The sequence below is a fragment of the Ursus maritimus genome, unplaced genomic scaffold, assembly GCF_017311325.1.
Source record: "Ursus maritimus isolate PB19 unplaced genomic scaffold, ASM1731132v1 scaffold_4, whole genome shotgun sequence".
NCBI classification, from domain to species: Eukaryota; Metazoa; Chordata; class Mammalia; order Carnivora; family Ursidae; genus Ursus; species Ursus maritimus.
The window spans coordinates 14363364-14435452 of NW_024426552.1; the positions used below are offsets into that span (position 1 = coordinate 14363364).

Consider the following 72089-nt stretch of genomic DNA (forward strand, 5'->3'; position numbering starts at 1 on the left):
CCTCAGTTTTTATGACTTAATGAGCAGGTAAGGTAGATGGTATGTGTTTATGATTCAGGTTCTCTATAATTCTGTGTTCAAGGGCATGTCTTAGACCTCTTTCTTAAGTAAGCCAGTTCATTATATAGTTTTGTTTGGTTTTTGTTTTTGTTTTTGTTTGTTTGTTTGTTTTAAGTTTAATGACTCCTCATGGTACTGGAGACCTTGGAAGGACTTAAGAACTTCCCATCACCTATCTGTGGGGCCTGTTATGTCACCTCTTTTCTTTCCTTTTGCTTTCCTTGTATCTAAATTTAGAACTCAGTAGCCTACAAAACATATTCCAATCCAGTGTTCTTTGATCTACAAGGCTCATTCCAATGAAGAATTTTCTGATCCCATGACTTCCACCAGGAGTTATAAACTAATGCGGAATAGGACATTACTGTCACCTTATCCAAAGGGAAGACAATGCACAAAATCTGTATGAGGGTGTTCTGAATGATTGCCGCACCTAACAAGATGTTCCAGCTAATTGGATCTGACAGTGGGTGGGGCTAGCGAAGGGGAGGGAGAGAGGAAAGGAATCAGAATCAATTTTCTATCCTCAGACACAAAGACTTCACCATGTTTCCAGGACAATCTGTGTCTTTGTGTGATATAAATCATAGGTCCTTTAGGTATACAAATACGAAGCAAGTTTCTATTATAAAGTTCTTTGCTTTTTGAGAATATAAATTCGTATGCTTAATCAAAAACATCTCTAGAGTTATTGTTTTATTTGCATGTTTTTATTAGAATGAAGTTGCAAAGGATAGAGTTTTTTTTTTTTTTAAGGGATGTAGGCACAGAGTTGTCTGAATTATTTCCTGTTACTACGAAAAGAAACTTTTGTAAAGCACATAAAAAGTTGCTTGTAAGAAATGAGGGCTAGAGAGAAATTGTTAAAGAAACCACTTTCATGACAGACTTTGTGAGATGCCCTGGTGCCCGAGGCAAAAGGTGGCCCAGTATTAGGGAAAGGACCCTGTCATGTTCTGTACCCTTAGCCGCTGATGCCTCTGTGAGCACAGAAAGATAGCAAGTGATACACAGCCATAAGATATCTCAAAATGCCAACATCTAGAGCACCTGGGTGGCTCAGTCAGATAAGTGGCCAACTCTTGGTTTCCACTTAGGTCATGATCTCAGGGTCGTGGGATCACCCCTGCTCCCTGACATCTGCCCCCCCCCCCCCCCGGGCTCCATGCTCAGCAGGGAGTCTGCTTTAGGATTCTCTCCCTCTCCGTCTCTGCCCATCCCCCTGCACTTTCTGTCTCTCAAAATAAATAAATAAATCTTAAAAAAAAAAAAAAAAGAAAGAAAAGAAACAACATCTATAGTGACGATAGAGAGAGTCTTTCTAACAACTCCAAGAATACTGACTCCTGACCAGGTAGAGCTGAAACAGGAGAGAAACAATATGTTGGCTAATACTTGGTAACTATTGTAAAGTGACTGGTCTGCAAAAACACTGAGTCACTCCTTTGTTTTAACTTAGAAATACTTCACGGACCACTTTACTTTCCATTGTGAGAGATGGTTCTGAAGCACAGAGCTGTACGAATGAGTGGCCATGCTAAGGCAGGATGGTGAAAACTGTACATAAACTTTCTGTGTATAAAACGTATCTTTATGAGTATTCCTGAATATGTTTTCCTCTCATGTAAACTTAAAAGTTCTTTATTACTCTTCAGTTGAAAATTGGTAATAAAAATAGTGATGGCAATAACCTATACATAAAAAAGCTTATTCTGGGGCCACCATGATAATTCTGGATGGATTATCTTGTTTCGCTATCACGCCACCCGAACATAAGAATTATGATTCCCATTTTACATGTAAAGACACTTAGGCTTTAGAGAACTTAATAGCAGCTTTAGGATATGAAGCAAGTGTGATTGATTCCAGAACCTCGAATCCTCTCTACCAGTGTCTCCCAACCTTGGAGCTAATGATATTTTGGACCAGATCATTTGTTGAGGGGAGGGAGTTTCCTGAGTATCGTAAGATGCTGGCCCCATCCCAGCCCCTGTCAGATGTGAAAATAAAAAATATCTCCAGGTTTTACCAAGTTGTCCCCTGGGGGCAAAATCACCCTGGTTGAGAACCATGCTTGACACTCTATTGCTCACCTGCCATTTCATCATCTCAGAAGGGAACATCAAAGCCATTTAAAAGATGTTTTAAGTAGGCCCTGAAAGTTTTAAAAGACAGGGCCCTAAACATGGCTTGGGAATTGTTGGGAACAACCAGTTAACTTTTTGTCCACGCTTCTGAATTCCACATCACTTGGGAGCTTGGGATTCAGAAAAATAGGATCTGGTCTTAGAGTCTGGTGCCCAGGCTGACGTGCCTTTAGGACTGGCCTTCCCCCAAGCACATTTGCCACTAAATCTGGCCCAGCTGAATGGCTTTACCCAAGAGCTGCTTGAGCAGATAATCAGAATAACTGAATCAGAATTTAAAGTTGGAATACAGAGCAGAGATAGTAAATGAGAAGTTAAAATACCAGAGTGACCTGCTGAGAAATTGTATCAGACTTTGTGCAGTGACCATGATCTTTTTAGGAAGAATGAAAGATGTTTCTTCTTTCCCCTAGTAAAATTACCAAGCCTTTGCTTTCCTAAAGATACACACATTTTACCACCAGGGGGCGGTTACTAGCCTTTTGAGTCCGAGATGGACAGCCTGGATGATCACTCACAACTAAGTGTTTTTGCTTCTAAGAGTTGGACCCAGGGTACTATGGACAGAGAAAGACTATTGTTTAATCAAGGTCAGCATGAAGCTCTGTAGTGGGAGTAGCATTTTCGGATGCAAGAATGTGGAGATCTAGGCCTGGTTTTGAACCCCTGGAGGTAAATAACCCACCAGGAAAATGTTGGTGAGGCCTGAATAGCTTTATGAAATATACCTCTGATTCTGCACCCTACACCCACTTCAGAAAGATTAAAGAATAAATCTTAATCAAATTTTGGACAATAAAGAAAATAGAAGATAACTGAGTTTCCGCATAATATGTATTTAATTTACACAGATTCAACACTCAGACTTCAGCAAAAAAATTATTAAAATTTTAAAAACTGACTATACATTTTCTAATGTTCCATATTATGTGTATTACCATATACATTATGTATTTATAAATACATATCATGGTCCAAGTTGTACACACGCAAACCAATGCATATTGAATACTCATAAATAAGGCTTGTCACATAATAATGTTATTATATATATTAGTTGTTACTATTCTTAATAATTTTATGGAGGATTCACGAGGCTTTTAACAGTAATCCCTTATGCTATGAAATTAGATCCTATTATCTGCATTTTAAAAAGCCCCCTTATAACACAAAGTCTCCTGCTGCAAAAAATTCAGACTTTTTTGGAAGTACAAATATATTAACAAATCATTAAAGTATAATGAGTAAATATAATTAAAGAGATGGGGTGGGGAGAGAAAGGAAGGAAGAGAGGGATGGGGAGGGGAGGGGAGGGAGCATTTCTACAGCCGGGTATCAGATCTGTATTCTAGACAAGATGGAGAAGAAAAGAAGGATAAACAACAAAAGAGAGATGCCAGCTAAGTACAGCCCCTCCTAAATTGTTCGGCAGATGCCCTGTATGCTGGCTTCGTTTACATCTCATTGGCCAGACTTAGTCACATCTCTGTTCCTATTGCAGAGAAGTATGGGGGGCTCAAGATTTATAACTAAGCATGTTGCTTCCCAGAACAAGACAGGAATTGCGTACATTTAGAAATTGGCATGCTGGGGCGCCTGGGTGGCTCAGTCAATTGAGGGTCTGCCTTCGGCTCAGATCGTGATCCCAGGGTCCTGGGGTCAAGCCCTGTACCAGGATCCCTGCTCAGCAGGGAGTCTGCTTCTCCCTCTCCCTCTGCTTCTCCCCCAGGCTTGTGCTGTCTCCCAGGCTCACTGTCTCAAATAAGCTCTTAAAAAAAAATTGGTATGTTTCAACCTTGACATACATCTTGAAAACTCGTATTGAATAGACAGCTAGAAATATCATTCTCTCTCATTTTTCTCGATAGATGATAGATGATAGATAGATGATAGATAGATAAACAGATGTAGAGAATAATAGATATCTGTATCTACGTATACACATATCTATGTTGATAGATACACAACATATACATATATACAAAGTTTGTGTACATGTGCATACATATATGTGCTATTTTTAATGAATTGCATACATTTTATAAAAATATAGGAAGAAAAAAAGGAGTATTTAAGGAATTGCCTTGAAGCGGCTGGAAAAAAACCCTGTTGTTTCCGTACTAAACACCGTTTTCTAAAACAGACTGTTGATGGTCTTGAAACTTAATTTTTTTTAAAGTACACTTACAGTAGCCAAAAATAAGAGACAATGCTTATTAGATGTGTAAAGGAGTAAGTTTTGAAACAACTTAAGAAATTATTAAAGATTGATAGATTTGAAAGTATTCAATTTTATATCCCCACGCAGTTAAAGTACATATAACTAAAAGGAAAACATCTAAATGCAAAATGCTTATATTTGATACGATAAAGGTATAAAGAGGTTAATGTCGTCACTATATTTTAAAAAGCTTATTCAAATGGATAAGGAAAACTGTAAGATTCCAGCAGGTGAATAGATCTGTCATATGAATAAACACTTTGCTCAAGGAGAAAAAGGAAAAGAAAAACACTTGGGGAACTTTATTCCTCATTGGGTTTCAAATAAATGAAAACAATCTGGCATTTCATTGTATACCTGGTAAAGAAATGAGGACATTTAAAAGGCAGTGATAACATCTCAAATTTCTATTTGGAGCAACGCATTGCTGATAGCACTGTAAATCCACACACACGTTTGGGTGTCTGGTGCGGAGGAACTGTGGAAACTCCAAGCGCCTGCCTTCCCCGGGGCGTTTTGGAGGAAAGCGGCCTCTGGCACTTCTCTCTGCATAATTTGCCACGGTTCCTGAGCAACCAGGAGAACTACACCTAGTTCTTAGCTCACAATCAAAGGTACCAGGGATCAGTGCAAAAATCAAAGGTAAATAATACAGAGTGAAGTTGAAAGAAGCCAACGGCCTCTCACAAGTTGGTGAAAAACATTTCCCAGGGCAGTGCTCCATACCGGAAAGTGACGAGCTAACCAAATCAAAATTCATTTTACTGAGGAGTATGAACGTGAGTGTGCTGGTTAATGTCATGTCAACTTGGTCAGGCCATCCTACCCAGTTGTGTGGTCAAACACCAGTCTAAATGTCTCTGTGAACATCTTGTTTAGATGAGATTAACATTGCAATCAGTAAATTTTGAGTAAGCACTTGAACCTCCTTCATGTGGGTGGGCTTCGTCCAATCAGTTGAAGGCCTTGAGAGACAGAAGACTGAGATCCCCTAAGGAAGAAGAATTCTTCGTCCAGACTGCGGTCAGACTTGAGCTGCAGCATCAACGGTCTCCTGGGTCTCCAGCCTGCCAGACTGTTCTGAAGATTTTCAACTTGCTCATTCCCGTAACCATATAAACCTCCAGTTCCTTAAAATAAAACTCTGTCCATGTATAGATCTATCTGTACCTCCTATTGGCTCTGTTTCTCGAGAGAACCCTAAGCCAAGGTGAATCACTCGAGAGCAGGTTAACTAATACTACGCCTTTCTATCTATGAGGCTATTGAATACAATAATCTTGGAAGCACGGTGCCTCTGGAGAAATTACTAGCGTGTGCTCCCGATCCCCCTCTATTTTTACTAATAAGGTAGAAATCCATATAATGGTTGTTCTCATAGATCAAATAATTCAATGGCTGGAAATCGTGATGGATGGTAGTAGTGTTCATGAATCATGCACCCCATACCTGAAAACTCATTTGAAAGAGATAATTAAGCATCTTATTACCTCACTTTCTTCATGGCTCTCCGTTGATCAGCTTTATGGACCATTTCCAAAGTTGCTGGCACCAAAGTGAAGGAGACCAGAAACTTCCTCGGTTCAGAGATTGTAGACTATTTCGGACTTCTGCCTAAATCATAATTTGCCCAAACTTCGGACTTCAAAATGCGGAGTCTCCATCAACAGTATATTAACATCCTTGTGCTAAGACAATTTATTATGTCACAGATTCATGTGAATGCTGTGTTTGACCATGCCTGGCAGATGGGACCAACGCGATATGGCTTTCTCCGATAGGCTTTTGAGAGGTGTAGTTAGACTTCAGAAATGAACGGCTTCTATTGAATGGGGCCCCTTTCTGTGTGGTTACTTCCTCTTAGCTCGGTGTAAACCCTCTTCATTCCTCTTCTGTCTCTCTCCATTGTAATTATTTCCCACTTGTGCCTCATGGAACCTGGTTAACCATGTCTCCATGTTCTGCCTATCCGTATGTGGGTTCCACCATGCTTGAGGCCCCAAATGATCAGTGTAAGAGGCAGCAGACCAAAGTGATATGGGACATGCACTGTCTTAATCCTATGATTGTTTTCTGAAGACACATTAAAATAAACCTTGTCAGTTTTCAGTAAGTCTCTGCCCAGTGAATTTGCATGCAGGAACTATATTTCTCGGGTAACTTTGAAACGTATTCCTAACGAATGAAAGCCTCTCCATTTTAGAAGGCTTTTTAAAGTTGAATGATCTGAAGAAAAATTCTAATGAAAGAAGATATTGTTAATTTTAGAACCGGTATCTGCCCCATAGTTGGAACACAAAAATGAGGGAGAGTGCGCTTCAAAAATTTCTTGTGTCATTTGCCACACACTCACCTTAGAAAGCAAATGTCATTTTTCTGCTACATCTTTGTAACAACATGCAGTTTGCTTTTTTTTTTTTTTTTTAAAGATTTTATTTATTTACTTGAGAGAGAGAACATGCATAAGGGAGAGATCATGAACGGGGGGAACAGCAGAGGAGGGAGAGGGAGAACCAGACACTCCACTGAGCAGGGAGCCCGATGTGGGGTTTGATCTCAGGACCCTGAAATCATGACCTGAGCTGAAGACAGCTGTTTAACCTACTGAGCCACCCAGGCGCCCCTAAAACTAGACTTCTTAAAGTAGTTTTTGCTTTCATAGTTTGCGCTTGTTCAGGCAATTGATCACTCAAGTTCAAAGATGTGCTATTTTCCTCAACATCTTCTATACGTTAAAACTTTTAATCGTTGAATTAAGTGTACAGGAGATGGTGTCAGGTGGGACACTATTAAAGAGCAAATTAAAGCGAATTCTCATTTCTCGGTATAGTCATGGGGAAGCCAAAACGAAGAGTTTCATTAAATCTAACAGTCTCATTTTTGCCATTAGTTTGAACCTCCCCCCAAACCTCTGGCCAGGGCTGCTTAATTAACTAATTCGAGTTTCCCCTTCTCCTTTCCTGAGCCCTCCCTCTGGGGCTAATGAGTAGCCACATGTCTGGCAGGTAGACAGCATGAGGGAGGAAATAGATAATCAGCCCCGTGAAGAGCAGTTCCTCTTTCACTGCATTCTGTTTCATAGAAGGGGAAAATGCAGCGAAGGGCTTCAAGAAGCAACATTTTAGCAATTAATTCAGCATTGGCAGGAGCTTGCTACATTTTCAGTTTTGTCTTGGAAAGATTCTCAGGGCATGCTGTTCTTATCACTTATGGTCCTTCTCAGTTTGTGCCCAGAATATACTGATACGTCTCCGCAGTCCTAAAGCGTGAGCCCACCGCCTCCCAGGCACCCCAGTGCAGAGTTAATCCCACTTTACCCAGCGTCTCCATGCTCCTCGTGAAGGTTTTCATTGACAAGAACGTGTTGATCGCCCTCTTGCTGGAAGGCCTTATAGCGTTCACCACGCTGTGCTTTTAATTCGATTCAATTGTTTTAGTAAATATCCTCACTCAGATATTATGTAAAAAGAGAAAAGCGAAAAATCTTAACATTGCAGACTAATAAATCATCAAAAAAGAACACACGGGCATAACCAGCACTGGCATCAGCGAAGAGGACATTGTCAGTGTCCCATATACTCCCTCCCAGTCACTAACCACCAGTCCTTCCCAAAGGCAATCCCTGCCCTGACTTTTGCTACAAATTAGTTTTGCCTTTTTTTTTAACTTGATATAAAGTATACACTTTTTGAAGTCTATTTTTTGTTAAAAATTATGCATATGATTTGGTCATTTTCATTGCTGAACAGTATACATTGTACGTATGAAGGTTTTATTTCTGTAGTCCAATGTTAATGGGCATTTGGATGGTGTCGGTTTTTTGATTGACAGGTAGTGCTGTTAGGGACATTACTGTGCGTATCTACGCGTGCACCTATGTTCACATCTCTGCGCAGTGTATACTTACGAGTGGAATTCTGAGCTACGGGGCATGCTGACGTTCCGCTTTAGGAGATACGGCAATATACTTTTGCAGACTGTTCATTTACACGCGTCCCGGGCGGGATAGGAGAGCTCCAGCTGTCCCCGTTACCTGCTCAGCAAGACGAGCTCTTTTCCTTTCGGTTTAGCCCTCCTGCTGTGTGTGCATTAAATGCTATGTCTGTCTGGTTTTTTATTCTGCATGTTACTTTGCACTAATGAGGCTGAATGGTGTTTTGTAATGTGTATTGGCCATTGTGCACATTCCTGTTGGGGAAGAGTCTGTCCAAGTGTTTGCTGATTTTTTTTTTATTGTCACTCAGACTCTATCATATATATAGATGATAAAAAATAAACAAATAAAATTTCTGTATACTTCTGTGTATATTACAAATATCTTCTCCCATTCCAAGGCTTGAATTTTCACAGGTTTCACAGTATTTTTCGAGTTCTTACTTATAATATGGTCCATTTTTCATTTTACTTCATGTTAGCGCTTATTGTGATCAACGTAAGGGTTGTTGCCTGCCTCTAAAGTCATGAACATATTCCTCCTGTCTTTTATATCCTAGAAATTTTAATTTTACTTTTTGTACTTAAATATAAAGTATGTCTGGGATTTGTTTTTATGCATAGTGTGATGTAGGGAGTCAAGTTTCAATTTTTTTCCTTAAGAATATACAGTTTACTGTTACTTATGAATTCACCATTTACTGAACTACTATGCTTTTTCCACTACAGTGAAAACTTCGTCATAACCAAATGTCTATAGATGTGAGTCTATTTCAAGATTCTCTATTTTTTCCTTTGATCAATTTATCTGCATTTACACCAAGACCCACACTACTGCAACTACTGTAACTCTATAAAAGGTATTGATAGCTTATTTTGCAAGCCCTCTGGCTTAGTTCTTCTTTATATTACCTTAGCTATTTTTTGCCCTTTGCACGTCCATACAAATTTTGGAATCAACTTGGTAATTTCTAAGAAAAATCTTGATGAGATTTTGATTGGGATGGTACCAAATCTATAGATCAGTTGGGAAGAATTGGCTTTTTAACAGTGTTGCATCTTGCAGTCAACACAGGTGGTAAATACCTCCACTTATTTAGGTTCTCCTTAATTACACTTATAGTGAGATCTTTGTTTAAATGCGATTGTAAAGTCTTTGATTTCTTAAAATTTTATTGCTGATATAAAGGAATGATTTTGTATTCATTATATTTAGTGACTTTTCTCAGTTCTTTTATTAATTGCAATAGTTTTTCAGTAGGATATTTTAGATTACCTACATATATGATCACATTTTGTCTTTCTTTTTTTTTAGAGAGAGAGTGGGAGTGAATGTGGGGAGGGGCAGAGGGAGAGGGAGAGAGAGTGAATCCTAAGCAGGCTCCATGCCCAGCGCAGAGCCCGGCCCTCAGTTCATGACCTGAGCTGAAATCAAGAGTCAGGTGCTCAACTGACTGAGCCACCCACGTGCCCCTGTATCATATCATTTTTTTTTTTAAAGATTTTATTTATTTATTTGACAGAGAGAGACAGCCAGCAAGAGAGGGAACAGAAGCAGGGGAATGGGAGAGGAAGAAGCAGGCTCCCAGCGGAACAGGGTGCCTGATGTGGGGCTCAATCCCAGAACGCTGGGATCACGCCCTGAGCCGAAGGCAGACGCTGAACGACTGAGCCACCCAGGTGCCCCTATAGTCATATGATTTTGAATGATGTTGGTGTTATTTATTATTGCTCAATTCTTGTATTTTTTTCCTCCTTGAATTATTACAGTGGCTGGAACCTTCAGTATACAATTAAATAACAGAGCTGACTTAACTTCCTTCAGCCATTCTCAGACTTGATGAGGAAGAATTTCCGTGCGTTACTGTTGAACAAAAGGTTTGCTGTAGGTTTGTTTTTTGTTTTTTTCCTAGGTAACCTCTATCGGATTAAGAAAATCCCCTTTTATTCCTACATTGCAATGTTTTTTTTTTTTCATAAATGAGTATTGAGTTGTATAACATGTTTTTATTATATTTATTGAGAATATCCTAGGCTGCTACTTTTTTCCTGCATATTGTGAATTTTTAAGTGATTATTCTCAAACATTAAACAATATTTGTATCCCAGAATAAACAGATTTTGTCTGTGTTATGTTATCCTTTTAAAATGCTGCAAGATTTCATTTGTTAACATTTGGTTTTATATTTTTACATCTAAATTCATGTGAGTGAGTGGCATGTAGTTTCACATTTTTGCAATGTCCTTGTCCAGTTTCCACATCACTAACTGGGCCACCTGTGGAGGTTTAACCATCGTCTCTCTCTCTCTCTTTTTTAAAGATTTTATTTGTTTATTTGAGAGAGAGAGAAAAAAAAAAAGCATAGGAACGGGGAGGGGGCTGGCAGAGGGAGAAGCAGGCTCTCCACTGAGCAGGGAGCCTGAAGCAGGGCTGGATCCCAGGATCCTGAGGTCATGACCTGAGCCAAAGGCAGATGCTGAATGACTGAGCCACCCAGGCGCCCCTCTCTTCTTCTTTATTTTCTTTGTCACATTTCCTGGATCGTTAGTGTTTGTAACCAAAGGCAAGACTTTGTAGAGGCTTTGCATTGATGTTATTATTCTCCTGATCTGTTTCAGTTGCTGGTTGGAAGGGAGGGGAGGCTAGATAACTTTAGTACTCTCAGTGTTTGAGCGGCTTTGCAGGTGGGTTGCAGTCTTTGTAAAGTCTGATATACTTGGGTTCAACCTTTATTTCCACAATGCAGTCCTTCGGGGCGCCGCCAGAGAACCCGGCTTGTTTACCAGGGGCCGTCCACGTGGAAATTGAAGGTTTCCCTCTCCAGAGTTGAGAACTGCCAGCAGCTCTGCTCAGCTTTTCTGCCTCGTGGGAGCAGCTCTTTTGCTAAGCTTCTCCATCTCTCAGCCTGAGCCACTTCTGATGAATGCTTTGGGGGAAAAGAAGCTCAGCTGTTGGGCTCACTTCTCAGTGCCTCTTTTCCTTCCAGGATCATGGACTCCCAATTACTGGTCACGTGGGTAGCCTGAACACCATTTGGGTTCTCCAGTCCCTGAGATTGACAAAATCTCTACTCAGTACTTTGGCCTTTTATTACCAGCTTTGACTGGGCTTCTCAGCCTTTCTGTCCACACCTCTTATGAACTGACAAATGCCTTGAGGGAAAACATGATGTAATATTTGGCCTACTCTAATGAGCACCTCTTCTTTCTGGAATATTGACTGCTCAAGTCCTGGCTGCCTGGTAACTCTTGGATGCTTTTAAACAGTTCGCGTGTGTGCGACTTTTCTTTTTAAATCCAGCTGATTATGTTGTTTTTAACGGGCGAATTGTTCTGCTGCAGGCTAGCCCGTCATAACCCGAATCGGAATTAACAATTAAGATTTGAAATAAGAAAATTACTTCTGTGTCATTCATTAGCTACTTTCTTGCATCTAAACCTTAGTTTCTACATTTATCAGGCTTCGTAAAGGCTTTGGGAATCAGATAGCTCTTTCAAGCTTACATTTCAATGGTCCGGCAGTCCCCCTGGGCTCTAGAAATTCTAGTCTACCAAATAGTATTCCCCCGGTCTAGCTGCAGAATGAAACTCAGGTTTTCTTAAGGATACCTCCATAATCTTGAGTCAACTTCCCTCAAAGAAGCAAGTCCATAGTGCATACACGTACACACACGCACACACACACACACAACCCCTAAGCTTAGACACAGGCTGTATCTTAATATGCCCTCCAAACAACTAAGAACAACAACAACAACAAACAGCTAAGAACAAAGTGTGTGTGTGTGTGTGTGTGTGTGTGTGTGCGTGTGTGTGTGTGTGTGTGTGAGAGAGAGAGAGAGAGATATCAAATAGGAATTGCAAAGCAGTAAGGCCAACAAACAAAATGCAGTTCCCAGAGTCCTGATGCTCTGCCCTTCAGGAATGTTCTCTCAGCTGTCTATCCCTTTAGGCTCCAACACACATGGACTCAAGAAAGCTGTGGCAGGAGCCAGCTCTCCTTCCCACACGGGCTCCCCCTCACACGCTGATTCAAAGTCAGGTCCTAACTCCTGTCAGCAACACAGACACGAACAAAACAGTTTTCCTCAGAAGAAATACAGTGTTGGCGGGGCGCCAGAATGGCTCAGTCGGTTGAGCTTGGTTGACTCTTGGTGTTGGTTCAGGCAAATGAATGCGTTCAGAAAAACACACCCATTCAAAGGACCTGAGGCCGAGTCATTTTTCAGTAACCTTGCTAATCTGTGTCCGTGAGCAAACTTGGTTGACTCATGCACCAAAATCACATTTCCGGTCAGAAACAGTTGTTTGACATTAATTATGTGTTAGGATGTGAAAGGCCACTCAGCAGGCTGGTGGCTCCTGAATTGATTCTATTCAACCACTCTCTAAAACTCAAGGAAAAATCCCTGTAGCTATGTTGTTTTGATAGAAATTGACAAGGATAAATAATTACAAGCACATAATTAAGTACATGGCTTAAAAAAGGGAAAAAGAGGGACGGCTATGCAGGACTTCAGTGTTGTCAAGTCGAAAAACAAAGTGCCCTGTGCATAAACTGATGTTGATTAATCCCTAGCTACTTTGGCATGGAATGTTTTAGCTATGGGCAAGACTGAATTTTTATTTATTTTTTAATTAAGAGGGCAAGAAGTATGAGAAACCAAGTATAGTAGTTGCAGGTTATAAGTTAGAGTCATGTGTAGAATCCATCTGCCCTACTTTCCTGTTTCTTACACAACTTCAAAGTGCAATTTATCATTTTAAAAATGTGATTTAACATAATGGGTTCTAGAAACAAGCTAATAGGAGCATAACTTGGCTAGCTTAGTTTTTAGCAACCATTAATTAAAACTGGATTAATGCTCTTGCCTTCTTTTTGGTTTGGTTTTAATATGCTTAAATATGGCAAATGAAGCAAGGGCAGGTGACCTAACCTTATAATCACTCTGTTTCTTAAGATCCGTTTAATGATGGTAGACCAGCTCTCCTGTGTTTGAGGACAGAATGTCTTGGGAACAGATTCATCCTTTAACCCGGGCAGGTGAGAGTTGTGATTCTTTGGTCATTAAACACAGTATCTTCTAATATACAAACATGACAAAATCGATGAAACTAGACATAGGTGAAAGATAACCATCCGAGTAACTAGAGGTAACCGATACCCATTTCCTTGTGATATTTTGAGAATTAAGGAATGGAAAATGATAACTATGGCCAAATGAGAACAGGCTTTTTTATGTAACAACGGTTATGACAAGAGATACTGATACCCATGACTTGTGGGGATGGTGATGTTGCCGATCCCAAGGGATCGAAATTGGTTCTTTACTTAATTAGATACACCTCAATCTGCTTTTCAGGACTGAAGTCTGGAATTCTTGGGCATATCCCAACAGATACCCTTTTTGGTATCTGCCTAGTCTTGCTCTCCTTTAAGGAGCAGAATTGCCAGGCACTTCCTCCAACCTATCCTACTTTGGGACTGGCTAACTGTGAAAGGCAGTTCCCAGCCATCATGGCTTTGCACCATTCAGACTAGTGATGGCAATTAGATGTTAGAACTCAAAGCAACTGCTGCCCAGAGAACTATTTTAAAAAGGATTCAAAGGCCAGATCTGAGGTCAGTGAGTAAAATCATTTGGCAACAAATTCTGTGGATGTAGGAAGGGAAAGTGCTACCATGGATGACACATATTGTCCATCCCAAATCAATAGGGTTACTTACAAATAGTTGGGGTTACCAAAGCAGTATAGTATTTTCAGTGGGCCCGCAAACAGCAAATTTTTGAGTAAATGTAAGTTCAATAAATACATACATAAATTATTCATGTGTTTATTCATGTATTTATCTTTTATTTTAGCTAGAAGTTCAAAGGGCAATAAATGTTCGCTACAATTTTATTGAATGCAATAGTCTTCATGCTGATGACAGCTTTAGCAAAGTGAAAATAGTAATTAAGCAATTCACTGCTATAGCCCATTTTTTTACCTTAGAATTATTACAAAAAGTAACATATATATACATATATGTGTGTATATATATATATATATATATATATTCAGATTTGGAAGGATCTAGCAAGGTTATTGTATGTTACAGATGAATGTGTGAAAATCTATAGATTTGCAGATATATGCCAATCAGTGAGTTATTTTTTAATGGGCCCTACGCATCTAGAATCACTTAAATGAAAATATTAATTTGTCTTCTCTGCAGGTAGCAGCTAAGAGAATGAGCAAATGAAATAAACTCTTAGTAGGATATCTATCAGGCATTTAAACTCTGAGGGTGTCTCCTATTGACATTACAGTATTCTATAACAAATTTGATGATTCTACTTGGCTAACCCAAATACATAGTATTAACTTTTTTTAACAATCTCTGATTCTCTTTTTTTAAATGATGGGGGTTATTTGAGAGATTTTTGATGATGGCATGGAGCCGCGATTCTACTGCTCACCTGAGTCAAATGGTGGTTTACTGTATTTCTGTCTGCAATAAAACCTGTATATATTTTACATATTTATATAGGATAAAACTCTGTAAAGGTTTCCTAGAAGAGCGTGGAATCTTTCTTCATTCTTCGCTAAGGAACTGGCAAGAATCCATAGCAGGTGTGATTAAGCAAATCTTCCAAGGCTGAATCCTACATTGTTCTTGTATCACTTAATCACTTAGGAATTTCGATCACTATTCTTGAGATCCTTATTGCTAAATTTTGGTCTTGGCTTATATATTTACTCAACTCTTTATTAATTGGTAGATAGAAGATGGAAAATGACTCTCCTTCCTAATATTTCTGAAAAACTCTCACCTTGCCAAGGATTGCGACACGACACTCTCAAATGGCCTACTGTTTCAACATTTTCTGTGGGAATCAATATCCATCTGTTCCCCATGAGGAAGAACGTGGCTGAGATAAAGACTATTTGCTGGGAAAAGTTTCCTTCCTGCTGGGAAGTGAGAATAACATCATCTTCCCATTTGCACAGAGTGATAATTTAAACATCACATTATTAACTATCTTCTTGGGAAAAGCAAGTTGCATTTCAGTGTGAAATCACACCAACTGTAATATTGTCTGACTTACACAGGGGTAACAATGCTTAAGATTGCACCCAAGGAACCACCTCTGGGAAGGGTCATATAGTCACGCGAGGTCCTCAGCTGAGAGGTGTGCCCTTTTGTGAACATCGTGCTCCATTCCTCATTCCCCACCCTGCCCACCACCAGCAGTTTGTCTCCGTAATTAAAGGTATTCACACACCATAAAACCATAAAGCCAAATGCTATGGCATATTAACCCACTTTCAAGGCCTATTGACTTTACGGTGTCTATATCAGTCCATGGGTGGAATCTTGCTCTTGCTGTTTGTTATTGTTTAATGTTCCCAGAAGCAAATCCTCTCCCACATCAGGAGCCATTATCACAGTTGGTGAATGGCCAGGGACTTGGGTGGTTTCCACGTGATCTTGATTTATTCCATTTGAGATCTACTTTGATTCCCTTCCATGAAGTGACTGAGCATCTGAAATTGTCACTTCTAAGAAATTTGTTATTTCGGACATGGAAATCCTTTAAAAAAAAAAAAAAGGAGAAAAAAAGGAAAGAAAAAAGGAAAGAAAAAAAAAAAAAAGAAAAAGAAAAGAAAAAGCCCAAGAGAACAACATGCTGACTTCAACTTGAGGCTTTTAAGTTTCTTTCTTTTTTTTTTTTTAAAGGCGGGAACACTTTTTTTTTTTTTTAAGATTTTATTTATTTATTTGACAGGGAGAGAGAGACAGCCAGGGAGAGAGGGAACACAAGCAGGGGGAGTGGGAGAGGAAGAAGCAGGCTCCCAGCGGAGGAGCCTGATGTGGGGCTCGATCCCAGAACGCCGGGATCACGCCCTGAGCTGAAGGCAGACGCTTAACGACTGCGCCACCCAGGCGCCCCTAGAGACTTTTAAGTTTCTTAATGCGCATTTCCTTAGACTTTTCCTTTTCCACCTCACTTGGCGAGAGCATCTCTTTTCAGTCCTTAACCTCAGTCCATTTTCAGCTTTCTTAGTTTATTTTTCTTTTAATGGACCTGTAGTAATTACTCCGTTTACCATATACATATATGTACATATGGGCAGGCTGTCACTCTTTCTGGAGAAAGTGGTTTGGCTCCCCCTTTCCTTGCCAGCTGCTGACCCTTACACAGCTGGGGAAGTGAAGCTGCCCTTCCTTGGGGCAGCCATGAACAAATCTGGAGCCCCTCACCTCCAGTTGGGCCCAGCTGGGGTGTCTGTCACTCCTGCCCCAGTTCCCTCTGGGCTCCTTCCCAGGTGCAGTCCTGATTGGCCTTTTGTCACCTCAGGGGTGACTTGGTGATGGCAAATCAGCAGTTCTCAAATTCTTACACCGCTTACTCCCCTTATCCGTGAGTGGAGCTGGGTTCCTTTTTCCTTCTTTAGCCCTGCCGGTCTCCCCCTCTTCCTGCCTGGGAGCCAAGGCTCTCCTCGCTCTACGTCTGGACATCTCTGTGTTGTAATTATGTACAGAGGACCTGGTGGGTCTAGGGACAGGGTGTGCACTCTGTCTTCTGTCCTTTATTTCTCCTTCCACAACGTTCTTGCACTCATTTATTTAAGAGGACGTGCACTGGAACAGGAAATGTCCCGCCTCTCCCTGTCTGCCATCCTCCTTGCTCTCTCTCCTTTTCTTCCACATTCCCATGTATTCTCAGGCTCTCCTGCTTTGCCTCACCAGAGTCCCCACTTTTCACCTTGTTTCCCCTTTGGCCCCTATCTGGGGAAGGGGTCTTCCCTTGAACTCCAGGGGGTAGGACCCAATGTCTACATTCTCTTCTGTCTCTGCTTCTACCCTGCGCAACGCTTTGAAGAATCAGGAAAGAACCTGCTGTTGTACCTGGGGAGGGGGAAGAAAAAAAAAAAAATATATATAATGCATATATATATATATATATATAATGCTCCATTCATTTTATCCAGTCATTTGTTAATGGACCCATTACCTCTGGTGTATTTCTATTTCTTGACGTATTGTTGAAAGCCATTCTTCTTTCCTCCACCTCACGTGGGTTGGCACCAATTCATTGTTTCTGCCTCCCACTGAGCTTAGTTCTTCCCTACTCATTTTAACTGACTATGAATTCAATTTGTCATGCTATTCTCGACCATGCCCTTTTGCAATTGTCTGTTCCTAGTTAAACCACCAGTTGATTTCATAATGATCTTTAAAACACAACACAACAAAACAAAATAAAAGCTATTACCAGAGTTTAACTGTCCACCAGGAGTCAGGAACTTTGACGCACTGATTTGATTTTATGTGACGAAGACGTAGAGGTCACTGGTGGGTCCTAATGAATTTGTCTGCCGATAGGCTATGAGCATTATTACATTCCAAGTGGACCCACAACAAGTTTAAAGGCCAAATAAAGAGCCCCCGTGAGCAGAGCTTAATCAGTCAACATTCCAAAACTGAGTGGGAAGCAAGCTCCCAATATATTCAACAGCACTGGTATTGAAAACTAAGGGATCTTTCTGCTTTTTGTCCCCCCAAGCTCATCTCTCTCCTTCTGTATTACTCAGAATCCATAACCGAGCCCCACAAGTCCCTGCCAGTTAGTCCACAGAGGAGCGTTTCCAAAGAAAGGGACGGCTCACAGAGTTGTTGCAAAGAGTGACCACACAGACTATAGTCTGAGACTTTAGGAATGATCCCCCAAACCACAGAGCAAATCTGGACCACCAGGGGAGGTACCACCTCTGTCATGCTTTGAAGTTTGAAGTATCTAAAAGCTTCTTTCCCCTGTAGCTCATCACCACTACAAACATATCTCCAGAAACGTATCTCCTCTATCACTACGGACGCCAACAAAAAGGATATGTGGCAACCATCCACTCTCTTCATATGGAACCTGGCGTCCAAACATGTTTCACACAAGTTCATTCAACTTTTGCAACCTAAATAATGTCCAGAATAACCGGAAAGGCAGTGTGGAGAATATAATTTTTCACACAGCAACCTTTTCAATACAGCAAGACACATTACAGCAGGGCTGGCAAGTGTCGGGTCAATTCCCTCATGCCTTCCTCTGGTCTATGCGAGCCTCCCTGGTCTTTCCCTCTACCTCTATGCCGCCTCCTCTCTCCTGTCTATACTTTTGTGATCTCTATGCTCAAGTCCCTTGTGTTCTTCCTATTTCTCTCCGTGTTTATATCTTTTTTGTATTTCACTGCACCAACAGATGTTTCCCCCTTCAAATTTGACTGTAATCTAAAATTCAGATACGTTTAGGCAGTTTTTAATACTTTTTAAAAGTAAATTTAATTATTTTATTCCTTAAGACATTGATATTGTGACATTGAGTTGAATGTGTAACATTCCTTTAAGGAAACATTCTAGTCAGGTTGCTTTTTAACAATGAACTGAGGTTGAAGACTGAGTGCACTGAAATAGAAAGAGTATGGACTTTTGGGGGAAGAGAGAGTCAAGGCAGTGTTCCCACTCTGCCAGGTAGAATTCATTCAGTTGTATAGTTAAGTCTCTGTGAGGCAATATATCTACGTTGGAGGGATGTCACAAGGATTAAGACTGTAATTCTTTCAAAGCATCTGGCAAATTGTAGGTTTCAATAGTCCTAAGTGCTCTAAGTTACTGATATCCTTTTTAATCCCCACTCTATGGTTGACCCTCCATACACAAAAAACACCTTTGCCATCCGGCCTCATTTACACATGGCCCTTTTTAAAATTGGTGTAAGTCCTAGAGAGAAGACCATGACACTTCAAATTTCATTTTATGTCATTTAGAAACATTATTGACTACAATAGCAGTGGAGTTTCTTTAGGAAACGCCCTTGGGCTTCAAGAAGACCCTGTGATTTTTCAGTAGGCCACAGCCTTTTCTCTGGGGCTAAAACTTATCAATTCTACACCTGCGTTACTAGACACAAATCACGGTGTTATCCAAGGCACAATTTCACAGAGGAGACATAAATTTGAATATTAATTGAATTATGCACTTTAATAATTCTTCGGGGTCTTTTTTTTAAGATTTTATTTATTTATTTGAGAGAGAGCACAAGCAAAGGGAGAGGAAGAAGCAGGCTCTCCGCTGAGCAGGGACCCTGACATGTGGCTCGATCCCAGGACCCTGGAATCACGATCTGAGTCGAAGACAGACGCTTAACTGACTGAGCCACCCAGGTGCCCTCTTTAAAAAAAAAAAAAAAAAGATTAATGATACACCTGGTAGTTTGATGAACTCATAACCAAATACCTCAAAACAGTTAGGTCTGTGTTTTGGGAATGAAAACGTAAACCTGCATTACCTTTCCAACACCAATAGGATAGTCAGTGTTGAGTACATGAAACTCAGCTATTTAATACCAGTATATTCTTTTATTTCTGAGCTCATATTGTCCCTTTGATGGTCATTATGACCATATGGCAACCGTGAAATAAATCAGGCTTGTGAGAATAATTTTATTTGGAATATATCTAATCCTAGCCCAGATAGTATATATAGAAATCTTATTATACTGTGCAAATTTATTATAGGAGAAAACAGAAAAAAAATTCCTCTCTGTTAGCTCTGCTTCAAAGTTGCCATGCGAGTTCTGAATTATCTTAATGTTTATACATTGGTGGCAGTTAAATTATTTCCAAGACTGGGTATTTTCTATCTTGAGCCATGTGACAGGTGCCATTAGAAAAATTTAAGATTTTTTTTTTTTTTGGTCTCTAGCACAGTGTTTTTATGTTTGTTTGATTGTTTGTTTCAAATGGGGGATTAATCCAACATCATGTTAGCATAAGGTGAAAGTAGCCATATAGTATATGTATTCTCTTAGAACCAATGTCCTCCCAGGATTTGACATTTCTTGCACTTGGGTAAGAGTACCTATTTCTTGAGTTGATACATATCTGGGAGCAATGCCACACAGTGCTCTGAATTGAATGTTTAAGAAGCCTGTGTTTGTCTGATCCAAGAGTAGACATCTTCTATTCATACTTATGGTATAACTTGAGTGAGGGACGCAATTGTTTCCAGTCAGGGCAGAGGCCCCAACAACGCACTGGAGTCAGATATATAGTTAGCCAGATTTAATTACCCCCAAACCTGTCCAATGACATTTCTTGGGGAAAAGGAGATCGAGATTAATTTACTGCCCTCAGACATAATATTTGAGAGAATGCTTAGAAAAAACCACTGGATGATGAAGCTGATTGGATTGTGTTATTTATCTGACATATGCTCATGTTTCCTGTTCCACCCTGGACAATCTGGATCTCTTTGGAGCACGTCCCTTTCGCAGGTGGTTGGGAACTACTCAGAGAAGTACAGTGAGATGAGGCTGAGTAATAGAACATACTTCATGCTACCAGCCTAAACCACACGTGACATTGGCCTGTTTCCCAAGCACCAGCAGAACCAGAAAAACAACAGAAAGTATGCAATACGTTGCTGCAGGTAAATACAGTTTTTTGTCTGAGCAACAATATTGTCAAAACAGAATTTCTGTTAGGGAAAAGGTGAATCTACAGAAACCAGTTTCACTCTATCCACCTTCTTGTTTTGGGGATCATCAATTGGTGGAAAGATCAGCAGAGGGGTTCTAATCCATTGTCATCCCTCCACCAGGCAAACTGGTGCCCTTTGGGGAATGGAAAAACTTGGTATGCTGTGTTCCAGGAGAGAATTTGAACACATACCAGCCCATCCCCTTTTCTAATATTTTAACAGCACCTCACAGCCCCACAATTTCTTTGACGTAGGAAAACTGATATGAGCAGCTCATAAATTATTAAGGTTACCTTTGAAAAGGAAGACTGTTTTTGAAGACAGATTTATATTTCCTTTGGGAGCCTTTCAAACTGCTCTAGGTAGTTTACAAATAAATAAATTGAAAGTTTACTTAAGGAAAAATCTAGAGGTTGCATTAAATGGCTCTCCCTCCTTCGTCCTCTACTGTGTGTGTGCAACATGCAGAACAGGGTTACTATGGTTTGAGACAACCAGTGCAACTCTTCAGGGTGAAATAGAATATCAGAGATCACAATGTTTGTTTTTACAGTTTATCCAAGATCTAAGTCCTTCACAGGGCCATTAAGTCTTGTAACATTCCATGGAAGCAACGAGCTGGTTCTGCTTTCCTGGTGTTGACGGAGAAACTGAAACATAGGTGGGGCCAGTAACCACTCAAGTAAGGAACTTTCTTGATGGCAAGTGATACCTAGGGGTCACTGGGTCTTGACAAGTTGTGAGAAACCGGCAAACTTTGAGCCAGGTTTGTTCCATATGTTTTGTTCAGCACCCACACTGTTGGCAATGTTGGAAACTGGAGCGTTCCATTAAAAAACCCGGATTTCTGACTTCATGAGAATGGAGAGCTCTAGGAACAACTAGGGTGCTCTCCCATGTGCCAAACATCAGCGGGACGTGGGTAGCTTTTGCTCCACTAGGAGAGCATGCACTGTCCTCAGTTGTCCTGCTTCATTCTTTTTTATTCTCTCCCTAGTCCCTGCAGGCACTTGGGACACCATGTGATAAGACCTACGGTTTTACAACCGACGGGAGGGGAGGCAGTCAATGCACACAACAACTGTTCTCTAAGTAACCCGTAGACTCCTTGAGGCAGGGACTGTGCCTTCTTCATGGTCTGGCCTTCAGCTTACAGAACCTTGTCGGTCCTGTAGTCAATGGAACATCGATATTGCTGACCTCCTAAAGGGATAAATAAACAAAGGACTTAAAATGAGTCAGGCTATTCATTACTGGGAGTCTTTACAACAAGAAATTTTCTCTGTAGATAAAAAATGGACTTGATAATTTTTCCAGAATTGAACTTTGTTGACTGATTTTACATTTTCTGGTGTCTGACACACAGGCCTCATTGTATTTGGGGTTTCAAGCCTAGAGTCAAGGGTGGTAGAGTGTGGCCACAGAACATGACAAGTGCATGGATGAGTGAGGTGTGGTAAGATAAAAAGTGAGACGATGATCTGTGAGATCAGAGCTTGGGGCTGTCAAAATTCAGAGGTGCTACTGTGTTTGTCTTCTAGTCTAGTCACTGTAAGAGTAAGTCTATTCACTAAATAAGTCTGTTCGCTGTAAGTCTATTCTATTCTGAGGTTCCCCACCATGACTTCAGAGAGTCAGCTATACATGGCTCTGTGAAGAGAAAAGCATGTCCCTTCCTTTGTGAAATTTGCATGACCACAAGACCTTGTGTGTGTGTGTGTTAGAATTTGGGCCAAGGGGAATTTTCCTTCTCCAAATTGAGGAATAGCCTAATTCAATTGCAACAGTATATATAATTTTTCCAGCATGTTCTAGAAGATCAACAAATGTTATTTAAATGGAATCTAATCTCAAGTGAGTGGTAAGAGCTGTATTTGCATTTAGATAGATGCTACATTCAAAATTGTACTTTTTGTGTGTTACATACACATATTTTCCTGTACAGAATTCAACCAACGTAGTCTGCAAAGTACAACTAAAAGTCATTCCTTTCTGTCTGCACCCATACACACATACACACATCTGGGTTACCATCCCTGAGAGAGCCACCATCCACAATATGAGATGCCAAAAGCATATTTAAATAATGCTAATCTTCTCCTAGTAATGTTTAATGTTTTGTTAATTCTAAAAATAGCTATTCAAAATAGCATATAATTTGAAACAAAATTGATTGAAAGGTAAGGGAAACACACACAGAGAAGTGGTGATCCATGCAAATTTCTAATTATTTTCACATGCAATCACTGTTTCAAGGTTCCAGTTTAGTCTGTTCACTGGAAGCCCGAGTAAGTCTCCAATAACAGCTCACTGATGGCCTTATCATTAACTCATCTGTAGTGGACGTTCATTCTCTTTCCTTTCTGAGTTCAAAGTAAGTCAGAACAAGGCAAATTGATAAAGGTAGTCTGAGGCCATTGAGATGGCTGTTTAAGTAGCTGAATGCTCTTTCTAAATGAAACCCCTTCCTGGCAACATCATTAACTCATAAGAATTCCAATTTAAAGATGATCAGAGGGGCACCTGGATGGCTCAGTCAGTTGAGTGTCAAACCCTTGATTTCGGCTCAGGTCATGATCTCAGGGTCGTGGGATAAAGCCCAGCGTTGGGGTCTGTTGCCTGTCCTTCTCCCTGTGCTCTTCTCCTCGCTCTCTCTCTCTCAAGTAAATAAATAAACTCTTTAAAGATGGTCGGAGAAAACAGAAGTTTCTAAAGACATCAGAATAACTCCAAAAGAATGGTAGGGGAATACGTTTTACTTTTCCAATGAGAGAATGCATGAAATATACATATGGGTTCTTTTTAAAATTAAAAAAATGCATATTACAAGTGTATTCATTTTTAATAAATTACTTAATATTCTATATCATATCTTCTCTACTATTTTTGTTAGCATATTTAGGGAATAATAATTATAATCAATAATTCCCCAGTACATTGAAATTATATATTAAACAAGAAGGGCAGCCTAGGCTCCCAGTCCACCAATATTAGCCACAATTTTTGGAGGAGTATTAGACTAATAATAGTAAGCAGGAGAAAAATGGAGACTTGTGTATTGAGGAGAAAGGAAGGAGGTAGAATAAATAACATGGGAGTGGATATGCAGAAAATACTTAAGAAACCTCACAAAAGCTGAAGCAAAATACACGCGTCCACTGAGACACTAATTTGACCTCCTGAAGGGTATAGTGAGAGGCTGTTAGAGCCAAAGCTGAGTATAATTTTAGATTCTTTTCTCGTTAGGTATTGTCCTGAGAAAGTCTGAATATGTTATATAATGTACACAGAGAGGTTTCACCACATTCCTTCTTCTTGGAGCTTTTTCTTTAATCATGTTATTTATCAAAATCTTCTGAGCTCTTACTAAGAACCTGGTAACGTTCTAGTAGTTGGAGATGACATTAGGGAACGAGGCAAAGTCATTTTGCCCGTAGTGTTTACATTCTATTGGAGAAAACAAACAATAAAAAAATAGACAAACACATAGATAAACAGCAAGAAGTTCTCTTGGTTGCAGTATCCTAGTTACCCAGAGTAACAAAGGGAATATCAAGAGCTGGGGCATAGAGACTTCAGGACTCTCTGTGTGATAGTAAATCAATATTGAACACTTTCTATGTCCCAGGAACTGTATGAGTTCTTTGATGCAAGGGTGGGTAGAACGGAGATGTCTCCTGCCTTCATGGGGTTCTTGGTCCCCTGATTTATAGGATGAGGTGGGCGGCTGACCCTCACACCCATTTTGGGTCTAATGTTTCATTCTGCTGCCAGGTGCAGATAACCTTTCCTGTTCCAAGCTCTTGACCTGGAGGGAAGCCTGGTAGGTGGGACCAACCAGTTTGGTAACGAAGGAGTGAGATAAAATGTTGTGGCTGAGTGTAAGACCAGAAGGCTAGCTGAAACTCTCTGAGAGAGACTTCTAGAAGCCAGTCCCATAATCACACACAGGTCCCTGTAGTAGAAGTCCGAAAGAAGATGGCAAGGACAAGGGTCGGAGGGAAGGGGAGGTAAGAAAAGACACAGCAGGCTGAATGAACCCGGGAAGTTTTGTGCCTACCAGGGACAGCTGACTTGCCTCCGCTGAACATTTACGGGCTCCTGGAAGTGCTTTTAGGGTTGCTTGATTTCGTTGAAAACGTACCAAATGCCTTGGAACTGGTTTTTTATGGGGATGAAGATAGGCTGTTCTTCTCGTCTGTCTGTGCAGTTGAACAGTGCGCTTTTTTAAGGTGAAAAGAATAGTTTGGATCATTGGAGCAATGTCTTACCGTGGGACAAAGCAAGAGCTACTGACCAGATCAGCACCAAACTTAGGACCCTGACTCAACTCCACACACAATTAATTATCCAGTGTCTTTTATGGACTGAGCTCAGGGTGAACATTGAGACTACAAAGCAGGGCAAGGCTCCCGCTCTTGAAGAGACCAAGGTCTGCAGCACTGCGAGAACACTGCAAGAATATAAAAACACACAGGTGCTTTATCAAAAGATCCTCAAAAGAAATAGTTGGCAGTGCCCTTGCAAGCCCTTCCAACTGACATATGCGTAAAGGACTGGGGGTTGAGCTTTTGTTTATCATCCTGCAATAGACAAATCTGATATTTTTAAAGCTGTAAGATCAAAGACTGACATTATTATTTTTAATGATTTGGTTTAATATGACAAAGTTCATTGACTCAGCAGCCCCTCTCCTACTGGCCCCCTCAGAGCTGTGCATATGTAAAATCATAAGGAGCAGAGATACAAGGTAGATTTCTCAACCCCTGGAGTCTATCGTGCTGCTCTGTACATAGCGTGCTTGCTGGGCAGCTGACAGTGTTTGGCAGATATTTTGAGACATCATTTTGAAAATTCTGCAGAAATTACAAAATCTCTAAAAGTTTTGAGATGAGAATTTGTACTTCTTTTCCTCAGATTTTCTTGAAGAGATATTAGTAAGTCCAGCATGTTGTAATATATTGTAATATTTTCTTTTTTGAAAGAACTGAGAACCGAGAATGCCATGCACTGCTTATTCAATAATATTCTTACTCGTGTGGTCTGAAGTTGGTTTTAAGTAAGGCACTTAATGTCTAACCCTATTAAAATTTGCAAACACTGGTTGCCTAAGGCAGACCTAATCTTAATTTGAATTTTAAGTGGAAAGTTAATTGTTTTGTAAATTAATCAGTAACATGGCTTAGCTCTATTTGCCTGGTTAATTACTTTTCCCTGTCCTGTTAACTCCAACTTTACAAGAGAAAGTCATTTTTTGTGCTCCCTTATTCACTGTTTGCTCAGAAGGTCTTGTGTGTGTGTGTGTGTGTGCACGCGCATTTTCTATGCATGTGACTTTTTCACCCATAAATTTCTGTCTTACCGTTTCTCATATTGAACAATGGCTTTTGCTATAGGAAACAGAGACACCTTATTTTTGTTTGTCCTGCTCAAAATGCTGTTGAAAACCCACAGTGTGCAAAGCATTATTCCAGAGAACAGCAAGATATAAAGCTAGAAAATGCTGGAAGCCCTGAGTTAGGTTTAGAGCCAGATCTATGACATGGTGGGGCAAGAGCATGGCCTCAGGTGCCTAAAGGCTTGACTTTCTACACTGGCCTTTCTACCTGTTAATCCTGAGGCCTCGGGAGAGTTATTTAAACTTTGTAAGTCTTGGTTTCCTCAGTAATATTGATACAATAATAATACTGTTCTAATAAGGTGATTGGGAGGGTCACATCATAGAATTAACTGTATCACTTAATAATCTTAATTGTTAATATAACTTAATTATTGGGTAGCTCTCATGATTAGCATAATAGTGTTAAGTAATATTTCTTATAATATATTGTATTAAGCACATAAAGTCATTTTGATGCTATTATCCTACGTGCCTTTTTCTTTTCTCTTCCTTTTTGTAAGTAACTTCACTTAAGCTTGATGTAAATTGCTATGGATTCAAAATAAAATTATGAGACGTGCTCTTTTAGGCCCTATCCATTATCTGATGTTATTATTTCTAGTCCTAATTAAGGTCTCTACCAGTCCAAAAATGTGTCTCCTTTCTTAAGGGAGATGATGACTTTGTGTCTAAATTCTGTCATAGATCCTTCATTCTCCTCATTCACAAGTGCACATAAACAGGGTTGCTGAAGAGGAGATGGGTGGGGGTTTGGGGTAACTGGGTGACAGGCATTAAGGAAGACACGTGATGTGATGAGCACTGGGTGTTATACGCAACCGATAAATTATTGAACACTACATCTGAAACTAATGATGTACTCTAGGTTGGCTAATTGAATTTAAGTAAAAAAATAAAAATAAATTAAAAATTTTTTTTAAAAAAAGGTGCACATCATCCTTTACACTTCAACAGGAAGGATTATTGTATGAAATAAAGAGATTTTAAAAAAATTGTTTCACAAATAATCCGCCAAGTAACTGTGTGGAATGCAGTTTATGCAACTTAAAACTGCTTTTATTTTGGTTTTTGGACAAAGGTAGAAGAGGTGTTACTGAGTCACTGAAAAGAGCATTCTAGTGAACTAATGAAGGTGACCATGACGTCACACCTTTATGGGCCACTAATACGTCTCTGCAAAACACAAAGGGAAATTGTCCTGTATTACAATAAGCCTAGGGCACTGGTACCCCAGCTGTTCACGTCACTGCACTGACTTGGTTTAATTCAAAAATAAGTTTACTGGTGGTTAGATCATTAATTAATACCATTACCAAGTCTATAATTGATGGAGATGAGAATGGGAGATTGGTAAGAAAGGAGTACCAACGGCGACGTCCCTGTGGGGACTCTGAAACTCTAAATAAGGCATAACAGTGGTGTGATTGCCCCAGTAAAGATGTCTCTGAATAGAGTACCTAAAGAAATAGAATGCAGATATCAGTGTCTCAGATATTTGAAAAAAAAAATCACAAAGCTTGGCATTCTAAAGAATTTCAACAACATTCGAGGAAGGAAAAAAATGTGTTGAACAAATTTCATTGTTTTCATTAACTTTAATCACTTGTGTCATAGAAATACTCTCTCTAGTTTTGTTGTTGTTGTTATTTTGGTTTTTTGGGGGAAGATAGCAGATATACAGGAAATGACTCAGGCTTTAGGTCCAAATCTGGACTCCACTGGTGGGGAGCAGCAAGCAAAGGCTATATAGCGTTAGGAAAGGGATAGTCTCCAGTGTGTTTTAATGTATTCAGTTAGAAAGGGGTGCTTTGTAGGGATGTTTTAAACATAAGGTGGAGTGCATATAAGGAATCTTTGATGCAGGCAACATTTAATACCCAGTAGTTATTATTACTAGTGAATTTCAGCTCCTTTAAAAAGTTTTCCTAACTCATTAGAATTAGGGCAGATCATGTCAATTCTGTTTATAGAAATTATTTATTAATTCCCACACAAAAAAACCTGCACAGTATATAACCTAATTTTTAAAAGAATTATTTCCCTGGATTTCCAGTTCTTTACTGGGGATATCACATTTACGGGGTTAGATAACGCACATGGACCTATTTCCCCAAATACATCAGAATTCACGGCAACTCGGATTTTCATTTTTAAAAATGCAGTGGAAAGTAGAAGAAAGAGAAAAACATTTCAGTAATCATTATTCCCATTGTCTATTTTTTATTTACATTTATGTGTTTTTTGGGGGGAGGGTCCTAGAATAAAGAGAACTCCTGAGACATTAAGAATAGAACTTTCAGATGTGGATTAACTAATCGGATTTGCTAGTATTTCAATGTCATAGATTGCAGCTTCGTCTCCCCCCAAAATTCGTATTTGAAATCCTTAATGCAGTGGTTTTTAGAGGTGGGGTCTTTGAGAAGTGATTAGGTTTAGATCTAAAATTAGTGTCCTTGTTAGAATAGAAAGAGAGTAGATAGCTCTCTCTCTCTCTCTCTCTCTCTCTCTCTCTGCCAAGAACAGCAAGAAAATGGCCATTTGCAAACCAGGAAAAAAAAAAAAAAGGCTCTCCCCAGAACTCCACCATCTGGCCCCATGATCTCAGACTTCCCAGCATCCAGAGTGGGGAAAATGAATTTCTGTTGTTTAAGCTCCCAGTCTATTGCATTTTGTTAAAGCAGCCTGAAGTAACGAAGACACTGGATAATTAGTATACAGGAAGGAGTTCATAGAGCAATTAAATATGAACCATAGACGGGGCAAACCTGGAGGGAACTGCTAATGGACACAGGGCTTTGAGCACAGAGAACATGAACAGCTGGTCATCGTGAAGGACGAATAGGACGATAGCTCAAGAACATGTAGCAATGCACAATATTATTTTGGGAACCACACACAAAGAGATCTATCGATATGTTCACTTGTTTTCTCAGGACAAGATGATCAGCCAAGTACAGTTAATTAGCAGTGAAAAATAATTAAAAATAAATACAGGTTGAAAACTGTCAACACAACAGAGAAAAATAAATACAAAAGCAAACCCAGAAAACAATAGAAATTGGCAACTGCTTGATTGGCAGAAGCAAAGATTATTTCGAGTAGTGATAAGAATTAATAGAAACCCCAGACTGAAGGATTGTTGGTTAAAGATTAATTGCTGTAGGAATAAGGATGACAAAACCAAGGGCAGTCTGACAGTGACATTGTGTGTTATCGTTTATAAAGGGAAAGCATTCGCATGTGTTATGTAGTTATCAGGGCTGAATTTAATTTAGTAAATTTAATTGCTAAACTTAAATCATGCTTCTGATAATATAGACAAAAGGGAGATCTCCAGAGAGTGAACGCAGTGGGTCAACAAGAGCATGCTTTTCTTTCATGGGTTCTTGGTAGTCTTTTGCTTCTTCCATAGAAATGGGAGTACAGATTATAGAATAATCTGTGTTGGTTGCTCTGTAGTTCAGAATTAAAGAACAGCAACAATGTTATCCATCTGTTTATTCTCCAACCATCATTGCTTTCTGAATTTTGCAGGCAAGTTAGTCATTTCGTAGAGACATAATATGACAGAAAAGCAGGTAAGCAGTTAACTTGGTCGTTTAATCTCTGAATTTAGGCCTCTCTGTCCCTAGCAAACTAGTATTACCATTTTTCTCTGTCTTTCTCATGTCCTACAACCTTTAGGGCACAATCATTTCAAAATATGATGGGGCTAGCTGGATCACTGTGTGGTAAGAAACCTACCTGGATGCCCTGGGCTAGTTTCTGTGAGGACAGCTACCTCCATAATTATTTTAATGTCAACCCAGGGTTGGTTTCTCATTCCGATCCTAATCTTCTGGCCAGGGCAATTTCAGTGGTAAAGTACTAATATTTTTGAAATGAGGAAAATATATTTTTTATGAAGTAAGGTCCTGGTAAATCTCGATGCTCAAGGGAGGAGAGGTTTGATAGGACACGAAGTCACAGGTGCATGGGTGTGCACCTGGGAAGCAGCTCCTATGAAGGTACAGGCTCTTGTATGTGTAATTTCCTGTTTCTGTCCCAACTTTTCCCATTTTGTGGAGATATTTAGCAATATCTAAACAGAGCTCCCCAAAATATGTCACACATGAATTTAGAAAAGAAATTTGATTTGACTCCCTACATGTGTGCATATACGTGTGTATATGTAATATATATATATAAAATATTTATAGATTTATATTTAGTCATTAATTCAACCAGCTATGCCACTCCTTTTCCCAGGTTGACAATTAAAGATAAAAAAAAAAATCTGCTGTTTTGATTTCAACTATTTTACTGTGGATGACTATTTCCTTTTCCACCACAAATCTCTAACTGATACAAACCCGAAGGAGAAAATGCTAGATGTCCCCGTCAGCATAAGGAACACCCTATAGTTTAGTCCTTAACAAGGCAACAAGTGAGAAAATTGCTGTAAATATCAAGTGTTAATTTTGTAACTTTCAACCTGTCCCGTCTAATAAAATAACAACTTGGACTACTATCCATTTCTTTTGTTTTATTTGTTTTTTCAAAGAGGGTTCACTCTGGCATCTTCCTCTTCCCTTCCCTGCCATGTACCACTTTTGTTTCTATAACCTCTGCAAACTATTCAGATTTTTTGGAACCATTTAAATTTCAAAGTTTAATAAGTGAACAAGAAACACCTTCCCCCATACTCAGAGTTCAGGTTGTACAAGGAAGTAGGGAAGAAGTAAAATTGTAAAGAAAAGACCATTTTTATGACGTAAAGATAAGATGAAAGTACAGCTTGAAATTTGAAAAGATTTGTAAAGGAAGAGTACTCCAGTGGATCGCCAGAGAAAAGTGCTGGTGGAGTTTCCCAAATCAACATGCCTGTTCATTTCTGCACCACCACGGTCAACATCATTATTTTGAGAAGAGAGAGTTCAAACTGCTTTACATTCAGGGGCTTCTATCTCCCCCGGCAGACACGGTATTAAAGACCAGTTTAGTCAACACCTAAGACAATTCAATTCAAGAACACAATCACCTTATCCTGTAAATATGTTATATAGAAATATCAGCCATTTATAGAGATCCAGGACTCTTGGACTATCAACTGAATTTGAGTTCCTTGAGTCTAGGAAGACAGAGCAGCAAAGATGGAGCCACAGAGGAAGATGGATCTGTAAATGAATCGCTTGCTATCTCGAGTGCTTGCTACATAGGAAAATCATATGGATTCATTTTTAGTTTTTGTCACTGTTTTTCTTATAAATCAAGATTATCAGGAAAGTACCAATTAAGTAGTTTTCCTGGCTCAAAAGAGAACAATATGTGTTTGGTACCATGGAAGAGGACAACCTTGTATATTTAATTACTTTCGCCTTATTTTGTCCATTGGTGAGATCAGTTCCCTGATTTCACCACAGTCAGCTTTGCTTTGAAATTGTAGACACATTAAATCAACTGCTTGAATCACATGTGTCCCAAAGAATGTGGTTTCCCAGGTATGAGCGATCTATCAATCCCCTACTCTCTTTTCACTTTGGCATTTTGACAGTCCTAGCCAATTTCTTAGGCAGATTATTTTATTTTATGCCTTGGTCACAGCAGCTCTTATAAAGAGTTTCAGAATTGCCTGTACAAAGTACACCTTTGATGTTGCAAGAGATTGGTGCATTTCTTGATGATTGTGCAAACTCTCGTAATTGTGCCTGCAGGTAAACACATGGCTGTCTTCTTGGAAAAGTGAGAAGTACAAAGAATGTTTATGTGCAGGTCCAGTTGTTCCAAGTATCTCTTGTCGGTTTAGACACACCTGGGTTACCATCCCCCTCTTATTGGCTGAGAAAGTTGCCCCACCTGATTTGTAAGTTTACCTGTCCTAGTCAATGTGGGGGGGCACTTCAGCCAGCCAACACTGGATTTAATCTAGCTAGAAGGAGCAAAGCAGCTCTGAAAAACCGCTGGGCTCTGAGTTCATTGCTGCGGGAAAACTGTTCTCTCCTGAGGCACAGAGAAACTTGCTTCAGAGCAGCCCTACCTGCTCAGGAGGCTGCTGGGATCGAACCCATCCCAGAGGACAATGGCTACCTACGCCCTGCAAATCGCTGGACTGGTGCTCGGTGCCGTTGGCATGGTGGGCACGCTGGCTGTCACCATCATGCCTCAGTGGAGAGTGTCCGCGTTCATCGGGAGCAACATTGTGGTTTTTGAAAACTTCTGGGAAGGACTGTGGATGAATTGCGTGAGGCAAGCCAACATCAGGATGCAGTGCAAAGTCTATGACTCCCTGCTGGCTCTCTCTCCGGACCTACAGGCATCCAGGGGGCTGATGTGTGCTGCCTCTGTGCTGTCCTTCCTGGCTTTCATGACCGCCGTCCTGGGCATGAAATGCACCAGGTGCACTGGGGACGACGAGAAGGTGAAGGGTCACATCCTGCTAACGGCTGGAATCATCTTCATCGTCACAGGCGTCCTGGTGCTCATCCCGGTGAGTTGGGTCGCCAACTCCATCATCAGAGATTTCTACAACCCGATAGTGGAGACTGCCCAAAAGCATGAGCTTGGAGATGCTCTCTACATAGGCTGGACCACGGCGCTGGTGCTGATCGTTGGGGGAGCACTGTTCTGCTGTGTTTCCTGTTACGGTGAAAAGAGCAGAAGCTACAGATATTCCGTCCCTTCCCATCGCACAACCCAGAAAAGCTATCACGCGGAAAAGAAGTCCCCGAGCGTGTACTCCAGAAGTCAGTATGTGTAGTTGGGTCTAATTTCTAACTTTACCAGAAAGCCATGTAAATGACTGAAATGCCCACTGTTTTCTAAAAATGGAACCCAAAGGAACATTGATTTGCCATTCTTAACTGCCTAACATTAATTACAGGAACTGTGCCTTGACTATTTATGATTCTATAAGCTATTTCAGCAGAATGAGATATTCCACACAGTGCTTTGATTGTTCTAGAAAGTGCAGTAATATGTTTTCTAAAATGATTCATGCATCTTTTCCTTTCACCAGTTACTTCAAAATGACGTTGTTAAAGACTCTATTATTTTACAACTGTGATTTCTCTATGACACAGCATTATGTATGTAGATCAGCCTGACATTTCTCTCTCACATAAATAGAGACAGGCTTACGGGGTTCTGTTTTAAATGAAATACTGATTCAATACACTGAATAAATAAAATTCAGTTATTGCTTTGCAGGGGAATCGGGGATAAGATGGAAGAAGGTTAATAGTAATTGTGTAAAAACAGCTTAGTGATTAACGTGCTCGATTTATAACGAGGGTTAAAACGAAGGCTTTAATCAGCAGCGTAAAGGAAACTAAAAGGCTTCTGATACCGTGTTTTTCAACCTAGAGGTTAGAAATCCTCACTCCTTTATCCTCCTTCCCCAGAGGCCTTTCTTTTCTTGTATATTAAATGAACATCTTTTAAAAGACAGATATTTTGTCAGAGGGCTTTGCATTCAAACTGCTTTTGCAGGGCTATACTAAGAAGAAAGATAAAACCGTAGGCTAAAAAACATTAAAGACTTCAGGAAAGTGAATTTTTTTTTCCTCTGAAGTTTTTTGGTCAGAGAAGGATGCATTTTGATGAGAAATCCTGTATGTACGTGAATATTTTAATATATATTTGAATACAGACGTTGGGATTTTTTTCAATATAAATAAGAGGATAGGACAATAATAAGTCTTAGTTTTTAGTTGCTTACCGAAAAACAAAAACGATTTATCCTTTGTATACTCTATCTGCTCTTACGATGTATGTAGATACTGAAATTCAAATCATCATTTCAATCCCATCAAAAGTAAATATTTCACTTTTTCCATTTTTTATTCAGTCTTACCAAGGTATAGAGAAATACTGTATCTTTGTGTTTCCCCCAAATTTGATGCAACTGATAATTCAATTTGAAAGTTTGTATCCGTATTTTTCTAGCTTAAGTGACTGTATATATCTGCTTTATGTCCTTTATATTAATAAATTGTAACTTTTATATAAATTTGATATTTTTTCATTCTTTGTTTATTAACCTGTAAAGAATTTTTTAAATCCTGATATTTTCAGCTTTCTAATTTTAAAAAGAGGCCACATTTTAAATATAAAGATAGATTCAGAATCAATTTTTGACAATATAAAATACTATATATTATTTAACAGCATTATGCCTCATAATCATTGTATTCATACACTAATATTTGATGCGGACAGTGTATTTGTAATTTATTAAGATAATGCTATAGGTTCCAACAAATCTATCTACTGTAAATATTATGTATGTTTAAGCCTTTTCTAGTAAGCCACTATTAAGCCATTTCTGTAAAAACTTTCCATAGCCAGGTAAGCTTCTAGCTCTGACAAATAACATTAATTAATACTAGTGGCTAATGTTTTAGGGGCACATATTATATGCTAGGACTTCTGCTGCTTTATATGAATTATATCATTAAAGATCACCACGGATGAGGACACCTGGGGACAGTTCAGTGATGACCCAGTAGAGTCAGGAGAAAGAAGAAGGACCATCTGACTGCACAGCCCATGCTCTTTCTCTTCAGGGAAAGTAGATTTTCTTTGGGAGTGTTCAGTTTATCAACTGACTTTTGTATGTGGAAATGACATGCTTCACTAGTATTAGTTGGGAAAACTTCCAGTGGTGTTTCTCCCCCCTGGGGTTGGTGATTTCGCAACAGCTAAATGCTGATTTATCCTAGGCATGCTTGCCCCCTTGGGTCAAACCATTCATGAGAGCAGAAAGCAGGGAAAAGTGAGAGCCTTGGAGAAGTAATTCAATCTTCTAAATACCGTTCTTGACCAAACATCCTCTTTACCTAGAAAGCTCTCCTGAAAGCCCCAAATTCGATTTTTATTTTCCTCTTCTTTTCTCTACAACAGAATGAGAACACTGATAATTTTCCTTACGGCACCACCTCTTGAATAGCTCTGAAACCTTTCTCCAACTTTCCACAATTACTGTCACCTTTGTTCTTTCCTACCTGGTTGAAAAAGCCTTCCAGACTGTCATGACCTGTAGGAACTTCTTGCCCCAGCCCCCCACCACATTCCTATCTCCGTTCTTCCTGAAATGCATCTCACCCCCATACTCCTTGCGTGTACAAACAGTCATTTGTACATAACCCTTGTAGGAATACTCCACTGCCAGAAAGTGGGTCCAAATGCCTTAGCAGATGAGAACTATGGGGAGGGAGATCTGTCTTAGACTAGTCACGGCGAACTTTATCACACAGAACCATCGGTGTATCACCAGTATGATCACGATTATGAAGTCAATGTCCAGAAACAAGAATAATTCACATGCCATAAAGGCTTCTTTGATATCTTTTTTTTTTTTTTTAAGATTTTAGTTATTTATTTATTTGACAGAGAGAGACAGCAAGAGAGGGAACACAAGCAAGGGCAGTGGGAGAGGGAGAAGCAGGCTTCCCACAAGCAGGGAGCCCGATGCGGGGCTCGATCCCAGGACCCTGTGATCATGACCTGAGCCGAAGACAAATGCTTAATGGCTGAGCCACCTGGGTGCCCCTGGCTTCTTCAATATCTTGAAAGAGAGGCACTGGAAATGGGAAACGGTTTGATTAGGAGCACATTATGTACAAGAGGACATTTTATAATGTTGTTTTATAATGTAGTTTTATGGAGAAACAAGGTGAGGTGATGGAAAGAACACAGAGGACATGGTTTTATAACCTGACCTTAGAGATGTTTTTTTTTTTTTTCCCTTCTTTTTCACTGTACCACCTGTTGCCCCACCAGGAACCCCTTCCACTGATTCTGTATTCAAACTGACTCTCTTACGCACTACTCAAACAGTCACTGGGCTGCACCATGCTAAGTTTCAGGGATACAGGGATGTTTTTGTTTTCAAAGAATCTGTGATCTTATAGTACAAAGCAAGAGCAGGAAATGTAGCCTTCATTGCATGCCTACCACGTGCTTGGTGCTTTTCTGTCTTTACCATATCCGTCTTCTAACAATTCTGTGAATTACATATGAGATCATGAGAACACTGTGTCTCAAGGTGATGTTATATATAACATCACATATATACCTGTGTATCTGTATACACACATATACACCCTAATTCAAGAAAAGCCTCTGTTCTTCCTGCTGCAATGCTGTCCAAAGGCATCCCTTCTAGAGTAAACTTTGTGAACAGTCAAGTGTGATCTCACCACCTCATCTCTTAGGCTTCCTATGCGTCCCTGGTCACAGCACCCTTTCCCACTGACCCCAGGGTAGACCTCACCATCAGTTTTTGCTATACTTTTTTTTCCCTTTCTCCACTGTCTTAAATTACAAGATTAGCTATTTCTTAGTTTCTGACACCCAGCACTTTTTTTCCCTTGGATTGCATTTTCCTAGATTCCTGTCATAGGCCTCATATTTCAAATTCTCCAGGCCTCCTTCATTGTCCTGAGAAGGCCCCCCCTGGATCCCTGCAACCCTTCCTTTCAGCACTGACCTCACTCCCCCGTGTGCAAAGGAGAGCAGCAGCTGGGACCCTGCCAACAGGCAGAGCCCAGAGGCCTGCTTTCTGCAGATCTTCAGGCTCTGCCACATTCTAAGAGGAAAGAGCAGGGCTGTAGTCAACTCTGAGAATAATGAGAAGGCAGGGATCACTGGTGCAGAGGCCTGAGGTCAGGCCTGAAGCTCTGTGTTGGGGACGAGGGGGCCACAGGGAGACCTGTAGGCTCTGCCTGCCTCACACGTAGTCCTGGGAGGAGGGAGACATTTGTACTCCTGTGTAGTCGTGGGGGATAATCTCAGAGGTCAGAAAAACTATGGCAGGTACACACGGGGACGGGGTTCCTTCTTATTCTGGGGCCTGGGAGGGTGAGGATACCGAGGGCTGGGAGCTCAGAGGTGACTTCCCAGGGCCCCAGTGGGGAGATGGCAACTTTCAGGTCACTAGATCACCATCCAACAGTGAGAGCTCTTGCCACCCTCGGGTGTGCTGTGGCTGATTATGGCCACTTAACTTCCACAAAGAAAAGAGATCCTAGAATCACGTACGGGGTTCAACAGCCAGAAAAAGGAAGTGCAGGCTGAATGCTCACAACTGGCAGGCAACCTTTGAGGAACCAGACCTGCTGGGAAAGAGAGGACATCTTACACGAACAAACAAATACCTATAAGAGCCTAAAGCATATCCAATTGCAGGATTAGAAGGCTCCTTGTTACTTAAATAACATGGTTTCCACATTTGAAAAAGCTGCAAGGAATGGAGAGTTGCGGGGAGTCAATGCTGAGGTAAGAATTGGAGGTTTGGAAGACCGAGTAGAAGACAAGCTCGTAACACAGAGCAAACAGAGGAAAAGATGCAGTTCGTGAGGAAAACTCCAGAGGACTCTGAGAACAAATTCAAGGACCTAAAGAGCAAATTTGGAGAGAATATAAAGACCAGATGGAAGGAGGAGCAGTCCCTTGACACAAAAAATCAGTTTTTAAAATGAAAGTCTCAAATTTGCAGATAGAAAGGGCTCACTGAGGTTCTGGGAAAACTAAAAAGAAAGTCTGTAGTTAATTCTTAAAGTGACAACAAACAAAACAAAAACAAACAAGCAAAAAACCCACGTATGCAAGATTCCACCAGTCACAAGAAATTACTTAACAACAGGGGCGGCTGGGTGGCACAGTCCTTAAGCATCTGCCTTCGGCTCAGGGCGTGATCCCGGCGTTATGGGGTCGAGCCCCACATCAGGCTCCTCCGCTATGAGCCTGCTTCTTCCTCTCCCACTCCCCCTGCTTGTGTTCCCTCTCTCGCTGGCTGTCTCTATCTCTGTCAAATAAATAAATAAAATCTTAAAAAAAAAAAAAAAGAAAGAAATTACTTAACAACAATAACAACAACAACAAAAAAATCACACTTGCATCCAATATTTTCACCACAAACCTAGAAGCTAGATGGTGGATTACAAAGTCACGCCGTGGGAGAGCAAATCCTCAGTCTGAGGACGTTGAACCACATTCCTCTGTGAGTGAGAGAGAAAGGCATTTTGTGGCTAGTCCAGGATCTAGCAACTCTGTCCTTCATAAAGCCAATCTGAAGGCAATACTAAAGCAATGAATGGCCGAGGGGACTGCAAGGAAAGGAATGTGGAAAAGAGGCGAGCCTTGGTCACCCAGGACTCTTGCAATACACAGAAGGAAGGGATTGGCTGGCCCCAGAACTGGGAGGAACATTTGCTCCAGGAAACCACTACAAATATGTCACCACTGGTTCTCAAGTTCAGAACTACTGCCTTCCCAACCCTGCAGGTAACTGGACTCCTTTAGCATGGAAAACAGAAGAACACAAAGTTATGTAACGGTCCAGCCTTGGAATTCTTTTTTCTTCTGATCTTCTGCTCTAGGTTCCACAGTGCCCATATTCTAGCCCGTCAGGCTTCATGTCATTTCTTTGGCACCTAGGAATTCTTTCCCCAAGACCTTGATGGTCTGCAACGCCCTCGTCATCCTTTATTGTCAGAGATAATTGAGCCCTTGAGCTGCTATCCTGGCTCCCTTTGTCTGTGCCCACGCACCCCCTGGGCCAGGTGAGCCCCGTGTCAGCCCGGTCCTGCTGTGAGACAGATGTGCATCAGCTGGTCTGACTCTCCACCTGCAAGACAAGCTTCCTCTTCCTTAGACTAAGAGCTCTGTGGGCCCCCCCTCTAGTCCCTCGAATCACTGTGGATTGTAAGTCCTCTTTGTTTTATATTGTTAAACCCCGTTGTCTGCCCCTTTCCCTGACTCTTCTTCATATGCCAATAAATACATATGAATATATTGGAAACAGAAAGAAACTTCTATAAAAATACAAAAATATTGGGAGAAAAAAATATTCCATTTAAAAAAATGCAGAGAAAAATATATTTATTTGTAAAAAAAAATTAGAGGAAAGAAATACTCCACCCAAAAAATGCAGTGAAAAAGACAAAAAGTCAGAATTGAACATTTTCCTGATTCAGGGAAGAATTTATACAACCCTTCTTAGTAATGGGTTAAAAGAAAAAATGGCTTTTCTTATTTTACTTCTAATTTTTTAAAAGATGGGATAAATTTTACTAGCAAGCAACAAAATAAAGCAAAATAAAACAAATAGGAAAACCATCCATATACCTACCTATGTCTTCCTTGGTTTTTCTCCAGACACCCTATCCTCCTCCTTAACTACCAGGCTCTAAAATCATTAACTCTGTTGCTTCTATCTGTGGTTATTTTTTGCATTTTGCAATTGATGTGTGGGAAGGGTGGTGAGAAGGAAGAAAGCCCATGGTTGAAGACTTTTTTCTTTGTTTTTGTCTGTAAGCTAGTAAGACTATACTTGTGCCAGAACCGTAAATGAATCTTTTTACCTCTCTCTCTCTTATTTTTTCTGAATTGGACCAGCTTTCCGATGCTTTTTTTTCTCCTTAGAGTAGACATATGGGTAGATACCTGGATATTCTCTTTGAGGAGGGAATTATTTATTAGATGATTTATTAGATGCTAAATTGTAGAAATGCTTTAGAAATTAAACTGCCCTCCAGCTTCAAAGCAGAGAAGCCTTCTGAAGGCAATGAAGCCTCATCTTACAGCCCAACTGTGGTCCAACACTGAATCTTGATACAATGCTTTTGCATTTATCAAAAGGAGAATGAAAAGAGGGAAAAAAAAGATTCAGCGTTAGGCTCCATTCTGGTTATTTCTTACTAAATGACAAACTGTCTCAAAACTTGGTGACTTAAAACAACAAGCATTTAATATATCATGATTTTGTCAGTTAGAAATCCCAGCAGGGCTCAGCTGGCCTGTAGCACTGACTGCAGCTGGGAGCTTGGGTCCAGAGAGCCATGACAACAATTTTCCTCACTGCCTGGCACTTGGCAATGATGTCTGAAAGTCTGGATTCAGATGGATCCCTCTTCTTGTACATGTAGTTTTAGGGCTTCTTCACCATGTCTTTCCAGCAAGGTAGTCAGACACCGAGCCTTGTGGATGGGGGCTGTAAGGATCCAAGGGAAAGAAACAATACTTTTGATAGGCCTGGTGTAGCTTTCACCATTTACAATTGGTCAAAGGCATCACAGGGTCAAAGAGAGGGAAAATAAACTCTACTACACAGCGGGAGAACCTCAAAGAAGAGGGACCATCTTCAATCCACTTTAGGTGCAAATGAGGCTTTAAGAATTTAAAGAGAATTTTTTCTTTCAAATGGACTGACTTCATGAAACATAGGCACAATTTAAAAGGTGTCTTGTATTTTAAATTAGATAAAAGGAAACATGTTTTCTATTGGACAAAAGCAGGTGTAAGGACAAATATGAATTAAAAATAAGAGGCTTATTTCTTCCTGTTGAAAATAAGGGAAGAGATTTACTCCTCTCCTTTCTCTTAGAGCATTTACTTTAGAAAACTTGTAAGTGCTTTCTCCTTTCTTTGAAATGTATATAAATCCTTTAAATACTAGACAGACCTTTTGTCAGCTTTGGGATCCAGGAATGTCTTTCTGTAGGACTTGGGAGCTCTCCCTTTTAAATGTAAGCATGAGGGGGGTAGCACCCCATCTCTGGTTTTTGTGGGAGCGTAAGTCTTGTGTCAAGTTGCAAAATGATTAATCACAAAAATACGAGAAGTTTGTTTCTCTTCTGGATAAAGTCATTAGCTAACCTAGATGATCACCCTAATTACCAGGTAAATTTGGGATGAACTCTGTGTGACAAAGGTGTTGTCAAGTCCTTTTGCTTGAGGAATAGCTGTTTATCTCGAAAACATGTATGTAATGGGTTGTTTCCACCTGACTATGTAAAAAGGTGAGCTTTCTTTCTTCCTTTGTAATCCCGTAGCAGATCGCCTGTCATGCACTCACATTCTGATTTAATGCTTATCCAATAATGAAACTGATTTCGGGGCACCTGGGTGGCTCAGCCGGTTAAGTGCCTGACTCTTGATATTGTCTCAGGTCATGATCTCAGCATGGAGTCTACTTGTGATTTTCTCTCTCCCTCACCGCACCCTCCCCACTCACACACACATGCTCTCTCTCTCTCAAAATAATAATAATAATAATAATAATAATAATAATAAATAATGAAATTGATTTCTTTCTGTACTACCTTTGTGGAAAAGTCTCTGAGTTGGAAAATTTTGTTTTTAATTACATTTCCCCAACATGAAAAGAAAAAACACAGATGAGAAAAATTTCCATAATCTAGAAATTTATACTTGGTAATAATCAGAGATCTTTCCAAATGTTCTGTAAATGGACGTTTATCTAAGCACTACTTACAATGATGGAAACTGGAAACAATCTAAGTGTCCCACAGAGAAAGGTTATATAAGAGATGGTGTGCCTATCCATTTAATTGCATATTGTCCTGCTACTGAGGAATCCTTAATGACCTACATATTGTTTTTGATATAATGTTATGAAAATAGAATAAAACCAGTTGTAAAATTCCATACTCACCACGACCATGATTAAATCTCTGTCTCTCACATACACACACACAGATACACACAAAGAAATAGCTGGAGAGAAATTGATTAAAATGTAAACTTACATGTTATTGCTTTCTTTTAAATATTTTCTGTACTTTCATTTTCTTTTTTAAAAAGATTTTATTTATTTATTTGAGAGAGAGAGAACAAGAGGGAGAGAGAGAGAGAGAAAGTGCACCCACAGGTTCATGAGTAGGGGGAGGGGCTGGGGGAGAGGGAGAAGCAGACGCCCCGCTGAGCAGGGGGCTGGATGCTGGACTCAATCCCAGGACCCTGGGATCATGACCTGAGCCGAAGGAAGACAGTTAACCCACTGAGCCACCCAGGAACCCCTGTACTTTCATTTTCTAATGAACAAATATTTTCATAGTGAAAAATAAAGTTATAAATGAGTGTATTTTAAGGCTAGACGTATACAGAAAACAGTAGATGTTTGACTTGACTTGGCAGAAAATCGAAACAACTGTGGTGGAAAGGGCTTAGGAAAGATCACTAAACTCTGAAGAAAATCATAGACCCATGAGGAAAGGTGATGACAAATGACAAAACAGAATACAAAATGGTGGGTGAAGAGGAAACAAAAGGAGGAATCGAAGCACTTTTCTCCGGACCTGTGGAAAGACTTGTGATGGAAAACCAGCTGGTTTACAATGTTTCGAGCAAAATTAATAAGAGTAAGAGCTACTCTAATAAAGCGTTTTGGAAATATCCAAATTAAAAAAAAAAAATGGTCCAACCCAATGAACAAATATAAGGTGTGTTTGAGTTCTACCCTTTAACAATAGTGCCACTGAACAAGTAGCTTGTTCCATTCTGTTGTTTGACTTTGAGTTTTGCACTTAATCCTTTAAACCGTCTTATTCTGTAGAGAGAATTCATTTTTTTTTAGCATGGTAATAGGTAAATATAAACGTTTAAGTTGCCAAGTAGCTAATTTTTTTAAAGCTCTATTTGTTAAATAATCCATTCCCTGTAGTTTGCTGATGCATTATTTTTTTTTAAAGATTTTATTTATTTATTTGAGAGAGAGACAGCCAGCGAGAGAGGGAACACAAGCAGGGGGAGTGGGAGAGGAAGAAGCAGGCTCCCAGCGGAGGAGCCTGATGTGGGGCTCGATCCCAGAATGCTGGGATCACGCCCTGAGCCGAAGGCAGACGCTTAACGACTGTGCCACCCAGGCGCCCCTGCTGATGCATTATTTATCAGGTAGTAAATGTATACATGTCTCACGGTCTGTTTTGGGGCTATTTATTCTGCTTCATTGAGCTCTGGATCTTTCAAAAGTAGATTATCACTAATTGATATAAAGACTGGTAGCTTCATCAAGTCTGTGGATACTTGTCTTGAATGTACTTCAGCTCTACTGACTTCTTAACAGAAATACTTTCACAGGGTGCTTGCCTCAATTCGCTGCACAGTGAACACCGAGGAGGAGAATATGTATTAATAATGAGGAGACAGATCAAATTGTTTGTTTTTTGTTTTTGTTTTCGCTTTTTTGTCGTTTTTAGCAACTGGCAGGCATTCTCAGTGTCTTGCTCCCATCTATTCTTTCAACTTCAAAATCCACTGTGACATAAGAGCAGTTTGGGTTTAGAACACCGATGGCACTACTCAGTTGAAGAGGGCTTTTATAAATCAAGGTTTAATCAGAAAGCCTTCTACCAAAAATCTCTCAGGCCCGATGTAGAAGGGCGGAACCTCCCTTAAGAAGTCAGGGTTCTAATGCTTTCTCCAACTAACCGTGTAAGTTTGAGCAACGCATCTCACTAGTTCTTGACTTGTTTCTTCACCGCTAACATAAAGACTAATGAGGTAGACTAGATGACACATTAGAACCCAATCCATCTCTAAAATTGTGAATTTTGAGAGAATGGTACCCGGTTCAAAAATACAGATGTCACTTTAGTTTTGCCCCAAGAGGTCATTTTAGTGCTCTTTTGGAACCCAGATCTTCCTGTGCTTCTTTGCTCTCATTTATGTCTGCCCACACCAATAATCTGGAGACTTAATCCAAGAAAAACTTTATAAGAGATTTGCCAAGGTTTACAGACAGGTAAGGTATCTACGACTATGGCCATGCTACACAGTGTAGGATACATGGATCTCTTGTCAGAGATCCTTTATGTTTCCTTTCCTTGGGTGCCTGGAGAATGTTTTCAGTATCTGCAGAACATTTACACAAGAGCCAAGTTAATGAATGGTAAAAGAAATTGCTGAATTTTGTTTATATAGCTCAAATAGCTAAGTGGTAAACCCAGAAAGCAGCAAGTGTTTATTGAAAACATATGATATAAGCAGTAACCTTTTAATAGTGAATCTTTTGAAAATCTGATGAACTGAGAACCTATCCAGAAGCATCAATTTGTGATTGTCATGTCTTTGACAGACCCCAAACCACTGGGATTACATGAAGTCTGTCTGAATCCTGGGTGGCATGAAATCAGTCTGCCATCTCAGTGTACATGACCTTGGGTCTCAAGCACATGGCATCAAAAATTCCTTGGTAGCGAAGGACTGTGCGTTCACCACGTGCCATTTGAAAATAAGCCTTGTTTTAAGTCAGACCAAAATTCTGTGATGAGGTTCCTTGAATCTAGAACCTGAAATCCAAACCCACGCAATCTTAGTGTTTTGCATTCAAAATCAATTTGTTCACTGGCTGTGTTTCTGATCACACATATCATATGTATGTAAATATAATATATGAAATTTTGTGTAGTGTTTTCCATTTAAAAAGTTGGCAATGTACAAAAACGGAAACCATCCAAAACTCCACCCCAAAGAGGTAAGATCTTTAGAAAGTGGACAAGCAGCGCACAAATGTAAATGTGTCTGAATCTGAAGTCTGTGCCTTTCCAGCATCGCATGCTAGTAGAACTTCCATTTCTGTGGCACACGGAGTTGGGTTGTATCCCAGGCATGTTGATAATTTTAGTATTTCAAATTAATATCCTTTAAATATCCATTCGGTAGTTAGATAGTGGAAATAAGACAAACCGATTTATTTTTGGTTAACTTAACGTATATGTTGAAGCAAATTCACTTACTGATTCACTTCCAAGAATAAATGGAAAGCCAACATTGTTTGAAAATCTAGCAAAACATTTTCTACCACTCAGTGTTTCCTTCTTTATCTTTGGGGTCCTTTTGTGATTTTCTAACTATACTACTTCTTAAGAGATGAAAGGCTTTCGTTTTAGATGTGCAAATTATTACTTGCTCCCAGAAAAAGCATCACTCAATGTACTAATGTGTTTCAGATTCTCAGCAGGATCGGCGGACTTCATGAGAGCGTGAAAAAGAGATGGAACAGAGGTGGTTACTTGCTGGCAAAAGGTGTTTTGCAAATTTCTAATCAGATATCTACTTCTGCAGAATTAGGTCCAATATTGCATATATTCTTTGGGTTTAAAAAGAATAAATGGTGATTTTTTAATTTATCTAGCTTGTTCTGGTTATTGGGATGAGACAGATAATCTCTGGAGGCTCTCTGTGTTCTTGCTAGAAGAATCCTATCTATCATTGTTGAAAAGGAAAACAAAAGTATACCATAAGAGGATAGATTTATGAGAAACACACTCCCTAAGCAGTGATGAAGCCTTCTCTCCAAGTGTCTACAATCCAGTTAAAACTGACAGGTCCTGGGGCGCCTGGGTGGCTCAGTCGGTTAAGCCTCTGCCTTTGGCTCAAGTCATGATCCCATGGTCCTGGGATCCAGCCCCACATGGGGCTCCCTGCTGAGCAGGGAGCCTCCTTCTCTCTCTCCCTCCCCCCACTCATGTTCTTGCTCGCTCTGCTGCTCACTCTGCTCTCTCTCTCTCTCAAATAAATAAATTCTAAAAAATGAGAAGTCCTTTTAATACTCTATTTAATTTCTCATGCCCTATTTTGGTGGATCTCTTCTCCTCCTTTTCACCAAACTTAACATCAATCTCCTGAAATTTTCTTTTTCTAAAAATTTCCCCGATTGGTAATTCCAAAGATCCAGTCCTTCATTCACCAAACATTTGTAGATGATCTGTACTAAGCTCAGTGCCGGCGATTTCCCCTGGGCCAGACTGGGGGGTCTCCACGTCACTCCACAGCTCTGGGAAAACACATTCGGTGGCCTCTGTGTGAAGAAATTCATAAACTGAAACATGGGACTCTTACATGAGAATGGTCAAACAAACTAGTGAATAATAAATTCTAAGTCTGGATAAGCTGAACCTAACTTGGATTATTCAGAATGTAGGCAAATAGAGGGATAGCCTTTAGCCTTTATGCATTCCAGAGCTGTTATAGAATCTGATGAAAGCCATGAGATCTCATTCTAAAAAAAACATACACACATACCATATATATATATATATATATATATACTTATGCAAATTCTGCACATAATTTCTGGGGTTTTGTAGACTACCCTGAATGGATTATATGCATGAATGATTCCTTCATTCAACAGATGATTAATGAGCCTCTATCTATCTATATCTTCTAAATCTTGACTTTTAAGGAGACCTGAATTATCTCGAAGGGCCTTTTTATAATTAAAATATACTTTATTTCATTAACCTTAAGGCTGTTCCTTGCTGGATTTTATGGTGCTCAAAAGATCATCAGGCCTAAAGCATCCGAGAAAAAGCTAAAATAAGACAATGGATGATGAAGGGAGTTTAGACTGAAATTGCAGAGTTCTTGGGATCTAAATAATTGATCTGTCTCATAATTTTTCTTAGGACCAGATATGTCCGTTAGTATTGAAACCTGAGCTCCAATTAAGAGGATCACATGAATATCCTTGGAAAATAAGGAATCCATATATACATATTGTTGTGGGAGTAGGACTGTGTTATTCATGATAAAGACAAGAATCTGGACAAACCAAAGTAGAGCCTGTAAGAAGAAGACCATCTAGTGAAGCTAGCTAGGCCATTAGGTCATATAGACCCAGTTGCAGATCCCACCTTTGTGACCCACTGCTTGTGAAAACCTGGACAAATTATTAAGCCTCTTAGACAATTAGTTTTATCATTTGCAAAATCAAATAATAGCAGAACCTCATAAATTAGTTCCTTGTAAAACTCAATATAATGATGCCTATAAAGCACTTAACCAGGGCCCAGAACAGTGTAGGTGTTCCCAATAATAATTGAATTACAAATGACCCTTCTTGAAAGGTAAGTGATTCAGTGTACTGCTTAAATATTACACATAGATGTTTAGGTGTTCGGGATGAAGACGAAGGAAGATTTTGAAAAAAAAAATTGGAATTCTGAGCTCGGATGAGAATTAGTAGATCAATGGTTCTCTACAATCAAAATGATCATAAAACAACTGATTGGGGCCAGCATTCAGTATTAAGCGTGACCTCACGTCGACGCTTTATGGAAACGCAGAAACCCCTGATTAGGTAACAGAAGAGGGAGTAGTGATGTCACCCAAACACCAGGGGGCGCTCTTAGTTTAAGGGAAAAAACATCCCAGTCAACTTTATAAATTGAGGTCAAAACGTGCTAAATAAAGGTCAGGATAGACTTTTGGAACAATTCACTACTGTGGTTTGAATTTAGAATTCATCACAAATCTATATTTTTCTTCTTTATTTGGATTTCAAAAGAGAGTCATACAAGGGAAAACAAAATAATGCTATTTCTAACGTTAAGGCCACCATTGCCTTGTACCACATGGATTTTTTTTTTTTAACTCTCTTTAGAGACTCCATAGTTTTAAAAGTCATTTCCAAGTCATTATAGGCAAGAGATATTGTATCTACAGAAGTAAAATAGAGGAGAGAGATAGTATTTGCTGATGATGGGGCTTTTCAAATTACTTAAATAATTCCATCTCCGTTTCTCCCTAATGTGACTTATCCTTCATTTAACAATTCGTGAAAATAGGTAAAATCCTCTCTGTCTTATTTTTACTCATTCATTCATTCAGCAAATATTTATTAAGCATGGACTACGTGTGGGGCCTTGGGAATAAGGAAATTCATAAACATCAATCCCGGTCCCTCACGTAGCAAATCACTTGACATTGAATTGGCCCCTGCTTACATTGTAGTGAGACAGACAATGGTTATGCAAAGAAGCAAATATATGAGAAACTGAATATATAAATAGACAATGGCCAAACCAAATATAAAAATAGAACTCTGACCCACAACTTGTTGCAACCTGCCCGTAAACACCAGCGCCCCTCTCTATAAACAGTTGAAGAAGTCAGCCTGCTATAAATCAGCCTGCTAGGAAGTCCAGCTGCTATCTGTAGTCATCATCCAGGATGCTAAACAATAACTTCTTTAACAATTGACCCCAAATGACAATTAATAATTGATAGCTTCCCTAATGTTTGCCTCTACTTCCAACTTAAGACCAACCAGAGAAAGCACAATATGTAGCCCTCACCGATCATATAGGATTCTGGGTAGCATGCCTATAGCTTCCCCCTGCCCACACCCCCAATCAGGGGACACCTGACATATTCCCTCCTTCCACTATGAAACTTTCCCATTCTTTTGCGTGCCTTTGAGTCTCTGTCAAACACAGATGACAGTGGCTGACTTCCTTGTTATATAGCAAGCTCAGAATAAATAGCCTTTGCTTTTCTCCTTTGGTTAGTCTCCATTTATTTCCATATATAGGATATGACAGGTTTGGAAATGTACTATGGAGAAAAATAAATCATAATTAAGGAATAGGAATACCTGCGGGAGAGAGGTTTATTTTACGTAGAGTGGCGAGGCAAGACTTTTTAAGCAAAGACCTAAAGGAAGTGAGGGCTGGGCTGTGTGGATATCCAGGGAGGGGCATCCCTGTATGAGGAAGAGCAAGTACAACCTTGAAGGGGAGACTGCTTACATGGTTTGAAAAATGGCCATTTTCAGAGTCAATACAAGAAAGAGAGAGAGAGTGGCCAGATAGGAGTTTAGAGAGGCAGCGAGCCTAAGAATAAGGCTCTAGAGTAAGAAGAGACACGTTTGGAGCTTTAAACAGAGGAATGGCATGATCTGCCTTTGTTCTCGAAGTGACATCCTGGCTGTTGTGTTGAAGTAGACTGTGGGGAGCAGGGGAGAAGCCTGGGGACCAGGTTGTAGGAATGCAGACAAAGATGGCGGTGGTTAAGACAGGGGAATAGTATAGTGGACCTAATGAAAGGTCTTTTAGTTTAGAATACGTTTGTAGGCAAATCTTTTTTTATTTTTAAAGATTTTATTTACTTACTTCAGAGTGAGAGAGAGAGTGAGAGGGAGAAGGACAGAAAATCTGAAGCAGACTCCACACTGAGCACAGAGCCCAACGCGGGGCTTGATCCCACAACCGTGAGATCATGACCTGAGTTTAAACCAAGAATCAGATGCTTAACGGACTGAGTCACCCAGGCGCCCTGTTTGAAGGCAAATCTGACAGATGTATGGATGGGTGGTGTCTGAAGGGTGGAATAAAAATAGGACAAGAGGACAAAAACCAAGGCTTTTGGATGCAGGAACTTGGAAAGAGAGAGACGCCCCTAGGAAGGGGAGAAGTAGTTTGGGGTGGCTATTTGTGGCAACTGGCAATTTGGTTTTAGTCACAGTGAATTTGAGACGCTTGTAAGATTTTCAAAAGGAAATTACGGAGAGCTCCAGTCTGGGGATAAAAGGGTGGACGCTTTCAGCGTCTATGCAGAGTTAAAGCCGTCCATATGGTCACCTTGAAACAGTGTAGTGCTTAATGGTTGGAAAAATGAGAAGGAACTCACAAAGGGGAATGAGAAAAGTGCCTGGGGAGATAGGAAAAGAACCAATAGAAAGAGTGGCCGTCCCAAAATTAAGCGAAGAAAGCACTGTAAGAGTAAGGGCGTTGTCACTGGGGACAAATCTTCTGATGGGTTAAGTAAGATGAAAACTAAGAATTGATGATGAAACTTAACAATTTAGAAATTGTCAATGACTTTTACAATAGTTTTCATGGGAGTTGTGAAGAATAAAGTCTGTTTGAACAAAAATCGAAAGCAGAATGGGAGAGGATGAAGTAAAGATAAGTAAGAAGAAGCAGTGCTCTGTCACTTTTACTTAAAAAAAGAGGTAAGAAACTGCAGTAGGAAGGGGCTGTGGAGTCAAAGGCAAGGTTTTGTTTTGTCTTGTTTTGTTTTTTTCCCAAGTTTGGCTCTATTGCAATAGGTCTGGATGTTTATGGTAAGCAGAATAATGACCTGCCAAATATGGCCATGTCCTAATCCCCAAGCCCTGTGAATATGTTACGTTTCATAGGTGACATATTCAATCAACTCAACTCAAATCAAAATCAAAAAGATTTTGCAAGATTTGATTAATGTCTTGCTGAGGGATGTAAGCCTGGCATTTCTATGTGGATCCAGTGTCATTATTTATTCTGGTATACCCGACGTAACTACATGAGTCCGTATAAGGGCAAGAGGGAGGCAAGAGGGTCAGAGAAGGAGATGTGATGGAAATGTGTGTGTGTGTGTGTGTGTGTGTGAGAGAGAGAGAGAGAGCACGAGAGAGAAAGAGAGCGAGCGTTTGAGATTCAAAGATGCTACTTTGCTGTACTTGAAGATGAAACTAGGGGCTGTGAGCCAAGGATTCAGGTAGCCTCTAGAAGGCAGAAAAAAAATAGATAAGAATCCTCATGTAGGGACTCCAGAAGGCTACAGTGCTGCAAATCCATTTTGTACTTCTGATCCCCAGATCTGTAAGTTAATACATTAGTGTTCTTTTAAGCCACTGCACGTGCTGCAATTTGCAATAGCAGCCACGAAAGCCAACACAATGCTGTTGGGAATGATACAATCAAGAAGGGAAATTGATCATGCAAGGGGGAGATGGCAACATCGGGAATGATGTCTTTCAACCTGTATCTTGGAGATATCAAACGGGGTTTGGTGCACAGAGGGGTGGACATAGGTAGGATTTCATTCTAGTAACAGGGATCGTATAAAATTGAGTTACAATCCATTGATACATTCAGCGGCAGAAGCATTTCCTCAACTTCTTCAGTGAGGTTCAAATCAACAGCATCAGCTAACATTGAAGAACTGGGGAGGGACGTTGAGGAAAAGTGTGCAATAAGCGTGTGGACAAATAGTAGACTAGAGAAGAGTAATAGGACTGCATGGCAGAAACAACGACCCACTTGAGGTTAGTGGCGATAGAGGGTCTGTTTGTTTAAATTTTTTCTTCAGTCATATTTAGCCTCCTAGATCAATTACAGAATCTGTGGAGAGTTGGGTTTTGTCGAAACTGAGATTTTGCCAGAGAAATAAAACATGGAAAATTGGGGTTAGAAATTGATGGTGTGTGCAGGGAAATCTAAGATACTTTAGGGAGAAAATGAAGACATCACTTAAGTTAGAGACATTAAAAACATGGTGAATCAATGAACTGTAAATTTCAGTGGTATCAAAGAGTTATTGGCAGTCGCGTGGGGAAGTGGTGAAGGCCCGAGAGTGGGAAGCTTGAGAATGGGAGGGTGAAGCTCCTGAGAGTAAGAATGTGTAGGAAGCCCATCTCTGGGGCTGCACATTGACATCACCTGGGGTGTGTAAGTCAAAACCGCATTAAATCAGCATCTCTGGGGATGGATCCCAGAAATTAGTATTTCCTTCCATTTCTCCCGTATGATTCTAATTTTGAGTGCCACGAAAGTGAGTAGCTGAGTGGAGTGAAAAACAAGCGCAGGAAGCCCAGGAGATAATACCTATGTTGTAAAAATGAATGAGAAAACCTGTGAGCTGAAATTGACCTCTTCTAAGGAAAAGTATTATGGAACTGCCAGCTGTTTTGGGATACAGTTACAGAAACTTTCATCATTATCATAAATTAGACTTTTATCTTTCTTAGCACAAGGACGATTGAATAAATTATTTGTCCAAGGAGTCTTGGGCAGCATGTTGCCTGGTGGTTGTGAAACTAAAAAGAAATAGTTGAGTTTCTCTCCACCCTCCTCGACCATTACAGATGGGAAATGTTTATAGAACTCTAATTTAAACTATTTGACAAAGAGGTAGACCTAAACTACAAGTTACATGTACCAGTGTTCTTGCTTAGAGACATATAGGTAAACCCCGAGATCAAGCCTGAGGCATCATCAGGCATGTAATCAACGACGAGTAAGATGTGAACAATTATGCATATACTTCTGGTACAGACACTGAGAGTTACATGCCCAGTATCTACTTTTCTTTCTCTTTTACTAAGAGAATCTCAACTTTTTTGTTTTTTTAGAGTGAGAATGTACTTTGTCAAAAATATGCCCATCCCAACTCTTCTTTGACCTAGTTTTGCCATGTGACCCACACCTGGCCTGTGAGATCTAAGTGGGAGTGTCCTAGTCAGGCTTCAGAGAAAGTTTTGGGTTGTTTGTTGTTTCTGATAGAGACAGATTTCATTTGGAACAGAGGGTTTGGACCTTTTGCACACCCCCCTCTCCTTTGCCTGGAGGTGACTCAGGCGTTCTGAGACTCTGAGGACCAATGCCACATGTTTGATTGCTGGGAGCAGGAAACTAGACAGAACTTCCAGCCCCGAGGAATTATCAGAGCAGCCCTGCCAGCCCTGAGCTGCCAAACACTGCACTACTTTTTTTTTTAAGAGACAAAAATAAACATCTTACTTGTTTAAGCAACTTCAGTAGAATGTGTGTTACATAAAGGCAAGTGTAATTGCTATTGAATATAATTTTCTTCAAAGAGTTTTAAAAACACTTTTCTTTATCCTTCATTATAAGTAGGAAAAAAAGAGACTTAATCAGTAGATTCCATGAATTATGTTTAAATTATGTTTATGCTCGCTGATACAATGGAATACAGCGTCATTATAAATATGATGAAGTGGGAAAATGTGTAGTGCAATCAAATGTTCAGGACAGACGACTAAGTGGGAAAACAAAGGAGCTAACACAATAGCGTTGATACTAGGCCTTGACTAGACTCATTTTCACCTAAATCTCACCTTTTTTTTTTTTTTTTTTTTCTTTTCAGGGCTGCTTGTGGTGGTCAGGGTTGTGGTGAGGGTAGCATCAAGGACATGTGTCCTGAGAACCCACCCATAAGATAACACACAGACACTGATGTGTGCGAATGTGGGGTGGGTGGCTGCGTTGTAAGGAGTGGAAAATAACCTAATACTTATCCTTCTTATGAGTTCTTGACAATCTCAATAAACCAACTCCAAAGAAAGTTTTAAAAAATATATTATTATTTTTTTCTTTTTTCCTGCTTAAGTTTACTGGCTAATGTTTTGCCAAGATACGGCTTATTATTTAAAAAATTCAGAAAACACTTTCACCTTTAATTTTAGGGATGTCAATTATTGATAAATATTACCATATACATAGTACTTAAATTCATTAAATAATGTTTAGGGGCTTTTTTGTCACTTTTTAGAACCCAGAAGACCTTGAATGTCAATTATTTTTAATGTTGGACTTATTTATATGAAGGCAAAAATCATTTTATAATCTGGCCCCTACATTCACATTCGTTATGACCCAAAGAGCACCATGTTTGTACGTTTTTTAAAGTGTGCTTTTACAGAGAAACACAGTTATCATATGGTTTCACTCATTTATGGAACATAAGAAATAGGAAGATCGGTAGGAGAAGGAAGGGAAGAATGAAGGGGGGTAAACAGAAGGGGAATGAACCATGAGAGACTGTGGACTCTGGGAAACAAACTGGGGGCTTCAGAGGGGAGGGGGGTGGGGGAATGGGATAGGCCGGTGATGGGTAGTAAGGAGGGCACGTATTGCATGGTGCACTGGGTGTTATATGCAAATAATGAATCATGGAACTTTACATCAAAAACTACGGAAGTACTGTATGGTGACTAACATAACATAATAAAAAATTATTATAAAAAAATTAAAAAAAAATAAAGTGTGCTTTTAGGGGCACCTGGGTAGCTCAGTCGTTAAACGTCTGCCTTTGGCTCAGGGTGTGAAACCAGAGTCCTGGGATCGAGTCCCGCATCGGGCTTCCTGCTCCGCTGGGAAGCCTGCTTCTTCCTCTCCCACTTCCCCTGCTTGTGTTCTCTCTCTCGCTGGCTGTCTCTCTCTCTGTCAAATAAATAAATAAAATCTTTAAAATAAAATAAAGTGTGCTTTTGTTGTTATACATTCATTTTAAGAAAAAAGTAAACGGTAAAACTACTCTGAGTCCATGGGCTATGTATTTGAGCAACTGCATAAACAACGAGCATTTCTCTTTACAAACATATTTTTATTTTTTACTTTATTTTATTTTTTTTAAAGATTTTATTTATTTATTTGACAGAGATAGAGACAGCCAGTGAGAGAGGGAACACAAGCAGGGGGAGTGGGAGAGGAAGAAGCAGGCTCATAGCGGAGGAGCCTGATGTGGGGCTCGATCCCATAACGCCGGGATCACGCCCTGAGCCGAAGGCAGACGCTTAACCGCTGTGCCACCCAGGCGCCCCTTCAAACATATTTTTAAAACCAGCAGAGGTGTTGACCCTCTGTGTGCCTGGATGGCTCAGTCAGTTAAGCAACCAATGACCTCAGGGCTGTGAGACTCAGTCTCTGGCGAAGGTCTGTGCTGGGCATGGAGCCTGTTTGAGATTCTCTTTCTCCCTCTGTCCCTTCCCCTTCCCCTCCCTCCCTGCCCTCCCCCCCCTGAAAAAACAAAAACAAAAACAAAAAAACAAAAACACAGCCGAGTACCTGGTACAAAGTGTAACATTGTTCAACGAAGCCTTTTATACACACTCAGCTCACAAGAGTGCGGCAATCCTGTAGAGCTTACTTTATAAGCCTTCTCATTGTTCAGGCAAGAGTTACTATTAATATAAAAAATATCCACAGTGGTGACACATTTGTTCTCAAAATTACTGATTAGTGAGTTTATGGTCAGCTAAGAGCTACATTTTTGGTTTTTTTTTTTGTTTGTTTGTTTGTTTTTGGTTTTTTTATTTATATATGACTGGTAGCTTTTGGATAGTCTTTAGAAAACGTTATACTCTAGAGGTCGCCGCTTGATCAGATTTTGAAGGTCTCCTGCTCCGGTGAATGAAGGTTTGACATTCTATCCCCTTAGATGTGAATCACATACATTAAGCACAACAGAAAGAACAAAAACCATTTTTACTTATCAAGAGAGTCCCATCTAAAATATCAAGTAAGGTGAAACCTTTTGTTCTCTTAGGTTTTATGTGTTTTTTTGTCTATGTAATTTTGTACATTTCTCTAATAATTCTATGACAAAGTACAGCTGATTCATGTGGCTGTTTGCTGCTTTCAAGGTGCAATACAGACTTGCCTGGGGGAGGAATGCCCACCTGTTGCTTTAAAAGGACAAATCTTAAAATGCCTTAAGAATATATTCTACTTTCTCTGACAGGTGACAAAACTCATCTTGCACCATAAATGTAAATTTGCATGACTGGTAAACTTATCCTTAAGCTTTTGGGAACATTATTTAATGTACTTTACATATTACACCAGAGGAATGATTCAAATAACACATTAGATTTCCACTAAACCACTCATCACACTGTATATTGGTGTTAGTTTCAAAATAAAATTAATTCAGTATATTGTTATTGAGCATATAGTGTTTTAAATTTAAGTATTGAAAGAGACAAAGCTGAATGGATGAGTAAGATATCATCCTAGAGATGTTTAAATCCAGACATGAGGAGAAAGTTGGCACAAACAGGCATATGACTGGTATCCAAAGGAACAGACTTTCATAAGACTATAGGTTTTGTTGGAGAGAGAAAATAATTCCTATCTGGAGGTGAGTATGGGAAAAACACTGGGAATGTTCATTTAGGTGGAAATGAAGATGAAAGTTGAAGGATAAATAGTTGGAGATTCGGTTGGGTGTGAAGAACTTGGAAATTTTCAGGTAAAGGTGGACGAAGGAAGAACTTAGACAAAGGCATGGAGCTGGAACAGTGAAGGGTGTATTTAATTGGATTGAAATTAAATGAAAGGAAATAACAACTAATTTGATGAGAACAGTGGTTTGGATACATAATACAGGTCCAGGACCATCAGTGCCTAATGAAAATACTCCCCTAAGCCACCCTAATAGCATCAGAAGCTATGCAGTGAGAGAATTACATGGTCAGAGCTGCCCTACATAATATTATTCAGCAACAGGTGAGACACAGCTCTTCAATCTCTGTTTCTTTCTTGACTTGCATCTTATGCCCCAATAAAACTGAGTGACACTTGGTTCCTTGAAAATACTGGTGGATTCACATCTCTATGTCCTTGATAGCCCTGCCTTTTCTGCAATTCATGGGTTCAGAAAACCATGCCACGCGTCCATTGCTTACCAGGTTCTCCTTTATTGCCAGAGACACAAATTCCAGTAGAGGAAAATTCCCACTATTATGACAGGTAGCAAAAAGCACAAGGTGACTCGAATCCGAGGATGACCAGCATGCTCTGCGAGTCCATATGAGAAGCACCTAACTGAAACCCCAGGCTTAGGAAGAAAGGGAGGGCATGTGGGGAGGGATAATCCATGGGTTTGTTTGCCTGGCAAACACACAAGTTTCCAGATTTGGCTCCAGTTTCATTTCTCTATACAAATATTTCTGTCCCTTTCTTCTCTACGTGGCAGAATTCTCCATGCCATCCTCTGAGCCAAACATGTCATAATAATAATTATTTCTTAACCACTCAAAAGTGTTGTATAGCACACAGTCCTTGCAAGAGAACATAAAATATTGGCAATTGGTTTCCGTTCTTGCTGTGACAAAGTACCACCAACTTAATGGCTTAAAACAACACACATTTATTGTCTTACAGTCCTGGAGGTCAGGTATCCAAAATGAATATTACAGGGCTAAATCAAGATGTCGGCCGGTCTGCCTTTCTTTGGGAGGTTCTAGAGGGGAAGAATCTGTTTCCTCACTTCTCCTGGCTTCTATAGGATATCTGTGTCCCTTCGTCCACGGCCCCATCCTCCATCTTTAGAGTGTGTCACTCCAACCTCAGCGGCCATTGCCTCATCTCCTTCTTCTGACTTTGATCCTCTGCCTCCTTCTTATGAAGACCCATGATTACTCTGGGCCCAAGGAGATAATCCAGCACAATGACCCCATCTCAAGAATCTTAACTTAATCATACTTGCAAAGTCCTTTTTGCTATGTAAGGTTGCATTTTCACAGATTCAGGGAAGCAGGATGTGGACATCTTTGAGGGGAGGGCCATTGTTCTGTCCACCATATCTTATAGGGCTAAGGCTATGTTTTATTTACTTCTGAAATTGCAAGTAGACACTGGTTGCTAAATAAATAGTCACGAAATTTACATCTGTTGTATGTACTAGGGGTTTGGAGAGGTGGAATTAGCAAGACAAGTTGGGAAGATATTTCTCTGCTCTAGAAGAGAAGCTCTCTGAATCTGCCCAATTCAAAATGGCTGCATCTCCCTTAGAGGCTAAACCTATCCTAATTTGTAAAGATATTCTTGCAGGGTTTCCCTGCTTCATTGTTGCTGTTGAAAACATATCTATCAGGTCGGCAATACAGCAAAATAGATGTTTTCTATCAATATCCCCACCACAAAACGCTGATTTTGACAGTCACTGATGGACAAGGGTAGCTTTGTGAGAGTTGGGGAGTTCAGTGGAAAAGTTTCAGCACACAGTTGTACAAAAAAAATATGAGAATAAATGCATTGAAGAGGGTGAGGAAAAGAGTTTGACTTTACCCACATCACTCCTTCCCCAAAGCAGCACAGCTCAGTGCCAAGAAAGTACACCTGCGCCTTTTATTTCTCTGACAAGGAAAGTGAGAGCATAGGGGGTGAGTGCCCAGCTTCCCCAGACCAGCCAAGTGGGATGCTGTTCAGAAGGCCCACTTCTGTCTTGCGCTATTCAGAAGAGGTGACTGTCGTGGCTGAGGGTTTGGGAGAGGCTGGCAGCATGAAAACCAGGGCTCGGAACTCATTAAAGGGCCATGGATCTTACTACTTAACATATTGCATTAGGGAGCCCACCCATGTGCCACTTGAGGTGCTTTTCTTACAGACCCACCAATTGACTCATGCCCGCCCCAATGCTCCACTTACCTCATCAACCCCTGGTGGCTGGTACCCTGCATATGCCTCCATGGACAGTGAATGGGAGCCTTTGCAGAAGGCTTCTGAGAACATGCAGAAAGCTGGCCCAACTGTAGGATTGGAAGAAGGCACACAAATAGGCTGAAAGTGAAGGGATGGAAATAGATATTCCATGCCAACGGAAACCAAAAGAGAGTAGAGATAGCAGCACTTACAGCAGACAAAATAGACTTTAAATAAAGGACTATAACAAGAGACAAAGAAGGTCATTATATAATAAGGGGAACAAATCATCCAGAGACTGTAACTATTGTAAACATATATGCACCCAACTTTGGAGCACCTGAGTTTATAAAGCACATATTAACAGATCCAAAGGGAGAAATAGCAATACAAAAATAGTACAAGACTTCAATGCCCCACTTAAAACAATCATTCAGATGGAAAATTGATAAGGAAACATTGGACTGAAATTACACTTTAGACCAAATGGACCTCCCAGACATAAATAGAACACTCCATCCAACAGCAGCAGAATACACATTCTTCTAAAGTGCACATGGAACATTCTCCAGGATACATCATATGGTAAGTCATAAAACAAGTCTCAACAAGTTTAGGGAGGTTGAAACCATATCAATATCTTTTCTGGCCACAGTGGTATAAAACTAGAAATCAATTAATAGGAGAAAACTGGAAAATTCCAGTTTTAAATTAAACAACACACTCTTGAACAACCAATGGATCAAAGAAGAAATCAAAAGGGAAATAGAAAAAAAAGAATCTTAGACCATGATAACGGAGGCACAACATAACAAAACTTTTGGGATGCAGCAAAAATAGTTCTAAGAGGAAAGTTTATAGTTATAAACATGTACATTAAGAAAAAAGAAAGACATCAAATTGACTTAACTGTACATCTCAAATCTCAAGAAATTAAAAAAAGAAGAACAAACCAAGCCAAAAGTTATCAGAAGAAAGAGAATAACAAACATCGGAGTAGGGAAATGCAAATGAAAACCACAATGAGATTTTACTTCACACTTGCTGGGATGAGTGTTATCAAAAGGTCAAAAGATAACAAGTATTGGTAAGGAGGCAGAGAAAGGATACACCCTTGTACACCAGTGGTGGGGACATAAATCAGTACAGCCATTATGGAAGTTCCTCAACAAATTGAAAATAGAACTACCGTATTATCCAGTCATCCCACTTCTGGGTATATATTCAAAAAAAATAAAATCACCATCTCAAAGAGAGAGCTGCACTTCATGTTCATTGAAGCATTATTCACAATAACTAATAATAATTACTCTAATATGTGGAAACAACCCAAGTGTCCACTGACTGATGAATAGATAAAGAAAATGTGATACACACACACACAAATTAAATGTTACTCAGTCTTAAAAGAAAGAAATACATGTTTATAACAAATAGATTAACTTGGAGGACATAATGCCAAGTGCAATAAATTAGACACAGAAAAATAAATACTGAAAAATCTCACTTATATTTGGAATCTGAAAAAAATTGAACTCAGAGTAAGAGAGTAAAATGGTGGTTACCAAGGACTGGGAGTTGGGGAAATGAGAAGATGTTAGTCAAAGGGCACAGATTTCAGTTATAAGGTGAATAGGTTGTAGAGATCTACTGCATAGCATGGTGACTAAAATAAAGAATAATGACTTGTGTACTTGAAATTTGCTGTAAGAGTAGATCTTTTGTGATCTCATTAAACACACATACGCAAACATACATACACAAAGGTAATTAGGTGAGTTAACAGATGTGTTAATTACCATGATTGTGACAATCACTTCATAATGTATATATATTTGAAAGCATCATATTGTACGCCTTAAATATTTGAATTTGCCTGTCATACTTCAATAAGGTTGCAAAAATAAAAAAAGAAAATTAAAACAGGCAGTTATTCTAATTGTTGTTTCTTTGTAATAAAGGTCTTTCGTCATTGGTGTTCTGCAATTTATCATAATACATCTAGAAAAGGTATCTTTTTATTTATGTACTGAGAATTAAATGTGCTTCCTAACTCTGTTGGTTACCTTTTCGTTTTGTTGATTGTTTCCTTCGCTGTGCAGAAAGCTTTTTATTTTGATGTAGTCCCAATAGTTTATTTTTTCTTTTGTTTCCCTTGCCTTAGGAGACATATCTAGAAAAATGTTGCTATGGCTCATGTCAGAGAAATTACTACCTGTGCTCTCTTCTAGGAATTTTATTGGTTCGGGTCTTATATTTAGGTCTTTAATCCATTTTGAGATTATTTTTGTGTATGGTGTAAGAACATAGTCCAGTTCATGCATGTAGCTGCCCAGTTTCCAAACACCTAATGTTGAAAACACCTCACTCTGACTACTTGGAAATTCTGATTTCAGATTCTGACTTTCTGGAAAATTATTCATTATTTCTGATTATGGCCGCCTTCATTTTATCTATTGTCTCCAATTAAATGTAACTCCTGTTAAACTTACTTTGACTTTCTCTATCCTTCACTTTCTTCTATCCTGTCTGACTTTTTTTCCTTATGACATGTAAATAATTCTTTAAATGTATATTCCAATAATCTGAATATTTTAATCTCTTGTAAAATCCATTTTCAAATTTTTAAAATTTTAGTTTTACTAGAATTTCCCTTTGTTTTGTCTGAAACACACCTGCTCATTTTTGATGAACTTTACCTTCTTAATTTGAGTCTACATTTTATTTTATCATACATATTTTCATTTTATATTCTGAATATATTCTATATTCATTTTATATCTATATATTCTATACTCCAATATCTCAGTATCGTTTTTGGAGGTCTGATTCTGCTATTTTTTTCTTCTGCCAGTTCTCACATATTATGATGTTTCCTTGTGTATTTTGGGTTTTGTGACTATGAGCTCTGTTTATTGAAAATCTGTCCCTGGGAATTCATGAAGGGCTCCTTCAGAAAAGAGTTACATTTGTTTTTGTTAGGCACTTTGAGGTATTACCAGCCCAGATTTGCTTTAAATTAAAATTCCCAGCCTGCAATTTTGTGGACCATGTAAATAGTCTTAATCTAGACCCAAATGTCTACATGGCCACAAAGTCTCAAGTTACTTTTGAAATTCTAGTATGAAACAAAGCAAATTTACTTTCTGTTGGACTTACTGATGGAAATTCTTGCTAATTTAACCTCTATCCTCAAGTTGTTGCTCTTTGAGAATCTCATCCTTATTCTAGAGTGTCTAATATGAATCCAGGCTTTTGCCCAAGTCCCATGGGCCAGCCATCCCAATCAGCCATCCTGGACCACCAGGGAATGGTAGATTCCCTAAGGCCACTCATGGCTTTCTCTTTTGCTAGTCTCCTAAGAATAAAGTTTCTGCTTCATTCTTATTCTCAAAATATTTCTCCTATTTTCTTGAAAACTTCCATGCATTGAAGTGATTTTTTCTTTCAGGAGTTTTAGTTTTTTGTTTTTTGTTTTTAACTGAGGAAATGATAGAATATTGGTTTCCAAGATCAACAAAGAAAATGATGAACATCAACTGAAGTGCTGAATTGATATCCTATACTTAATAGCACAAGAAGATTCTTTAGATATTAAATAACCACTGACTTAGATTGAACAAAAATATACAAATATCTTTCTCAGATTTTATGATTTGTTTTAATACCATTTTGGTCAAGTAAATAACCTACTTATGAAATTTATAATTGTAGGGTGCCTCGGTGGCTCAGTCGGTTAAGTGTCTGACTCTTGATTTCAGCTCAGGTTATGATCTCAGGCTTGCGAGATTGAGCCCCACGTCGGGCTCCATGCTCAGCACAGAGCTTGCTTGGGATTCTCTCTCTCCCTCTCCCTCCGTGCTCTCTCTTTCTCTCTCTCTAAAATAAATAAATAAAATCTTTTTTTTTTTAAAGAGAGATTTATAATTGACCTCAATGTTTTATCTCAAAAAATCTAAACTCTTCTTCCTTCTGAGGCTTTCCAGTATTTACCCCAACCTCATTCCTTTACTGCATAAATCTTACGAAAATGTGTAAAAATAAAGTTTTCAATAGGTAAAAATATGACTTTTATGCCAATACAGAATATAAACACATTTCAAAATGTACTTAACCCATTCATGAGAACTGCTAGGTCAGGACGCCTGTTTGCAAGAGTATTTGAGAAAAGCCACACTGAGATAAGTTAAAGACAAACCTCTTTAGTGTCCCAAGAGCAACAAAACTTAAGTTATCTTCTATCCAGAAATTATTTGCATTTTTATAGGAAAAAACCCTGTAAGTTTGCATGTAATTTCACAAAGTTAGAGCCCTAACCAATAGTAAATAGCAAGGAAAACAGAGGCATAATCCCCTAAAAAATTAAATAATCCTTGGTTGAATCTGTTAAGCAATGTTCCTGCATCCTGCATGGCATTGAAAGAATATGTAGTTCTTACTTTGTCTTAATTCTAAGTAGTACATCTTTTTTTTTTTTTTTCCACTACAGGCGTGAAATCTATAACAGCAGGGGCTTTACAGTTCTTCCCCACTCCTCTATGACCAGTGCACAGTGGAGTGAACTAACACATAGTATGTGCTCACATAATATGCCGAAGTATAAATGAATCAGTGAAACTGTCCTACTCTCTATGCGCTTCTCTCCTATATTAATCTAAACGAGGGTATCACTGCTCTACGGCGCCGGACATCTTCTTTTATATAAGCTATTTGGTCGTGTCCTATAGACTATCCTGAAATGTGAGTCGTAGATGATATAAAATAGTCTTTTGGAAGTGTCCTTATTACATCCTATATATAACATAAGGAAAAATTTAAAGGAAAATAATTTACTTAAGATAATACATATTTCATTATGTGATTGGAACTTCCAAACTGGAAGATATAACATTAGATGCTTGCTTTTATGTGTGGATTCACTGTCAATATGAGAGCTACAAAAATAGATGAATAGGAAAGTTAGATTTGTGTCTCAAATTCCCTGACTACCATTGCCATGGACAACAGGATTTTTTAAAATGATGAATAGCTTTTAGCATAAGTTCCAAACAAAAGAAAATTCAACCTGCCCTTGAATTACTGGTTATGGCATTCCTGATTTTTTCATTGTTCATTAAAAAAAAGAAAAGTTTTTACTTCAAAGTGGAGTAGAGTTCTATGTTCATGATCATAAACAGGTTTATATTATCCACCAAATCACCAGGAAATTGCATAAGATACAGGACGACACATCTTTGTGCAAGACTGTCTTTTATGTCTTGTTTGTACAAGATAACCAGTAGGCTCCCATTGATTAAATGCCAGCCAGATTCTCAATTGTCGTGGCGAACAAATTTCACTCCCCCCCAAACACACACACACCTTTACAACAAAACTCCTCAGATGGTATGCTTCAACTCAGGACCACTGGTGGAGGAATATGTTACCGGTTTTTGAAGGACCTATTAGAACACTGCACCTTCGTGAGTATTTACCAGTGATTCCTATGGACGTTATTTTCTCATTTCCTCAATACTTGACAACTTTTAAAGTTCGTACATGAGCCATAGTGATCAAGCGTGTGGACTCGGCAATCTCCCTGCCTGGGTTTCTATCTCAGATACCCTCTGTGTCCTTGGGCAGCTTACCTAACCTCTCCGTGTTTCCATTTTCCGCATCTGTAAAAAGTGAATGAAATTCGTAGCTATCTCACTGGGTTGTTGTGGGGAGAAAAATCCATGTTCGTTGCAAGATTAAAGATTGTTTAATTCTTTAATTTCTTAATACATATTAAGTATTTTTCTAATTAGCACCAAGATGCTACTAGGTCTATTTCTTAAAGTAGATGGTAAGCTCTTTGAAAGTGGAGTTTTTTTGGGGGGGGGGGGGTGGTAAAGAAAGACTGCCATATGCAGCACCTCATTTGGGGGTATCCAGGGTCTTGGAAGCTTGATTACCCTATGTTCCCCTAAAAATGGACCTTGAGAGCTTGTTTGGAGGTTCTAGCAGGGGAGCAACTACTTGTATACCCTTGACCCAACAATAGTCCTCCTCTATGGGGCAGAGCATTCAGCTTTAGGAGGGATGCACAAGATGTGGGGAGGGAGGAGGGGACACCCTCCTAGCCAACCAGATCAGCCCAGTCAACCCTGGTGATCAATGGGATGACAGCTGTCACAGCCAGATCACCCTGAGGATGGAGCATTTCGACAATGGTGAATAACCTGCTGACAATGGATCCATATGTACTTGTTAATTATGTATATTTAGTTTGAGCCATTGCCGGGCCACAATATCGACACAAGAAGACTCTTGAAAATGTATTAGAATTGCAAAGCATACTACGAATATTCCCACAAAAAAATTATTAATTCAAAGAAGAGTGTTTAAAAGCAGAGGACACTAAACACATTTTTCTTGTTACTGTTTTGTAGAATGCTTTTGGCCAAGCCAGTGAGCTGCTCTATACTCTCACTTTTCCCACAACCAGCTACAGAGGTAGCACCTGCCCCTGCCCTCTGTCTCGGGAATGTTGTAAGGTTAGACAATGTGTATAAAGCTTTTGTTCCTCAGGCCACAGAACAATTATCTGTCCTCTTATTAAAATTGTTCTGTCCTGTGACATCAGCCATTATAAAGGGTCTTAGTGAATCATTTTCTCCTATGGATTTTCTGTGCCAGAGGAAGGTGTGTCTATCTCTTTTTTCTTAGCCACTAACCACTACAAAATATGCACTACCTTATTATATAGTTGAGCAGTATCACGTAAAACTTCAAGTGTTCTCACCCTCTGCTTTTATGACCCTCATTAAAAAGTTCAGGAGAAAGCACTGAATTCAGATGGTGGAGAGCCTTGGTTTTTATACTTTCATCTCTCACAGTGAAACATTGGCTTTCAAATTAACCATGGAAGAACCTGACAATTTTCCATCTCTGTGCAATTAAATTTATAATTAAGTGCCCATTGTTACTGATTTTTAATTTGTTTTTGTAAGATAAATCCATACATTTTTAAGGTTAACGGAGCACTTAACTGAATTTAATTAAATGCAACAGACCTAAGGTAGCATATGGAATCGTAAATGTGGCTCCGAGGCCACCCTGTCTGAGCCTGAATCTTGGCTTTACATTTGCTGGGTGACTTTCCGCCTTACTTTGCCAGGTCTGGTATCCTTTCCTGAAAGATGGAGATGAACAAATGCCAAGCCTGTATTTTGAGTCTTGATGATGACAAGTGACCATGCAGATCCCACGGGTAATGATACGTATCATCTGTGGCATACCCCCTTGCTTACCGAGTGTTAGCCATGATTCTTTGTGCCAGGGGCTTGTCCTGCATGATGCAGGATGTTCAGAAGCGTTCCTACCCTCCACTCACTGGATGTCAACAGCATTTCCCCAGTGTAGACAAAATGTCTCCAGATGTTGACAAACATCCCCTGGGGAAAAATCTTGAGAACCACTGTTTTATGATATAATAGGTTTTATGGGGAGAAGGTGGAGCCTTTATGAAATGATATCGGCCCTGCAGGCCAGAAGCGTACAATCCAAGGCGGGGAGATGTAGTTCATTTGAACTGAGATACGTCAGAGCTTGAAGTCAGGCTCTGAGCATTGTTCACTGTCTCTGGTTGCCTCATTTCTTCATTGGCCAAATGTAGACAACCGTTAGAACAAAGCAGATAGTTCAGATAGTTAGCGGCAAAATAAATGCATAAAAATTAATAATTTTCTTATTTTACAGTTTCAGATTATAATAAAAGATGCAAATCATAACAAATGTATTAGACACCTAGAAATAAAATCAACAAAATAAAATACCCCAAATCAAGTGAGACACCATAATTGCTAAGAGCTATAAATTAGAAAACTAGTATGAACCTTTAATCTAGTAAGACTGTTGATCATTCTTTATATAATAATAGCATTCACATATTTATTTTCAGAATCTAATGTGTTTTGTTATTAATTTAACAAAAGTATTTTAAAGTCCATCTGAAAAAAACCCAAAAGTTTTTAAAAAGTAGACAACAATTTTTTTAAAATAAAATTACAATAACTATAAGATTATGTATTGATGTGAAATTAGGCTAAAAAGAAATCCAGTCCATTTACAAAAGCAGACAAAAAATATGAATATATTTCTAGCAAGTTAAAAACTCACGAGGCAGAATAGAAAATCCAGAAGCAATGAGTATACTTTTAATAAAATAGTCCAAAAATATTTCTTGAACCCACACTATATTCCTGGTATTGGTCTAAATACTGGGGGTATATTAGTACAGAAAACAGAATATGTCCTTGTTCTCTTAATTTGCTTAGACAGAAAGACAATAAAAAAATCAACTCAGATTTATATTATAACGTTTAATAATGATAAGTGATTTTTAAAGAGATAATAAGGATAAAAATGACAGAGTGATGGAGAAGTTCCTGTTTATGTAGAGTGGTCACTGGTCAGGGAAGACTCCTCTTAATAGGTGACATTTGAGCAGTGGTCTTAAAAAAGCAGATGGGAACGTCTGCACATAAATGAAGGGAGGGAGCATGGAGGGCTCTCAGGCCAGAGCAGTGGAGCTTAAGTCCAAGGAACTAGGGACCACATACTGTAGGGATGCTGGATTTTATTCTAAGTGTGATGGAAAACCACGGGAAGAAGCAGGAGACATGAACAGTAACAGACAAAATGGCAGGAGTAAGACTAGAAAACAATTTCAGGAGGGTAGTAGTGTGGGCCATGATATTTGTGGTGAAGAAGATGAGAAATAGTTGAACTTGGGATTTGAAGGTGGAACATGAAGAATCATGATGGATTGCATGTTGGGTGTGAAGCAAAGGTGTGAGTTAAGGATGTCTTCAAGCTTTTTGGTCTAAGAAACTGGGCATGTAGAGATTGTATTTACTGAGCTAGGGAAGAAGTAATTTGGGGAAGTTTCACTAATCGAGAGTTTGGTTATGGACAAATTACACTGGAGATGTCTATTGGACCCCAATTTGGGGAAATGTCCAATAGGCTGTTAGACAGATGAATCTGGAGTTCAAGGAAGTGGCCACAACTGGAGATAAAAAGTTGGAGATAGTTTTCAAGCCCCAAGCTGGATTAAGTCACAGAGAGTGTGCCTGCAAGGGAAGAGGCGTGGAGACGCAAGGCTTGGGGTTAGCCAAGCATAGAGCTATTTGATTTAGTATGCCTATTTTTTCTGTTGTTGTTGTAACAAATTATCACAAACTTGTGGTTTATACTTCACAAACTTTTTATTTTATAGTTTCACGGGTTAGAGGTCCAAAATGGGTCCCACTGGACAAAATCAAAGTATTAAGTTGGGCCAGTTCCTTTTGAGAGTTTTTGTTGTTGTTGTTTGTTTGTTTTTTACAGAACCTTTTCAAAGAGACTCTGTTTCTTTGCCTTTTCCAGCTTCTAGAAGTTGGCTGGACTTCCACTCTCCATCTTGAAAGTTTGCAACATCTGGCTGTTCTTCACATGCTGCCATCCCTCTGATTCTTCCTCTTCTGCCTTCCACTTTTCAAGATCCTCTTAATTATCATGAGTCCATCCATGTGACCCAGGATAAGCTCCCAATCTTAAAATCATCTGCAATCATCTAAGTTCATCCACAAACTTAACTCCTCTTTTCCATATAACTGAATATATTTACACGTTCCCAGTATTAGGATGTGAATAAATTCGGGGGGCTGTTATTCTCCTTCCTACAATGTGTAATAGAGACAGCATGTTTTAAAAAAAATTAGAAAACAATGGCTTATTCAATAAAAGATATGGATATAACTGGTTAAAAATATGAAAAAAGAATTAGACTGAATTCCTCACATCATGTATTGATTTAATGACCAATGTATTAAAATTTCCTTGTAAAAATCAGAATGTCCTTGAGAACCGGAATAATTTATGGAAGAACATACTGAGGACTTAAAAGAAAAGCATAAAGGAAAGTATTAAGTGGCTTGTGGCACATTGGCATTGTATGAAGTACAAGGTGCAGCAAAGCAAAGAAGAGGTAACATTTAAAGGCGGGCAACACACAGACCTGTAACATAAATGCAGATTCCATAGTGTTATTTCTAATATATAAAATTACCACATTTTTAAAAGTTTATTAGCATTTTTTATTTCCTTATAAGCAAAGCAAAGGATGCAAGTCCTTTAAAAGTCTAGCCGCCTTTATTTTTAAGGTTTTATTTAAATTCCAGTTTAAATTGGTGCACCTTGGTGGCACCTTGGTGGCTCAGTTGGCTAAGTGTACAACTCTTGGTTTTGGCTCAGGTCATGATCTCAGGGTCCTGAGAGTGAGCCTGGAGTGGAGATCCACACTTAGCATGGAATCTGCTTGAGATTCTCTCCCTCTCCCTCTGCCCCTTCCCCCACTGGCACGCATGGGGGCATGTGTGTGTGCTCTCTCTCTCTCTCTCTCTAAAACAAACAAAGAGATACAATCTTTGAATTCCAGTTAGTTAACACACAGTCTAGTATTAGTTTCAGGTGTGCAATATACCCAATGCTTCCATACAACACCCGGTGTTCATCACAGCAAGTGCACGCCTTAATCCCCATCACCTATTTAACCCATCCCCTCACCCACCTTCCCTCTGGTAACCAGCAGTTTTTTCTCTATATTAAGAGTCTGTTTCTTGGTTTGTCTCTCTCTCTCTTTATCCCCCTTTGCTCATTTGCATTGTTTCTTCAATTCCACATATGAGTGGAATCATATGGTATTTGTCTGTCTTAGACTGACTTATTTCCCTTAGCATAAGACGCTCTACCTCCATCCATGTCATTGCAGATGGCAAGATTTCATTCTTTTGGGGCGCCTGGGTGGCTCAGTCGGTTAAGCATCTGCCTTCAGCTCAGGTCATGATCCCAGGGTCCTGGGGTCTAGCCCAGCATCAGGATCCTTGCTCAGGGGGGAGGGGGAGCCTGATTCTCCCTCTCTCTCTGCCCCTCCCCTCTACTCCTGTACTCTCTCTCTCTCAAATAAATAAACAAAATCTTTAAAAAATTTTTTCATCCTTTTTAGGGCTGAGTAATATTCCATCATATGTGTTTTATTTCCTTATGAGCAAAGCAAATTATTTTATTTCCTTATAAGTAAAGGAATTCTTTATCTTCTTATTCTTCCACTTCTTTATCCATTCATCATTTGATGGACACTTGAGCTGTTTCCATAGTTTGTCTATTGTAGAAAATATTGCTATAAACATCACGGTGCATGTATCCCTTTGAATTAGTATTTTTGTATTTTTGGATAGATACCTAGTCATGCAATTGGTGGATTGTAGGGTAGTTCTATTTTTAACTATTTGAGGAACCTGCATGCTGTTTTCCACAGTAGCTGCACCAGTTTGCATTCCCACCTATACCGCAAGAGGGTTCCCCTTTCTCCAGCCCCACACCTCACCAATACCTGTTCCTCATTGTGTTGTTGATTTTAGCCATTCTGACAGGTGTGGAAATAATTTTTAAACATATATACCAAAAGCAAAAAATAATCAAAGAAAATAAATAGATAATTGGTAAAAATTTTCTAAACACTGAGAAATGAAATTTAGTAATTTAACCACAAGAGTAATCAAAGAAATGTGAATTCTAACAATCATAAAATACTGTACTTCACCTATTAAGTCGAAATGTTTTGTTACGCTAACCCAGTGATGGTAAAGAAACAGGGGAATAGGTACTTTCAAGCACTGCTGATGGAAAACAATTTAAAAATATACACCAAAAATGTGCAATAGAATAAATTAATAAGTGGGAGAGGAAATAAGAATCTCCCACGCTGAAGAATTCCAAATGATTTATGTAAGTGCCCCACTCCTGTGCTGTGGGCTGGGTATAGTGACTTCCTTCCAAAGAGCTCAGGATGGGAAGTAGGTGGAAGTAACTTTACCGTGGAGAAATCTACAAATCCTACCCCAGCCAGATGAACAAGGTCAACATCAACAGTCATAAATAGTATAAATAGTACTTTTGATATTTTGTGATGAAGTGTCACTTTACCTCTGCGATCGTCTTCTCCGAAACCCATAACCTGTCTAATCATGAGAAAAATATCAAATTCCAGTAGCGAGTCACCATACAAAATAACTAAGCAGCACAGTACAAATATGAGGAAAGTCTGAAAAACTGTCACAGCCCAGAGGAGCCTAAGGAAACATCACAACTGAAGGTAAAGTGGTATCCTGGATGGGATCTTGGAACAGAGAAAGGATACTAGTGGAAAACTAGGAAAATCTGAAAAAACTAGGAACTTTAGTTAATAATAATGTATCGATATTGGTTTATTGAGTGTGACAACTGTATAATTAACATACAATGAATGATGTTACTAGTAAGGGAAACTGGGTGTGAGATACAAAAACTTTCTATATGAGCTTCTTAAATTTTTCTAAATCTAAAACTGTTCTAAAAAAATAAGGTCCGTATGAAACATAATAAAATGGACTGTGTAGTTTATCTGAAAGGAATGTCATTAAAAATAAGTATTAAATGAATATATTTTGATCAAGTTTTGATTTTAAAATTAGTATACAGAAAACATTTACTATATGTGATAAGTTAACCAATTGTGTTAATTATTTTATTTAATCCCTTTGTACAGAGGAGAAAACTGAGAGTTAGAAAGGTCTCTTGGGGGGCACCTGGGTAGTGTAGTCGTTAAGCGTCTGCCTTCAGTTCAGGGCGTGATCCTGGCGTTCTGGGATCGAGTCCCACATCAGGCTCCTCTGCTAGGAGCCTGCTTCTTCCTCTCCCACTCCTCCTGCTTGTGTTCCCTCTCTCGCTGGCTGTCTCTCTGTCGAATAAATAAAATCTTAAAAAAAAAAAAAGAAAGGTCTCTTGGTATTATTTAAACTGATATCCATTGGAACCTGAGAGTCTCCAAAGTATTTAGAGAGATATATCTGCTCGAGTTTTTAGTTATGTTGGATTATCTGGATGACAATTATACTTACCTCCTGCCCTATCACTGATATGTATGATTATCTAAAGTGAAAATGTGAACATGTAATGTGCTCGATCTCACTTCTGTCCCGTTGGCTTGTTCAAATTTTGAAGTAAGAATATTTGGGGGCGCCTGTGTGGCTCAATCAGTAAAGCATCAATTCTTGATTTCCGCTCAGGTTATGATCTCAGGGTCCTGGGATCAAGCGCCACATCCAGCTCTCTGCTCAGCAGGGAGTCTGCTTGTTCCTCTCCCTCTGCCCCTCCCCCCACTTGCGCGCACTCTCTCTCTCCCCCCCAAATTAATAAAATATTTTTAAAAATTAAAGTAACAATATTTGGTCTGCATAACATAGTTACTGGTTGAATTATTTTTACTATTTATACAGGTGTAATTGTTTTGCAGTGATAGTTTTCAATTTAAATAAATTCAAAATTAGTCTTTAGTTTTTTAAATCATATAATAAATTGAGACATTGGTTTGCCCTTGTAAAAATGACATTGAACACTGACATAATTTTTAAAAATACAGGTCAAATGTAGTCATGGCACATTGTACTTACGTAGAGTTCAGAGTCACAAATCTAGTTGGTGGGATATTGAATCCTTACAATATATAGAGACACTCAAGACAATATCACGCGAAAGAAAGAACTTGCTAAACTTTTCTTATATTTGGGTCACATGTGATGAAGAGATCTGATTTTTGTACAAGTCCTTAGTTAAGTATAGAAGTAAATTTGCAATAAAGAAGAGTACGTTTTAATTTGCCAGTATTTTACTTACGAGCAGGCTTTCAAACGTTTTGGCTGATCACAATATTGGATCAGTTTAAGAGTAATTTCATTGTTAAAATGAAAAAAAAATGACAGTGATAAATGGATGCTTCAGAAAATGGTGCATCACATTGGAAATCCAACAAATAAAAAATGGCTCGTAGAGGACAAATTAGAAAAGCGTATCTTTCTGCTAGTAAATCTAACAACCAAAGTTTAGTCTCAAAAATTCAATACTATGTACCGAATCAAAATAACATTGATAATTGAAATTTTATCAGTTGTGTAGTTTTGTTTGTATTTAATTTGTTGATTATTTTGGTTTTATGGTTTTTGTAAGAGCCATAAACATAAAAGTTTATACCATGTTTTATGTCTGAACATAACTGAAGTAATACGATGATATAAACGTTTTTTAAAAAACTTATTCTTCAAAGGTATTTGAACATAATTCACAGTTGAGAAGCACTATACAAATACTCCACTGGAGGTGTTTTCAATGATAATGGATAAATATCAGGCCCTCACTTGCTTTTTAAAAAATAACATTGCCTAATTGCAGAAAGTTAAGAGCAATAAATTCATCATTTTTATTTCAA

General features: G+C 39.3%; 1 protein-coding gene across 1 annotated transcript; it reads left to right on the plus strand.

The window, feature by feature from the left end:
* The first annotated feature begins 32189 nt into the window (after nucleotides 1–32189).
* CLDN8 (claudin 8) lies at nucleotides 32190–33031 on the plus strand. Its single transcript, XM_008701802.1, has one exon. The coding sequence runs from the start codon at nucleotides 32344–32346 to the stop codon at nucleotides 33019–33021; it is 678 nt and encodes a 225-aa protein (XP_008700024.1). The 5' UTR covers nucleotides 32190–32343; the 3' UTR covers nucleotides 33022–33031.
* Nucleotides 33032–72089: the final 39058 nt, after the last annotated feature.

Bases quoted from the DNA above. Each gene is read 5' to 3' on its own strand.
- CLDN8 (XM_008701802.1), top strand. From the start codon at position 32,344: ATGGCTACCTACGCCCTGCAAATCGCTGGACTGGTGCTCGGTGCCGTT.